We start from the raw sequence: 72,089 nt of genomic DNA on the forward strand, positions 1-72,089 counted from the left end.
TCTGAAATATGGCCAAACTGGTGGCAAGTGGCATCTTGGCAGCTGCACGCTTGACTTTTCTCAGTTCATGGGCAGTTATTTTGCGCCTTGGTTTTTCCACACGCTTCTTGCGACCCTGTTGACTATTTTGAATGAAACGCTTGATTGTTCGATGATCACGCTTCAGAAGCTTTGCAATTTTAAGACTGCTGCATCCCTCTGCAAGATATCTCACTATTTTTGACTTTTCTGAGCCTGTCAAGTCCTTCTTTTGACCCATTTTGCCAAAGGAAAGGAAGTTGCCTAATAATTATGCACACCTGATATAGGGTGTTGATGTCATTAGACCACACCCCTTCTCATTACAGAGATGCACATCACCTAATATGCTTAATTGGTAGTAGGCTTTCGAGCCTATACAGCTTGGAGTAAGACAACATGCATGAAGAGGATGATGTGGACAAAATACTCATTTGCCTAATAATTCTGCACTCCCTGTACACACAGCCGCTCTATCAGGTGACGCACACTGCTCCGACGTGCTACGGTTATGAGCCGACTTACGCCGTGTAGCAAGTTTTGCGAGGTGTTTTTTTGATATTTAATGGATTGGATTACATTTTTTATTTCTCGCCGATATCCGATCCAGTAATTTAGGTCAGTATCGGACCGATACCGATACGTAATATCGGATCGGTCCATCTCTACTTTTAGCATAGTGCATGAGTTACTTCCTGTTCATGGATTACAATTGTACACCATAAATGAAAGGAAGATTAGCATATTAATCTACATTACCAGGATCTACAGCAAGAACATCAGGATCTCGTTCCTTAATATAAATCAATCAAACTATATAGAACCAACTAACATTTTGTTTATTAATCTGAATACCCTAAAATTTTATGATTTAGTCGAATATAAAATGGCACAGATAATGTATAAAGCACAAAATAACTTGCTTTGCCGCAGTATTCAGAAGCTGTTTAAAGTCAGAGAGAGTCAATATGACTTAAGGGGAACAGATGTCTTTAAAACAAACAAGATAAGGACAAACATAAAGCAAAGATGTGTTTCTGTTAGAGGAGTTAACCTGTGGAATAGTTATGACAATGATTTAAAAAGGTGTAGTTCATTTTCCTTGTTTAAAAACATGTTTAAAAATAGAGTATTAGAAAAATATATTAATCAAGAATGAAAAGAGCAAAAATAATAATTCTGAAACTCTTGATTGTTTTGCTTTGATGTAGTTATCTAAGGTGGAAAAATTTTTTTTTGTTTGTTTGTTTGTTTGTTTTGCTTTGCTTTCTTTTTTCTTCTTTGCTTCGAGCCCTGTGTACAGGAGCTGCATCCAAAAGATTTTTGTTAAAAGGGTTGGCATAATAAGCAAATGCTTCAGCCAATACCCTTTGATTAGCCTTGTCTCATGATTTTTTTGCTTTTTGGTAATCTTTATTTTGTATTCTGTATGCTAATCAATAAAATCAATCAAATCAAATTAATGGTGGCAAAGAGATTTAAGGACAAGCAGGGGAAGAAGGCTGAAGCGATAAAGCTATACAAAGTGATAGCAACCCCAGGAAGAAGGAACACGAGAAGCTTGAGAAATACCAAGGGCTAACAGAAGAGGTAGAAGATGTGGATGGGGAAGCAACAGTGGTTGCCTTTACCCAACTGGACGAGTGGTTCCAGCAGATCCCTGAATCGACACTGGAGATCTCTGTCCAGAAGAGCACAGTCCAAGGAACAGCAATAATACTGTGCAGGACCCTCAAGCTCCCAGGCCTAGGATAGACAACCCAAGCTTCAAAGACTGGCTGCAGGGTGAGTGTGGATTTTTTTAAATTTTTTCTAATACCAAATATTTGAAGTACAGGCAGGTATACAGGTCTAGGAAAGTAGATTTGTTGGGTGATATATCTGTGACGAACGTATTCTGAAGAAAAGCAATAGTTCACACCAGCTTCCAATTAGAAATCACTGACCCATACGGTCTTCTGAAATGCGTTTTGTCTTATAGACACATCATCAACATTGTTTTCTTTACTCCATTATATTGATTTTAAAAGGTCCAATTATTCTACATCTTGCCATTTTCAAATAACTACCACATTTCATTAAGATGGAAATTTGTTTTAGTTGACATTAGTCCTGTGACCTTCCAAGCACAGGATGGCTCCTCCAATGGATACCTCACTTCCAACTTCTAATGATTGCAGGGCTCATTATGACTACTGGTTCCCAGCTGCAAGGCTATTATCTGTCATAGAAACTGATGTCCCTTCAAATAGCATCCAGGAGCACAAGCCTCTGTGTGTATGTGTGTGAGCTGGAGCATATGAAAGCATGTGTAAGGTGGTTTGAGGGAGTGAAGGAACCATGGTACCAGCCTGCCACAGGGCTTGTTTTGCTGTGGTAGATGCAACATTAATAAACTGCATCGTCTCAGAGAGAAAGGGAGACCGATAGAGACAGACAGGAGAAAGGCTTCCCAGCTTATTGTATGGAGGAAACCCATATCTGTGAATTATTACACACCATTAAACACTTAAAAAGAAAGCCTTTTTTGATAAACATGAGCTTTCCAGAAGCAGCCATCCATACTTTGCCCTGATTCATTTAACATGTCCATGTGGTGTCAGCCACCTTTGATTTAATGAGTGTTACACAGTTTATTTGATAGTATATTTATTGAACAACTGCTCAGCAGATGACCTTCTGCTAAATAGTACAACAATGTCCCACAAACACCAAGATGAGCTAAATTGTTACAAACATCTTTTGAGAGAAGAGTGTTAGGAGCTGCACGAACACAAGTTACAAGTGATAGGACTCATATGGACTGCTGTTAATAGTGCCAGATACCACAAGACTTCTTCTAACAGAGTTCATCTCTCACCTATTGGAAGCTGTTTTGTTGGAATATTAGGGATCGATAGGATGTTAGGCTGTGATCATAGTGTCTTGGCAAATCATTCTAAATTGTTTTTTTTATTCATTCATTGATTTCTTTATTGGATTTTTGCTTTTAACATTCCACTTGGATAATAGTTCATATAAAGGCTGAACTATTAAGTCATTGGCAAGAATAAAACTCAAGGATGTGAAATGAAATTAAAGAAATGAATGAATTTAACAGACAATTTAGTTTAACATGAAAATGGAAGAAGGCAGAGCCCAGTGACCTTTCACCTTGCTGGGTAGTTTTGCAGCACATGAGCAGTTAAGACTGAGTGTGTAAATGCATTTTCTTTAATGGCAAACATGATTGAATGTACTTCAATGTTACACATACATCCACATTCACGTGTTTTACTGAGCAAGTTTTATGTATACACAAACACCACAACACCTCGACAAAACACAAACAATGAAATAGGGTTGTCATGACGACTCTATTTCTGGGTGGAGGGACGTGTAGCATTGGATGAAGCTTGTCTGTCAGTGGACTGCAGTGCATTAAAGACACAAGCCCCACAAAAATAATGTCATGTTATTCTATACTGCTACAAAATGTTATTACAATTATTCCTGGAACATCTTTAAACAAAACCTTTTAAAACTGGTGTAGCCGAGTGGTATATTAATAATAATATTTTCCATTTAAGGTTCAAAAAGGGGTCTTAAAATGTTGTTTCTTTGTTTCCATGTATGGTAAGACAAGAATGTTATTGGGTAATTTAATGTTATTGCTTGTGCTATTTCTTTTGTTATCTGCATGTTGTGTGCACTTGAAGGTTTTTATAGGTTGGTGTAGTTGCATATTGTGGTCACTGGGGGGTGGCAGTGCTTAAGGGTTAACTGCAGTTTTCCAAAAAAAAAACTTAACAAGAAATGCATCTTGGGACTTCCTGTTTACTCTCTTTTTGTGGATGTGGAACGGGAATGTTGTGAAGGAGTTAAATTGTTGGTAAGGAATTGTTAAATATGCACATAACTCATTGAAACATATTGGTATAATTGTAGTGCAGTGGTAAAATGTCAGTATTTCCACAAGATGATGTATTTCTGAAATGTATGATGCAAAGGACCTGTATGTGCAGCGTGGAGCCGCCATTTTCTCCATGCAAGGGATAAGTTGCCAGATCGCCTGTGTGCTCCAGTATTCCAAGTGAGCTGAGATTTCTGTGGAATGTAAGTGTTTAAAAAATGTATGTAACACTTCCACTTCTTTTTATAGGAGCCTTGTGTGATTTAGCTCTTTGTATTTTGTTCTGCACAGACAGAGGCCACTGCCGTATTTTTGTGTTTTTGTATTTCATTTCATTTCCTTTATTCCTCGTATTGTATTGGCGCATCCTTGTTTAATCGGTTATTCTGTTACTTCACCACGCTGCCTCTCGTGTGTCGATGTTCAGTACAGGTCCATATGGCCGCTGTTTGACAAAAGTAAAGGTCAAAGGACATTTTTCTTTGTTTATTCAGTCGTCATTGACAATAAAACTGCACATTAAGAACCCCAGTAATTGTGTCCTGTGTGGCTAACCATTTCCCGGGCTACACTGGAAATACTTGCTATCCTAACAATGCTGGAGTTAGCAATGTCATCATAGCAAGTCATTGCAGCCATGCAGCAGCTAACTGAACCTCAGATTGTGGATGTGGTCACATCTTCTTCATGTCATATGATGCCTTTGTCTCTACCAGCTTAAACAAGTCGTTTAATTGAAAACAATGAATTGTTTTCGTACTTTCTCTCAGTGATACTATGAGCTAACTATAGCTCTTTAGCTAGGTGATGCAATCATTGAAGCTTCTTCCAGCTGCTCCATTGTTCCACTGCAACAGTAGCTCCACATGTTGGATTCATGTCCTTTGTGATGCAGCTCCAAAGGGATTGTTTTCTCTTCTTGGGATCAAGCTGAGGATCTTCGGCTTGTTTAACCACTCAAATAAAAACTTCACTAACATTTCCTCATATTCGAATACCTACAAATGAACTATAACTATTTCCTCAGCATAAACATATTTAAAAGCCAGTAAAGTTTCTGTAATGTAACTTAAACAAAATGAAGTTTTTTGAAAAATAATGTTTGAACATCAAAAAACTGAATAAAAAAGTTTATCAGAGGGTTAATGTATATTAATGATAAAGGCAATGTCATTAAAGCAGTGTGGCCCAGTGTGCATGATGCTGAATCCTGGGTCGAGCCTGATGCATCCGTGTGTGTGCCAATGTTAGAAAAGGTGCTTGTATCAATGTGTGGTTGGGTGAATGAGGCTTGTAGTATAAATTGCTTCGAGTGCTCATTAAGAGTAGAAAAGTGCTATATAAGTTCCAGTCCATTTACATGACTTATATATTGTAAGTCATCTAAGGAAATATGAGGATCAGCCTCGCAGATTTGGTATCAGTGGGAGCTTTTGCATCGCTTCAGTAAACAGAAGAGTAAACAGAAGCCTTGTTCCTCCCTAAATGTTTATTACATGCCTTCTGCTGGTGACAGACCTCAACATGCAAGGCTGCAGAGGCTAATGGGATTTCACCATATGGACGGACATATTGCACACATTCATTTTGTATGAAAGTGTTTTTCTTTTTTTGATGAAATGCATTAACTTTTCTACATAACTAACATCTCACCTAAGCATCCTACCCTTTCTATTCACTGGACAAAGAGGGAAAACAAGGAGAAACGAAATAGATGTCTGTTTGTTTGCCATCTTTTTCCATCCCTGGCAGCCAGCCTGGCTTTGAGAGGAGGCTGTCTTAGAGCTTTTGGAGAACAGCTAATGGTGAAGGCGATGTTATTGAACCCCAAGGGCTATAGACAGGCAACTGAATCCAAAGTTCAAGTCAAACACTAAGGTCTAACAGTAGCTGTTTTACTGGCTGTAAACATTGATCATTCCATTTGTCCAACACTTTCAGAGCTGGAGGAACTCCAGGCTACAGGCCACAGCGGCTTGATGTGAGAATAAGAGCAAAGGTAAGAATATTACCCAGAGGCACCTTTGTTCTTTGAGTATCACTTTTAACCTTTTAACATGAAGTGGGACTTTGGGGAGACTGGACTCATTATTTATCCTCCAGTCATTTTCAGACCAACAATAGTGTGGACCTAAGCACGGCCAGGACTAGTTTCATCAAACAATCTGATACACATTACATTCATAAATCTGATTTTCCAAATGGGGCTAAGAAGATGCCAACAAGCATAAACTAACAGGTGGCTTCAAGAGTCCATTGACCTGTTTGACTGCACCACAGGTAGACTGTGTGACACCAAGAATACACCAGGTGTGTCTGATTGAGACACTTACTCAACACAGTGCTTTCACTTTCACCAAATGTGCTGCTGCAGAAATGTCTCGTCGCTCTGAGTGGTTTAAGCTTTATGAAGGGTGGAACAAAACCTGAAACCTCACACACAAAGCTGTGTTCCAAGTGTGAGTGAGAATGCACACAATCTACCCAATAAACTCGAGGCAACAATTTGCACTTTGAACTGATTGTTTGGGTAGATGTTATTACATATTGTTTTAGTAAATTGTGTTTACAGCAGGTTTATTGGTGGTTGGGCTGGTGTTTCAAAACAAAGAGTTTAGCTGTGCCAGGATTTTTTAAACCAGCCAGTAAGCAGCAGGTCAGCAGTGAAAATCAAATATGGTGATAACTCACACGTGGGCGCAAAAAGCACCTAAAAAAACAACAATAAATGAGTCTCCAAAAGTTGAATCTGTTCATCTGGACGTAGCGTTTTGTGGGAGAAACGTTTCGTCACTCATCCAAGTGACTTCTTCAGTCTCAGCTGACTGCAGGTTTCCCCAAACCTTATAAACAGTACATTTGCATAATGACTGAAACCAGCCCACTGAAGGAACAATGGGCTGTGAGGTCAGTTCCTACAAACAATAAATGAGCTATAACTGAAGAAAATCTGCAGCAGCAGAAATATGTTTCCTTACTTACTTTTCAAATACAAATGAAGCATTTTGGTCACGTCTGATTCACACGGACACTGAAAGTGAGTACAAACTAAATAATACACACTATCTTTTGGTTTCTTTTCAAAATAAAATAAATATTTTGGTGACATCTTAAAGAATATTTGACAGAATAAAAACCAACTCTGAATCATATCAGAGCTGTCAGTGCACAAACCCAAAGCAGTCACACATGAATACAGCACCTACAGCTGCACACTGAGGTGTCAGGTTTAGTTAAGGTACCTCTGAGATGGTTGTGTGGGTCAGGAGTGACTCAGGACAGCATGGTTGGCACCAACAAGCATGCCACACTGTGAAATCAACACTGGTGCTAGCTTAGCACTTCAGCAGGCTGTCTTCACCATGTGCACATGCCTAGATACACTGATCTGCTGCCATGTGATTGGCTAATTAGAATTTTGCAGTTGAATAGATGTACCTGACAAACTGTCCAGTGAGCATTTTTAACTTTTTAAACTCTAACAAGTTCCACTTAATATTACAGAGTCAGAGCTCGCGTGGGTTGGCTGAAGATGAAGTCGTCAGGTGGCAGAATGGATTCTGGAGGTATGTATGAATTAAATCAGCAACAGTGACACTGTTGCCCAAGTAAACCACTTATCTCATTTTCTCCTTTGAAAACCAATGTTGTGATTTCCACAGTGGGATGAAAGAACTCTGAAAAGAATCTGGAGGTTATGGGAAAAAGCTGCAGTCTGTGTGTGGGAGGTGTACAATCACCAGCAGCAAATCTTCAGCACGCTAAATTCAATTACTTGTAAGGAGGAAGACTATTTGCTTACTCTGTTCATTTTTTCTTTTCCACAAACATAAACTAAATAATATGTGAGTGTTTCTTCACTTACATAATATTAGGCAGCAGATGCAGTTGTGTTCTGCAGGAATAGCTTACATGTAAAAAAAAAAAAAGCGATCCAGTCTCTCAGCTCCACAGAGTCAATCAAATGAAAGAGAAATATTAAGTTTTTTTTTTCTTTTTTAACTTGCAGAAATTGAAGTTGGTGACCATCAAAAAGGTGAGGAGGATGTTTTCATCAGGTGGCACGGCCATGAGAATCGCTGAGGACCATCCATCATTGACCTGGTCTGAGCACATGAGCACCGCATGTCCAAGTGGTCCTTGACAGTAAAATAGAGCCGAGCCACTTGAACACTGGCTAACCTCTGCTCACAGCACAGTCATACCAATACTAGTGGCTATAGAAGTTTGAAGGAAAAAAGCAAACACAAAAACAACTTTGTGCTCAAAAAGAAAAAAAATGTGCATCTGACTACACTGACAAAAAAAGAAAATCCTCCAAATCTTACTTTAACAGGCATCGATTCCAAACACAGGCAGGTGAATTAAAAGTAGGGCAGAGTGAAGCTTTGCAGGTACATTTGGTCCAATCCAATACACAGCAGTAGTCTATGGATTCATTCATAGCCCCAGAGAAATACATGTGTCTCGCACCCACAGCAGTTCATTCTCCTTGAAGTACGAGGCATTCTGAAAGATGTGTAGCATTATCTTTTGATTAAACACTAGCTTATTTGAAAAGCTTCACTGTTAAAAAAAAATCCTAGAAAACAGTAATATTCCGCAGCTGGGGCGCTAAATAATACCATAAAATAACAGAAAATAACTTTCTCATAAAAATACGGTTATTTTCAGTAATGACAATACAGTTTGTTGCCCTAATTTTACTGGGATTTTGCCTTTTTCAAGTGCTTTTAAACATTAAATTAGGAACATTTTAATGTGATTAAACAATGAAATTACCAATAAACAAGGTCAATGAATGTGGCAATATGAATAATAATACTTAAATGTACAGAAATATACAGTTAACTTAAATAATAATGGATTGCATGCCCTCGGACAGACTGACAGAGGCGAGGCTGCCATATCGCACCATCGGCCCCTCTGGCCATCACCAGTAGGCGGTAGGTGAAGTGTCTCGCCAAGGACACAACGACCGAGAGTGTCCGAGCCGGGCTCGAACCGCAACCTTCTGATTACGAGACAAACTGCCAACTCTTCAGCCACGACATTAGCATCACATTTGAATTTAACAGTTCAATCTTTCAAATAACGGACACATATTTGTGAAATTATGATACATTTGTGAATGTATTTTAACAATCTAAATATGCATATGTACAGACAAATACATTTAATAAACATGAAAATTATGTTTTATTACATTACAGTGATTTTATGTTATTTTACATTTGAAATGTGAAATCAGTCTATTTATGTAAATTTAATGATATTCTAGAAGAACAGAACAAAACTGTAAAATACTTTTATATTAGGATTTTTTTTTACACTGTTGGATATCTCATACATTTGTAGAATCCCAGTGACTGAAACATAGACAAATACATGTTTATGCATCTTTCTATGTGTATATTCAGTTGGCTCAGTCAGAGGGAAGTCCTACTTCCAGAACTACAAGACTAATTTCTTAAACAACACAATCATCGATTTTATTATATGCTTCATAAGCACCTCTGTGATTTATTCTGAAAGAAACTGAATGTAGAAACATGTGCAGGATGTCATTAAGTTCTTCAGCAGTTTCTGTAAAACACTTCTAGAAACATGGTTTGTGATGGAACTATTATTTCAGTTATTGTATGTTGGATGTACCTTCTCTAACAGGAAACATGCCTACATTGTTCTCATAGTTTTGTATTTTGTTACCAGCAAATAACGTTTTTTCTCCAACAGAATGCATAGTTTATCTTAACTGCTATATTTTAACCTTGTTTTTGCTTTTAAGAGTGTGATGATGATAAAGAAATATCCAGTACTGGTTTATGTTTCACATCCTTTTCACAGTAAAGAAAGGGGCTGGATGATATAGTTTACCGAGCTGACCTCTCCCCTGCCACTGTCACTGAAACCTTGACTCAAACCACTTTGTATTGTCGTTGCCTCCATTTCATTATCTAATAACTAGTCGCTGGCACGATTCTCGATGGCACAGACCTACTGCTGACTACATGCAGTGTTTCTGTAAGTTATTTTTAACTTTGTCGAAATGGTGATTAATGACTCAATGACCTGACTAACCCAAAGCTCAGATCTTTCCAAGTAACCTTATCTGAATCCATGATGTGTCTTTGGATTACTAATAGAAAGAGGATATTCTGGTGCGGAGGCACCTTTTGAGCCACTGTAGCAGGGTTTTACAATCATATCGCTTTTCTGTTTTTTGGTTTTTTTTTTGCCATTTTAATGATATTCCAGCACAGATGCTCAGAAACAAACAGATATACAGAGGAGGTGTTTAAAAACTTGATAGCTTGTGGAAAACACTTTACAAAGTCTTGGCTAGTAGTTTTGACTTCTTCTTCCCTGATAGGTGCCGGCACCTACCATTCATGAGAACACTGCAGCGGCTTTCTGCGTGGTAACAGCAGGTATAAATACAAGTGTCTGGAAAACAAGGTTGGGGTCAGGGCTGGACTGGGACAAAAAAAAATCGGCCGGCATTTTGACTAGAGACCGCCCACCACGTATTATAGGAAAAACCACAAATCAAAGTAGCTGAAATAGCACCATTTACTGGCAAACATATGCAACCATGTGAAATGTAAACCTGAACACTCGTGTCTTTATCCTGTTTTCCTTCTCTCACCCCAACCATGCCAGATGGCCCCTCCCTGAGCCTGGTTCTGCCGGAGGTTTCTTCCTGTTAAAGGGAGTTTTCCTTCCCACTGTCGCCAAAGTGCTTGCTCATAGGGGGTCATATGATTGTTGTGTTGTTCTCTGTATTATTGTAGGGTCTACCTTACAATATAAAGCATGCTGAGAAAATTGTTGTTGTGATTTGGCGAAACCTTTAATTATTTTAGTAATCGAGTAATCTATGGATTACTCCATTGATTACTCCATCCATTAACTGCGTAATTTTAAAACTATATACTGTATATTCTGTGTATTTATCATTTCACCCTATTGCCTGTTCTTATTGTCCTTATCTTCAACGTATGCTGCTCGGTTGTTTGTTAATTGCCCTTGGGGATAAATAAAGTCTTCTGATTCTGATTCTGATTGATTGAGTAATCGGATAAGAAATACTTTTATCTATGTTCCATATTAACTTAATTTTTTAAAGAAAACATTTTCTTAAATGCAAAATTATATAAATAAGCTGCAGTCAAAGGTCAAAGTTGATAAAATAAGACATCTAAACTAAGGCATAAAGAATTTACTCTGAGTTTTAACGACGCATGTACATTTCTGTTGGCTGTGAAAAAGTTTTATATTTTTTTATGTTTAAAACTAACTTGGTTTAATTAACACAACATTTTATATTATTTCACTTTCAATCTGAAAAATCTTATGAAAGCCTTAAATGAATCTGGTCTAGTACACCCCATGCCCCCTTTAGACTCACCCTGTTTTTCCATGTAAAATAGGACGACTGCCATTACTTAGCTTAAACAGCTAGCTGTATAATTTAAGCATGCTCAGTGTGGTGTGTAAACAGATAAGCCATGATGCCATCATCATCATCAATACGTCTGCCACTGGGTTATCAGTGTTTTTGTTTAAAACTGGGGGCTCTGTGAGCTTAATGTTGTCAAATGTGTTATTCCCACACTGCTCCTAAATACGTTTGTATTGCAGGTCTGTTTTTAGTGGCAAATGCAGTTCACATTTCCATGGCGACAGTGGCGCGCTATAGACTCATGTGTTAAACGAAGCATCAAAGCAAATAATGTGTCGAGAATTTTTTGTAATCAAATTATTGGAAAAAGCCAATGAATCATTTCAGCCCTAAAATTAAATCTAGGCTGTAAAACACACATATCCATCTATGCTCTTCCAGAGAACCCAGAGAGAACCCATTTAAACAAGTAGAACATGGGAACACCACACAGAAACGTCGAACCAGGACCTTCTTCTGTGTGCTGCTGCACAACCATAATATTTTAAGTACAAAGAAAGTAAAATAAAATCTTGCAGTACCTCAACTTTTGTCCCATTTGCAATGACGATAACATTAGCCACTATCTCTGAACTCGTACCTACAGGAATGAGCCACACCATCACTTATATCATCACCTACTGACAACCAAGGACTTTACAACACGTCCAACAATTAGTAAGCCAGAACATCTATACACATTTACACCAGAATACTTTCCTTATGGATGGCAGGTTTCACCTGAAGAGACTGGAACAGATAGAACAGCATGAGGACAATACTGGTTCTCTGCTTAGACTGTTCTCCATGACCTGGACTTGCATAAGCAGCAGAAAATAGATGGAAGTCAGCTCTGTCTACAAGACAAGTGTGACAGTAACTCACATTTTTATATAGACGGTATGTTGACAGTTGTGTTTACTAGGAAGCTGGTGTGTACAGAAAGCACGTGTGTCTCTGCATAGAAACCACAAGACAATGATGAATGAAACCGATTCCATGAAATCTCCAATATCTGCCACTTAAGAATAGATAAGCTCATCAGAGCTGTTTTCACATGAACCCAGTGGTGTTCATATGCTGCAGATGACATGAAATCATTAAGAAGTATTAGCTGCAGCTGTGTCTTTGCTGGTGTGACACCCACATGGCTCATGCGATGGCGTGTTCCCACAGCTCATAGATTCAATCTTCAGAGTCGTAATGGTAACTATGCTTCTGAGTTTTTATCGATAAAACATAACAAATTAAAAACATTTTTTCCAGAAACATATCCAGAGTCTTATAACAGTTTGTCTGTCAGTGATTTGGTATAAAGCCATTTTTAATGATCTCTGTCATTTTCTTAAACACAGATGATATTTATTTATCTTTTATTTATCTCCCACTCACCTCATGGAAGCGTTTGCATCAAGCATGGCGTAACAAATTTTTGAAGTGATCAACAATAACGGTGGAGCTGCTCATTACTGAGTTCATGTTTGGAACTTTGATCTCTGTTTTGGGGATTTACAGGTTTTTGGGGTGTTGTTGTAAACAGCCTGTTTCAGTTTAAACGTTGTTTTCAATAAACTGCATGCTCAGAAAAATGTTTTGTCTCACTCCCATTTCTTCCTGTTGCATGATGAAGCTCTACTTGGAGCTTGCATTGAGTTCCCATACCCTGATTTTATAAATAAGATTAAATAATCCCTTAAATTCCCAAGCCAGCAGTTTTAATGAGCTTACCAAGAGCACCCAAATGCAACAGAAGTTTTCCCCATGAGGTGGCATTAACAGTGTTTCTGCATTCATTACTAAGACTTCGGACTTATTTCTTTCCTTGTTTTCTTTGTAGTTTTGTTGCTGTGCATTTGAAAGTGGCTAGCACAGTGATAAATCTAACCGTTTAAATTAGTGAGTGTGTTTGTGTGTTTATGAATGCATGTGTACCTACATATTACTCATAATTTGGGAACATGTATTTTTTTTACACGGCCACATTGTGGGGACTCAGTTTCCCCTTTTCTGTTTTTCAGTCTTTGATATTTTTCTTATGGAAGCTTTGGCATCATTTGCCTTTTCCAGTTTGTCCCATTTGGTCTATTAGCTTTTCTTTGTTTGTTTCTTCTTCTTTTCTGAAATGATGCTCTTGGCTTTCCGCCATTAAAAACCAAAAACTGAGTTTCATTAATGTTTGCTCATTAAACTATAATTGTGGTACTTGGATATAAACTAAAACGAGACAGCTTTTGGTCCTGTGCATTTATTTTGAAATCTGGTATTTAGCTGATTTCGAGGAGTTGACTCCTCTGCTTGGTGCATGCTCAGTGTTCAGCACCTGAAGCCTGGTTTGGAGAGCGTCACCCTCTGTTCTGTTTCACACTTTTTTATTTTACCTGCTTTAACCTGCCTGTGTGATTGAAACAAATTTGCCACATTTGTATCTGACAGAAGCCTCTGGCTACAAAATCCGTTTTTAAAACTTGTACTAAACTTTTTTAATGCTAAACAGATACTCGTGTGCACAATCTGAAAACATGCAGTATGTTCAAAATGAAACTTTGACTGTTTTAGTGATATTTTGACTTTTCCCAAGAGCAGCATTCTTATCATGGAACCCATGGAACTGATTTCTATTAAACTGATTAATATTAATCTGAAGTTTATAATGGGGAAATAACTCGAGGTAATAATGTGGAAACAATAGTGGTGATAGTAATATCAAAGACTGTAAACAGTACAAGAGTAATCTGGAATCAAACATGTTGAACCGGTGGCATGCAGCGCTACTAACGTTACAGTAATAAGATAATAAAGGTTGATGTTTTCATGTAGAATAGCTTTTTATTGTCACTGTTACAAGAACAATGAAATGCAGTTTGGCATCTCTCCATGTGCGTGAAGTACGCAATAGCGTAAGTATTTACACAATAACAGACAAATTTACATTACATACACAAGTATTATGATACTAATGCCATGTTACATTGATGAATGTTAGACATGTCATGTATTCCATCCTCAGAATTCTCCTTTGTTTAAATGTAATAATATGAATATTAAATATTTCACGCTGTGGTTTGCATGGAAACATTTGCGATAGTTTGAATCAGGGCTGCAAAATGCAAAACAACATGTTTACGTTTAATTTTGAAGTAACAATATATTAAACCAAATACCTAATTTGATGGTGATGGTAATGCTATCCACAGCCATGCCACTCTCTTGCCCTCTCTGCTCACACTGAAAAAAAGGGATTGGCCAGCTCTTGGATTTATGTAATCATCTTGGGTGCATTTAACACAACTGCCTCATGTTTTAAAGTTAGGTGTACACTGTAAAAAAAATCCGTAAAAATACAGTACAATCTACTGTATAAACGTGAAGGAATTTTCCGTATTAGTCATTTACAGGTATTTTTCTGTATTTCTCAACTACTACAATGCATTGTGGGAAAAAGGACCCAAAAAGGAGGGAAAAGTCAGAGCAAGAGCAGCCATTAGACTTCTTTCAGGCTTCATCTGGATTTTGGACTCTGGAGTTGGAGAAACTGCCTTCAAATTTCCGTGGTAAGTATTAAAACTCATGTTTTCGTTAATTAAAATAATTTTTTTCAAAAGACTCCGCATTTTTATTTAGAAAGAATTGTTAATTTATTTGTTAACTGGTTTCGGCTGTCTCCAGACAAGTCAGGAATATTTTGCTGACTCATTTTTTAAATAATCTTTATTTAGGTTTAACATGCCTTAAGCTTTTCATTTTAGTTAATGTTAAAAATATTTTTTACTGTGATACCACCAGTTTTGCCCTTCAGTGGCTGAACCAGTTTTCATAAATATTATAGTTAGCTGTCTGTGTCTCTCTGGGTATTGACTACTAACTAGCTAATTAGCGAAAGTCAGCGATGTAGATAACTGGGAAAAGTGAGAACTTCATTGTATGTATAGAGAGGAAGAAATTATTTTAGGACTCTAATAAGTACTATATCAATACCTATGTTTTACAGTTGGCTCTACTGTACAATTTAAAGGGTTTCAGGCAAAGTTACACTAACCCTAGTTTAAGCCTCAGACCTTCCTGGCTGACGCTAGCAAATGCTAATGTTAGCCTCTGATTTGGGCTGCTAAAGTAAAGACTTTTAGCTAGCTGACCAGCATAGATTATTTCGGTGGTTAACAGACTGTAGTGATAATATGATTGAAAGTATAGTTTCACCTCATTACATTTACAATTATGTCTATTTTGTAGCACATAGAAATGTTTAGTTAATATTTGCAGACAGACACATTTTCCTGTAACTGTGTTTTTTACTCCAACATTTGTTGAAAATGTAATTTATGAAATGCTGAGCAGCATTTCTAGTATGTGGAATATTTCTGGCACCCCACTGTGCTAATGTGATTAAATACTAATAATTATTACTAAAAATGCAATAATAAATCAATAATAACTATATCTTGATTGTATTGTATTGTAAGCGCAGTGCTGGTGTGCAGGAGCTTTATATGCCTTGTGGGGATGCTGACATATTATAAACTGTTATGTCTATATCAAGCTTTTAGCCAAATATAAGCAGAGATATTTGTATCTTTCTTAAAAATTCAGATCCTTAGAGATTATTTGGGAAATGGATCAACAGCTATTACTACTTGACGCACTCTAAATCCTGCAGTGGAAAAATATCCCTTATTTCACCTTTGATCACACACTTTGGTTTTCCAGTGCAGAGCAATGGCCAAGCAAAGGAAAGACTTCCCGAGTTAAAAAGAAGATGAAGATACAAGCTGGTGATGATCCAGAGCAGCTGGTCTCAGGAAATGAAATAAAACCCTGATCACCTTTTCCACAGAAACAAGGTGAGTTTAATGTTGTGGTTGATTTAGTTTTTCAAGGTATGTATGTTACTTCATTTATAAACTGCTTTTGTTGCAACAGAATGTCGTTATGTGTATGCAACTCTACGTGAATTATAATCCTTTGTGGGGCTGTGTGATATGACCAAAATCTCGCATCCCAATATAAGACATATCTCTCCTGATAACGACATATATATCACAAAATAGTGCATTTTCTTTAAATTCTGTGATTCTCGGCAACTCGACTTATGTGAAGTGTTTTCAGTTGGGCGTCATGTACCTGGAGTCGAGTGTTTTGACCGATGCATGAAACTATACATTTTAGACATGAGTTTAAACGGCCGCCATTTTCTTTCTGAGTATTTGTTACACGGCGTGCTGCGAGGAAAAGCCTGTTCTAACGTTGGAGTCTAAGGATTATTTTGAGTGTCGTGTTTGAGTGGTGGTGGGGACCAGTTTGTGTCAGACTTTTCATAACCAAACCATGTCCATGCTACAGAGGTAGCCCCTCGTTTAACAATAAGGTCCTCCATTTGTTTTGACTGGTCCATCTGCTTGGAGCTAGCTGGTTCTGCCTCATCCTTGCTGGCCATGCTGGTATTCTCTGTGCCTTCATCTGAGTGGTGACTGTAAGCGCCATTTATAGTTACTTGATGTTTTTATTTGAGGTCATTTGTTTGATGCATATTCTGAAATTTTATGTTTGAGAATAATGTATATCATTTCAGTTCATTTTGAAAAGTCTCAACAGAAGCTTGAGCTTTATTGTAAAAGGTTTATGTGGAAAATAAACAAGCGGACGGCAGAGCCACACGATGGTTTTACCGTCACTGTTGGTAACGAAAGTACGCGTAAAAACAGTCACTTGTCCGTCCATAGTGTGGTTATTGTAAGTATAAGAGAAGGAGAGAACTTTAAGAAATAAGATAGCCACTACAGTGACCATCAAAACCATGAAAAAAATATTGCCGTAAACAGTTTATTTTGCAACACCACAAAACAAATGATAGCGTATAATATGAAACGATAGACATTTTTATATCGTCATCTGATATATATCGTCATATCGCACCATCCTAATCCTTTTTTTGCTTCTGTTGTTTATGTTCAAGGTAAAAAAAATTATAAAAATACAAACTTTTTAAAAATGTCTTGTTGTTTCTCTTTTTTTCCTCAAAATAAATTGCGACTAGTCTCAATGGCTGAGATGGAGGAGCAACACAGCGACACGTTAACCAGACTGCTGCAGTTCCTGTATGAACTGAGCAACTCTAAAAATCCAAGGAAAGATAAGATAATTATTTGCATCCAGTGGTGAACCAAGTAACCAACCACAGTAGGAAGTATAGATTCCCCTAATTGTGCTGCTGATATTCTCTATAAACTCTCTATCTATAAACTATTTACATTAATGTTTGTGCATAATGGCTACCTCTGTCTGATGAAGACACTAGCAGATAGTCAATTTGCCAGCAGGTTTGTGTGCACTGGAAACATTAATTCATGTATCATGTCTGTCACCAAAACAGATCTCTGCAGATCCTGAAGTCGAACTCCCAGTGACCCCATGCATCCTAATCAGAGGTTTGTAGTTAAATCTTTTTTTGTATCCCAGCAAGCTGTTGTTAGCTGTTGTTATAAGCTGTTGTTGTGTCATATTTATTAAAGAAATGTTTTGCTTGCCTTAAAATATAGGATTTTTTTTTTTTTTAAATCGTACATGGTTTTTATCTGTGTTTAAGGTGACCAGCAATTCAAGATTGCTGTTGATGGGTTACTTGTCAATGACCACATCACCTCTCCCATTGTGGCCTTGAGCTACGTCTTCTCCATGTTTTATGTCTGCAACGTCCAATACCCACCGGAGATGGCTTTTACTCTCGAATTCATGCAAAGGTAAGCACTCATTGTTTGGAAATACTTTGTAAATGTGACTTTGCCGTGCCTTTCTGCACCTGACCTGCTTTTTGTCAATCTACACTAAACCCGTTTGTCTGAGATGTACAAGCTCAAAATGTGTCACCACATGCTGTGAGCTTTTAGATCAGCTGTTATTGGCTTATGATCCCCTGAATATGGATTTGTTCGGAGATTTTGTAGCTCCCTGTTGAAGACTATTGTTGGAATAAATGTGTCATATCTTTTTAAAGGGCAGGTAACATGCTTTTTGCTTTAAATAGTGTCCTAAGTCAATCAATAACAAAACAAACATAACATGATTCTAGTTGGGAAATGGAGCAAAAACATATTTTTTCAGAATGGTTTGTTGACACAAAATTCGTTTGAGCTATCTCTTTAAAACCATTAGCACCTGAGACCAGGTTATGTCAGTGGTGGTCAAACCTTTTCATGTCAAAGACACACAAACTGAAATTTATTTGGCTGCAGACCCCAAACTCAAAATATGTTGTTCCAGGGACCCCCCCCGAAGGAAAGACTAAACATATTAATTTAAAAAATACTACATAGTGGATTCATGCCCAAATGTTAATACTTGTACTGATGTGTAACGTGCACTGAATGTCACAGTTTCTCCACTCCATGTTTGAATAACCCCCAGGACAGTCCGTGTTCAAATGTGCTGTTACACCTTTTGATAGGACAATGTCAACTGTGTTTTCTATCCCCTTCTGTGTTCTGTGCATTTATAATATCCCTGCATACACATTGAGGATGCATGCTGTCATGTGTTGGTGATAAGCAGACTTCTCGCCCTTGCAAACATTTCTGTATATGCGCAGTGTGAATGCATGTGTCTTGAAAAGACAAAGGAAGAGATAAGCTTAGCCACTGGCACCAGCACCACAACAACATTGGGTTCTAGACAGATGGTCAATTAGAATGATAGAGAGGTTCACACATAGGGGCATATTGAAGAAAACAAATGTAGGATTTTATTGAACTGCTCCACTCCTGTCAAGCCACACTACACGTGCAAACTTTGTCTGCATATCACTATTGTTTTTTTTTTTTTCCTCAGAGTTTTCTTTGGGGTCAATCCTGAGCGAGGCTCCAAGGCAGAGAAGAAGGGGAAGAAACGGCACTTCATTCCTCCACAGGTGTGCAAGCTGGTTTCTCAGCTGAAGGAATTTGAATGCAAGCAGAAGGAATCTGAATGGGCCATTTGAGCTGTTCTCAGAGCTCAGAAAATACCTTTTTGGACTGAATGTACACACACACACACACACACACACACACACACACACACAAAGGCAAATCCAAAAACATGGGGCTTGGGAGTAGAAATACAGATTTTTACAGTATTAGGTGAGTTCAGATGTTTTAACTAGATGCCCACAACACACATGCTGCAGTTTCAAATCCCCCATGTTAAGGGGGAGGGAAGGTGGGCGATATTTGTCATTCCGGTTAAGCTTTTCCTGTCATTGTGGAGTTGGAGGTGTAAGTTTTAATTTTTTTTAGTTTTAAGTTGTTTTAAGAGTTTTAAAATCTCTTTATGGCATGTTGCACAGTCATCCTTCTAAGGTCATGGTTGTTATTGCTGCACTGATGTTTTATAGAAAAGTTGTATAATGTAATACTTCTAATGTTCTATTTGTTTTTGTAGAAAGGTCAGCCACTGGTTGCAGAGCTCTGCCTGTCGGTGTGATATGTGGAGTTGGAGGTGTAGGTTTCTGCATCCTCCTGGAGGGAACTCCTCATTTTGCACTGACAGGTGAGACAGCAACAACAATGCTGGCAGTTTTATTGTCTTATTTTGTCATTGTCTTTAACAAATCAATTTGTTATTAACCCTCATAATGTCCTCCCGATTTCCATACAGCTGTTGTCCTTAGGGGTCAAAAATGTCCCCACTTCATTTGAGTGTTTTTAAAGTATAAAGTATAAATTGTCAATCAATTCAGTGTTACATCTTAGTTTTACTTAAGACCAACACATTAACACAAAATTTACCCAACATTACACATTTTAGGGCCACCAGACCTTGTTTACAAAAAATACACCCTGTTTTTAAGCGGAAATAAAACAAGAAAATAAAATATTTAATTGTTTAGATAATTTTGACTATCTGACTAACTACAGAGTGCTGTATGTTGAACTTTAGTGAAAAATTTGTTTTTGAACCATTTAACATTTTTAATGGCAGCACATAATCACACCTGTTGTCCTCAGGGTCAAAAATGTCCCCACTTCATTTGACTGTTTTTAAAATATAAATTATAAATTGTCAATCAATTCAGTGTTACACCTTAGTTTTACTTAAGACCAACACATTAACACAAAATTTACCCAACATTTTACATTTTAGGGCCACCAGACCTTGTTTACATAAAGTACACTGTGTTTTTGAGCAAAAATAAATGAGACAATGTAATATTTAATTTTTAGATAATTTTGACTATCTGACTAACTACAGAGTGCTGTATGTTGAACTTTAGTGAGAAAGTTTTTTTTGAAGTGTTTATAATTTTTAAATGGCAGCACATAATCACACCTGTTGTCCTCAGGGGTCAAAAATGTCCCCACTTCATTTGAGTGTTTTTAAAGTATAAATTATAAATTGTCAATCAATTCAGTGTTACACCTTAGTTTTACTTAAGACCAACACATTAACACAAAATTTACCCAACATTACACATTTAAGGGCCACCAGACCTTGTTTACATAAAGTACACTGTGTTTTTGAGCGAAAATAAAATCAGACAATGAAATATTTAATTGTTTAGATAATTTTGACTATCTGACTAACTAAAGAATGCTGTATGTTGAACTTTAGTGAAAAAATTTTTTGAACCATTTACATTTTTTAATGGCAGCACATAATCACACCTGTGGTCCTCAGGGGTCAAAAATGTCCCCACTTCATTTGACTGTTTTTAAAATATAAAGTATACTTTGTCAATCAATTCAATGTTACGTCTTAGTTTTACTTAAGACCAACACATTAACACAAAATTTACCCAACATTTTACATTTTAGGGCCACCAGACCTTGTTTACATAAAATACACTGTGTTTTCGAGTGGAAACAAAACAAGAAAATAAAATATTTAAAAGTTCAGATAATTTTGACTATCTGACTAACTACAGAGTGCTCTATGTTGAACTTTAGTGAAAAAGTTTTTTTTGAACCATTTATAATTTTTAAATGGCAGCACATAATCACACCTGTGGTCCTCAGGGGTCAAAAATGTCCCCATCTGGTTTGATTGATACTTAATTACTATGAAGTGGATTTTTCACCCACTTTTAATTAAAACTTAATTCAAACATTCTGACACATTTTTTTTATTCCATTTCAAATTTAAGTCTGTTAAAAACCTCATAAAATGAATTTTTCTTTGTTTTCGGGTAAAAATAAATCAAATCATCAGTTATTGTGATTATCGTTTCACAACCAGAGTCAGTTGCTTTAGCAGATGATCACAGACGGGTATATGTCAAAGTTAATTTAGAAAGCTGTTTTTAAACTACAAGTTTTTTTACTGGCAGCAAATAATCACATCTGTTGTCCTCTGCGCTCAAAAATGACCCTGTTTGCTTTGACTGTTTATAAAGCCATAAGTATAAAATATCATCCATCTCTGTGTTTCAAGGTTTTATTCAACTTTATTCCAACTCATTACCTGACAGTTTTCTATATTTTGGCATGGTAGGACACCAGGGCATGGGTCTGAGTGAAGGCAAACTTTCATGTCCATATTTGACACAAGTGCAGGAGGAAGCTCAGGTTTATTCCTCTGCACTGGTCCCATCATGGACAGCTTTCTTTTCTGCAGTTGCAGGCAAGGGTCATATACAGTAAACAAGTTGTTACAGATGATTGTTTTCTTTTGGAAACCTGCAATGTTAGGGACAACTCGCGTGTCCTGACTGCAGGCCAGACGTTTGCCATCGGTACACTAGCATGTTCCATGTACAGCTGGACCTGGCATCACATACTGCCATGTTTTTATCTCATAGGTTTACTTGGGATGTTCTGTTGGAATGGACAGAGTCCTCTGAACGGGACTTTGTGCTCATACAGTCACATCAGTATCAGGATCTTACATCACAGCAGGAGAAACACCCACTTGTTCCATACACCTCAAATGGGAGCGCGTTTGTGTCATGAGCGACAGGGCTCGCAAAAATCGCTAGCCCAACGTCGCGAGCTAGTGATATCTCCAGTCGGGCGATCATATAGCCCGACGGGCGGGCCCTGCACGATGATCATCTATTGTGTCTTTATCAAGAAATTATATCCTTTTTGCGCTTCTATGATTAATCTTGTGTCACCTTTAAAACTGCTCTACCAGACTCAGGATGTCATAAACTGTCCGTGGCGACTCCACCGGATGTAGAATCAACATACCCACATAAGACTACAGCTGCATTCGATCCATTTTTTTCCCTCTTGTTGTCCCTCCTTGTTCGTCATAGAGTTAGCTGTAGAGCAGCTCATCTGCTAATTGGATGGTTGTTGGTTCAGTCTCTGTGTGCTCTAGTCTGGAGTTCTTACCAAGGTGTCCTTGGGCAAGTTACTGAACCCCAACTTGGTCTCTGATGCATCCATTGGCATGTGAACGTTAAAAGCAGAATACAAGCAGAACACTGTGTATAATGCGTTCAGTGCTCGAGTAGAAAAGCCAATGAAGGAGTATGGGACCTGGCATATGTGCTTGGACTGTGATAGATTATCTTTCTCTGTGGCACATGAGAGAGTCATGCATCGTCTGTCATTGGGATGTTAGAAGACCAGATCAATGTTTCCTCACATTACTGCAAATATTCCTCCGTCTCAGCTGACTCCTCTTTCCTGCTTGATTCTTTGTCTTCATCATAATTGAAATGGATGATGTGCAGTCCTCTGACACATCTTCTATTCCAGTTTCACATTCTGAAAACTCAAGAAACTTCAAGAAGCCCAGTCACTTTCTTTCCAAGTTCCTCAGACTACAATGCCCTGGATGCCCAAGAACCTACTTGAACATAGTTCAGATTCTTCATCACTTTTCTTCACTTCATAGCCTTCTTCCACTTCTGCAGGTGGGTGATGTGCTTTTTCAGAGAAAGGGTAGCATGTGCTCTAAATATTGACAATATTTTCTATATCTTCTAACCCTGGATCTTCCTGAACATTGATTCTTCCTCCTCATTATACTAGAGGACAATATGTGCTTTGTCCTACTGGTCATTGCTTTGCACAACATGGTAAAAAAAGTATGCTCATCAAAGTATGCAAATCTCTAGTGCAATGGAGGCTTGTGAGCATACTTTCTGTGTATGTATTATTGTAGGGTCGACCTTACAATACTGAAGCACTTTGATGCGACTGTTGTTTTGATTTGGCGCAGTATAAATAACATTTTATTGAATATAGAGCACCTGCCTCCTCATTGTGCTGCCTGTTGTTGTTGTTGTTGTGGTTGTTATGACCAGTGCTTGACCCCAAACATCAGTGATCCAAGATCAAAGATGTTTGATAGCAGTATGTTGTGAAAATACGGCCTTTTGCAACACTTTGTACTTTGGGGTCATTTTGTCCACGAGGACAACAGGTGTTATAAAATCGAATAAAAACCCCATAAATAAATCAAATTACTTAAAACTTATTCCAATCATGCATAGTATAGTAATGAATAACTTCTGTTATTTTCAGACCATTTGATGAATAAAAAACATATTTTTGATAGCAAAAGATTTCTGTAGAGGACAAAAATGACCCGTGGACAACACAAGGGTTAATGCCTGTCAGCCTGTGGATGCTAAAAAGTTGCTAGATTTGGCATCTCCCTGTTAAAGGACATGGCTGTACTTCTTTGAGAGAACAGCTGGTTTATGTATGTAAAATTTCTCTGAATGTGAAGGTGATGTTCTGAATGTTTTAATGGTTGTAATGTAAATATTGCAAATCATTCACCACAAAAAGTGAAATCACTTTAAAGCACTGGCAGCTGTTAAAGGAAATAAATAATTGCTGTGATTCTACATTTGTGCTTTATTGATGGTAAACGGTATAGAGAATGGTACAGAATTAAACATTTTAGGATGACTGAAGTGTCTGTAAATGGTATGGATTGAGTACTTAAATAATACGGAATATTCCATTTTAGGTTTGATGGAACTGTCCGTAAATGGTAAAGAAAAAGTCAGGTAAATCTACGGAAATATCTGTTATAGGGTTTACGGAATTGTCTGTGCAATAACGCCGAAATTTATGGAAAATACGGAATTTTCCATTTTAGGTACAGAAAAACTCGGGTAAATCTACAGAAATATCCGTTTTAAGGTTTACGGAAGTGCTCGTACAATAACGGAAAAAGTGCTGGTAATTAATTACCAGCACTTTTTCCGTTTTATAACGGAATTTTTTTTAACAGTGTAACTAAATAGTGTAGAAACTACATGATCTGCAGGGAGGGTACATTAATTTGTTCATATCACGTTCAATTGAAGTAAGTCAATAATGAAGCAGTGCCAAATCTCACGATATCGCACGTGATTTCATCTAGCGTTGTTTTGATCGTGGGTGAGGAATGTTGCCATTTCAGTCAAGTTATGAAAGTGAAGTTGGACTTGTTTGATTTATTTCGCATGAGCTCTATAAGTGAAAGTTATCAGGCTGTAATTTGGTTTTTAAGGCAGACCCATTTGTTCGGGAGAATTTGAATATTTTATTTTATTTTATTTCATTTTTGTCATTTTGGTCCACACTCCACACCAGTTAGTGGCGGTAATGCACCATTTTGCTGTTTGCCAACCGCCAATAAACCCTATACAGAAGAAGAAGAAGATTCCAGTCAAGTCGAGCTGCCCGCTCTACTTTTTCGGTAGTTGCTGCCTGCCACTACTTTTTGTCGGTGTAGGTTGATTTTCTGAACGAATATTTTCCATATCACAGCCAAATGTAGTTTAATGTCTAGTGTGTCACAATGTAACGTTTGCATTAAATAAAGAATTGGTCACAATCAACTCCGAGGCACTGCAAACATATTTTGGTCTTGTGTTTGAATTAGTTTGCAAACTGACTGTTCAGTTACATTATTCAACAGTGTTAACTGCACCGTGGTGAGATTTTCTTATCATTGTCTTAAATGTATTAAGGGTTGTAACGGTAAAAGATAAGGTTTGTTGTAAAACTGATTCTAATGACATTTTCCTATTCTTTCGCAACAGAGAGTGAAGTCGGACCATGACAGCTCAAGCTATTGTCAGAGTTATCCTTGGACCAGACAGAAGTCAGAGGGTGATGGTTTCTCCTGGTCTGCCTTCAACTGTCACTGAACTGGAGGCTGAAATAAAGACTCAGTGCAAAATAATGGAACCCTGCCGACTACAGTTCATGGACACACTTTTTGGCAATGCGTTTGTGAACTTAACTTCAGTGGCAGAAATACAAAACAAAGCAACAATCAAAATTGTACACACATCCTGCCAACCTCAAGACCAAGGTGAAGACAGGTTTTCTTTTCCACCAACCAGTGCTCCTGATGACACATCTACTTGTGGTGACAGCATTGTGAGTCTTTCATCTCCAGAGTCTACATCATCACGCTCTTCATGGCCAGATTTGTTTTGCATTCCCGTTTCATATATGATGCGGAAATTAAGCTTATGGCCCATGTAGCATTTAAAGAAAATGGTATGCTGCTGATCCAAAGCTAAAGTCCGACCTTTGCAGGGTCTAATCCAGGAGGTAGTCAAGCACACAGTCTACCCCACAGACAGTAAGTTTGACCAAGTTGCAGAGGCCCTTATCCTGAAGCATGAAGATGAGCCTCAAATACAAGTTAGCAAACTACCGCACACATCTCCGGAAAGTAGGATGTCCTGAAGTATGTGTGAATTCCTTGAAAAATAAGCCACCAGAGAAATGTGAAGAAGCGCAACAACAGAGAGACAGTTATGGGTAAAATGAACAGAACATTTGCACTGAGAAGACAAGAAGTCATTTTTGATGCCCCCATGATCTGCAATGTACAATAGAGATGGCCAGCTCTTTTTCATCCAGCAGAGGTAATGTAAGTGCTGAAAGGAGAATAACAATAGAAAAATCCCTTAACTAGTTGTGTCATATATGTGTTGATGTGTAAAGGTAATGAATTCGTTAGGATGTGTGCATAGCATAGCCCAGATGACTTATCATGCCCAGTACCTGCCATTATTGTACGATCTACTGTACAATATAAAGCGCCTTGAGGCGACTGCTGTTGTGATTTGGTGCTACATAAATAAAAGTGAACTGAATTGAATTGAATTGAAAATAATTTAATGTCGTTTCAGATAAATGAAGAGTTCAAGCGCATCACAACCATGCCTTTACAGTCAAGGTTTCTGTCCCAGCTTGACTATCTCTCTGAAAGTCTGCTAAAAGTGTTTGCAAAGAGATCAGGGCAGCAGGGCAAAAAGCTAAAGGATATAGCTGCCATGATGACAGTAAGAATTTTTAATGGCTTTTGATGACTGGTAAAAAAAACCCTCAAGAGTTTTTGTCTTTGATCATCATTTGATCATCATCATTTCCTCTGTGCTACTGAAAAGTTTGAGTTCACATATCTCTATTTTCTTTGTCATGATTCTTAAGGATGACATTGTTGCTCGTAGGGAGTCCCTAATCAAAGGACTATGCGTCTATGTGAATGAAAATCCTGACATCTTGGTGCAGGAGTACATGGTGAGTGTTGTATGAGTAGATTGAGGCTTTGCAACATTTCAAAATGTATTCAGTTAACCATAAATTTATCCTTGGACTAGGCAGGCCCAGTAGTCCTCTTTAATAATTTGGCAGAGGGATTCCAATACTGAGATTAAAACAAACTTGTCACACATGGGGTCCATGTGTGGTTCTCCTTAGCCCCCTATTATGAAAGTTGAAAAACATCCATATGACACCTCTCCCGCAAAGTGAAAAAAATATTGTTCCTCTCACAATTGGGGTCACATTAGTGTGATACACCTCAAACCTGTGATTCTAGTGAAAGAAGGAAGATTCTGATGGGAAGGGTACACACCCTTGGAGCGGGTGTCACAAGTTTGATTCCCACCCAGTATCCAGTAAGGGTTGTGGCTAGATCCCCCCATGCTGAAACCAAGCCGTGGAATGGCATGGCCATGTCTGCAGCCAGTCCGCAGCTTGGACACAAGCAGTTGACTATATATTGTACAGTGTATGTTAAAAAGAAAAAAAATGTGCATCTGACTACACTGACAAAAAAAGAAAATCCTCCAAATCTTACTTTAACAGGCATCGATTCCAAACACAGGCAGGTGAATTAAAAGTAGGGCAGAGTGAAGCTTTGCAGGTACATTTGGTCCAATCCAATACACAGCAGTAGTCTATGGATTCATTCATAGCCCCAGAGAAATACATGTGTCTCGCACCCACAGCAGTTCATTCTCCTTGAAGTACGAGGCATTCTGAAAGATGTGTAGCATTATCTTTTTGATTAAACACTAGCTTATTTGAAAAGCTTCACTGTTAAAAAAAAAATCCTAGAAAAACAGTAATATTCCGGCAGCTGGGGCGCTAAATAATACCATAAAATAACAGAAAATAACTTTCTCATAAAAATACGGTTATTTTCAGTAATGACAATACAGTTTGTTGCCCTAATTTTACTGGGATTTTGCCTTTTTCAAGTGCTTTTAAACATTAAATTAGGAACATTTTAATGTGATTAAACAATGAAATTACCAATAAACAAGGTCAATGAATGTGGCAATATGAATAATAATACTTAAATGTACAGAAATATACAGTTAACTTAAATAATAATGGATTGCATGCCCTCGGACAGACTGACAGAGGCGAGGCTGCCATATCGCACCATCGGCCCCTCTGGCCATCACCAGTAGGCGGTAGGTGAAGTGTCTCGGCCAAGGACACAACGACCGAGAGTGTCCGAGCCGGGGCTCGAACCGGCAACCTTCTGATTACGAGACAAACTGCCAACTCTTCAGCCACGACATTAGCATCACATTTGAATTTAACAGTTCAATCTTTCAAATAACGGACACATATTTGTGAAATTATGATACATTTGTGAATGTATTTTAACAATCTAAATATGCATATGTACAGACAAATACATTTAATAAACATGAAAATTATGTTTTATTACATTACAGTGATTTTATGTTATTTTACATTTGAAATGTGAAATCAGTCTATTTATGTAAATTTAATGATATTCTAGAAGAACAGAACAAAACTGTAAAATACTTTTATATTAGGATTTTTTTTACACTGTTGGATATCTCATACATTTGTAGAATCCCAGTGACTGAAACATAGACAAATACATGTTTATGCATCTTTCTATGTGTATATTCAGTTGGCTCAGTCAGAGGGAAGTCCTACTTCCAGAACTACAAGACTAATTTCTTAAACAACACAATCATCGATTTTATTATATGCTTCATAAGCACCTCTGTGATTTATTCTGAAAGAAACTGAATGTAGAAACATGTGCAGGATGTCATTAAGTTCTTCAGCAGTTTCTGTAAAACACTTCTAGAAACATGGTTTGTGATGGAACTATTATTTCAGTTATTGTATGTTGGATGTACCTTCTCTAACAGGAAACATGCCTACATTGTTCTCATAGTTTTGTATTTTGTTACCAGCAAATAACGTTTTTTCTCCAACAGAATGCATAGTTTATCTTAACTGCTATATTTTAACCTTGTTTTTGCTTTTAAGAGTGTGATGATGATAAAGAAATATCCAGTACTGGTTTATGTTTCACATCCTTTTCACAGTAAAGAAAGGGGCTGGATGATATAGTTTACCGAGCTGACCTCTCCCCTGCCACTGTCACTGAAACCTTGACTCAAACCACTTTGTATTGTCGTTGCCTCCATTTCATTATCTAATAACTAGTCGCTGGCACGATTCTCGATGGCACAGACCTACTGCTGACTACATGCAGTGTTTCTGTAAGTTATTTTTAACTTTGTCGAAATGGTGATTAATGACTCAATGACCTGACTAACCCAAAGCTCAGATCTTTCCAAGTAACCTTATCTGAATCCATGATGTGTCTTTGGATTACTAATAGAAAGAGGATATTCTGGTGCGGAGGCACCTTTTGAGCCACTGTAGCAGGGTTTTACAATCATATCGTTTTTCTGTTTTTTTGGTTTTTTTTTTGCCATTTTAATGATATTCCAGCACAGATGCTCAGAAACAAACAGATATACAGAGGGAGGTGTTTAAAAACTTGATAGCTTGTGGAAAACACTTTACAAAGTCTTGGCTAGTAGTTTTGACTTCTTCTTCCCTGATAGGTGCCGGCACCTACCATTCATGAGAACACTGCAGCGGCTTTCTGCGTGGTAACAGCAGGTATAAATACAAGTGTCTGGAAAACAAGGTTGGGGTCAGGGCTGGACTGGGACAAAAAATCGGCCCGGGCATTTTGACTAGAGACCGGCCCACCACGTATTATAGGAAAAACCACAAATCAAAGTAGCTGAAATAGCACCATTTACTGGCAAACATATGCAACCATGTGAAATGTAAACCTGAACACTCGTGTCTTTATCCTGTTTTCCTTCTCTCACCCCAACCATGCCAGATGGCCGCCCCTCCCTGAGCCTGGTTCTGCCGGAGGTTTCTTCCTGTTAAAGGGAGTTTTCCTTCCCACTGTCGCCAAAGTGCTTGCTCATAGGGGGTCATATGATTGTTGTGTTGTTCTCTGTATTATTGTAGGGTCTACCTTACAATATAAAGCATGCTGAGAAAATTGTTGTTGTGATTTGGCCGAAACCTTTAATTATTTTAGTAATCGAGTAATCTATGGATTACTCCATTGATTACTCCATCCATTAACTGCGTAATTTTAAAACTATATACTGTATATTCTGTGTATTTATCATTTCACTCCTATTGCCTGTTCTTATTGTCCTTATCTTCAACGTATGCTGCTCGGTTGTTTGTTAATTGCCCCTTGGGGATAAATAAAGTCTTCTGATTCTGATTCTGATTGATTGAGTAATCGGATAAGAAATACTTTTATCTATGTTCCATATTAACTTAATTTTTTTTAAAGAAAACATTTTCTTAAATGCAAAATTATATAAATAAGCTGCAGTCAAAGGTCAAAGTTGATAAAATAAGACATCTAAACTAAGGCATAAAGAATTTACTCTGAGTTTTAACGACGCATGTACATTTCTGTTGGCTGTGAAAAAAGTTTTTATATTTTTTATGTTTAAAACTAACTTGGTTTAATTAACACAACATTTTATATTATTTCACTTTCAATCTGAAAAATCTTATGAAAGCCTTAAAATGAATCTGGTCTAGTACACCCCATGCCCCCTTTAGACTCACCCTGTTTTTCCATGTAAAATAGGACGACTGCCATTACTTAGCTTAAACAGCTAGCTGTATAATTTAAGCATGCTCAGTGTGGTGTGTAAACAGATAAGCCATGATGCCATCATCATCATCAATACGTCTGCCACTGGGTTATCAGTGTTTTGTTTAAAACTGGGGGCTCTGTGAGCTTAATGTTGTCAAATGTGTTATTCCCACACTGCTCCTAAATACGCTTTGTATTGCAGGTCTGTTTTTAGTGGCAAATGCAGTTCACATTTCCATGGCGACAGTGGCGCTATAGACTCATGTGTTAAACGAAGCATCAAAGCAAATAATGTGTCGAGAATTTTTGTAATCAAATTATTGGAAAAAGCCAATGAATCAATTCAGCCCTAAAATTAAATCTAGGCTGTAAAACACACATATCCATCTATGCTCTTCCAGAGAACCCAGAGAGAACCCATTTAAACAAGTAGAACATGGGAACACCACACAGAAACGTCGAACCAGGACCTTCTTCTGTGTGCTGCTGCACAACCATAATATTTTAAGTACAAAGAAAGTAAAATAAAATCTTGCAGTACCTCAACTTTTGTCCCATTTGCAATGACGATAACATTAGCCACTATCTCTGAACTCGTACCTACAGGAATGAGCCACACCATCACTTATATCATCACCTACTGACAACCAAGGACTTTACAACACGTCCAACAATTAGTAAGCCAGAACATCTATACACATTTACACCAGAATACTTTCCTTATGGATGGCAGGTTTCACCTGAAGAGACTGGAACAGATAGAACAGCATGAGGACAATACTGGTTCTCTGCTTAGACTGTTCTCCATGACCTGGACTTGCATAAGCAGCAGAAAATAGATGGAAGTCAGCTCTGTCTACAAGACAAGTGTGACAGTAACTCACATTTTTATATAGACGGTATGTTGACAGTTGTGTTTACTAGGAAGCTGGTGTGTACAGAAAGCACGTGTGTCTCTGCATAGAAACCACAAGACAATGATGAATGAAACCGATTCCATGAAATCTCCAATATCTGCCACTTAAGAATAGATAAGCTCATCAGAGCTGTTTTCACATGAACCCAGTGGTGTTCATATGCTGCAGATGACATGAAATCATTAAGAAGTATTAGCTGCAGCTGTGTCTTTGCTGGTGTGACACCCACATGGCTCTGCGATGGCGTGTTCCCACAGCTCATAGATTCAATCTTCAGAGTCGTAATGGTAACTATGCTTCTGAGTTTTTATCGATAAAACATAACAAATTAAAAAACATTTTTTCCAGAAACATATCCAGAGTCTTATAACAGTTTGTCTGTCAGTGATTTGGTATAAAGCCATTTTTTAATGATCTCTGTCATTTTCTTAAACACAGATGATATTTATTTATCTTTTATTTATCTCCCACTCACCTCATGGAAGCGTTTGCATCAAGCATGGCGTAACAAATTTTTGAAGTGATCAACAATAACGGTGGAGCTGCTCATTACTGAGTTCATGTTTGGAACTTTGATCTCTGTTTTGGGGGATTTACAGGTTTTTTGGGGGTGTTGTTGTAAACAGCCTGTTTCAGTTTAAACGTTGTTTTCAATAAACTGCATGCTCAGAAAAATGTTTTGTCTCACTCCCATTTCTTCCTGTTGCATGATGAAGCTCTACTTGGAGCTTGCATTGAGTTCCCATACCCTGATTTTATAAATAAGATTAAATAATCCCTTAAATTCCCAAGCCAGCAGTTTTAATGAGCTTACCAAGAGCACCCAAATGCAACAGAAGTTTTCCCCATGAGGTGGCATTAACAGTGTTTCTGCATTCATTACTAAGACTTCGGACTTATTTCTTTCCTTGTTTTCTTTGTAGTTTTGTTGCTGTGCATTTGAAAGTGGCTAGCACAGTGATAAATCTAACCGTTTAAATTAGTGAGTGTGTTTGTGTGTTTATGAATGCATGTGTACCTACATATTACTCATAATTTGGGAACATGTATTTTTTTTACACGGCCACATTGTGGGGACTCAGTTTCCCTTTTCTGTTTTTCAGTCTTTGATATTTTTCTTATGGAAGCTTTGGCATCATTTGCCTTTTCCAGTTTGTCCCATTTGGTCTATTAGCTTTTCTTTGTTTGTTTCTTCTTCTTTTCTGAAATGATGCTCTTGGCTTTCCGCCATTAAAAACCAAAAACTGAGTTTCATTAATGTTTGCTCATTAAACTATAATTGTGGTACTTGGATATAAACTAAAACGAGACAGCTTTTGGTCCTGTGCATTTATTTTGAAATCTGGTATTTAGCTGATTTCGAGGTTGACTCTCTGCTTGGTGCATGCTCAGTGTTCAGCACCTGAAGCCTGGTTTGGAGAGCGTCACCCTCTGTTCTGTTTCACACTTTTTTATTTTACCTGCTTTAACCTGCCTGTGTGATTGAAACAAATTTGCCACATTTGTATCTGACAGAAGCCTCTGGCTACAAAATCCGTTTTTTAAAACTTGTACTAAACTTTTTTTTTAATGCTAAACAGATACTCGTGTGCACAATCTGAAAACATGCAGTATGTTCAAAATGAAACTTTGACTGTTTTTAGTGATATTTTGACTTTTTCCCAAGAGCAGCATTCTTATCATGGAACCCATGGAACTGATTTCTATTAAACTGATTAATATTAATCTGAAGTTTATAATGGGGAAATAACTCGAGGTAATAATGTGGAAACAATAGTGGTGATAGTAATATCAAAGACTGTAAACAGTACAAGAGTAATCTGGAATCAAACATGTTGAACCGGTGGCATGCAGCGCTACTAACGTTACAGTAATAAGATAATAAAGGTTGATGTTTTCATGTAGAATAGCTTTTTATTGTCACTGTTACAAGAACAATGAAATGCAGTTTGGCATCTCTCCATGTGCGTGAAGTACGCAATAGCGTAAGTATTTACACAATAACAGACAAATTTACATTACATACACAAGTATTATGATACTAATGCCATGTTACATTGATGAATGTTAGACATGTCATGTATTCCATCCTCAGAATTCTCCTTTGTTTAAATGTAATAATATGAATATTAAATATTTCACGCTGTGGTTTGCATGGAAACATTTAAGATAGTTTGAATCAGGGCTGCAAAATGCAAAACAACATGTTTACGTTTAATTTTGAAGTAACAATATATTAAACCAAATACCTAATTTGATGGTGATGGTAATGCTATCCACAGCCATGCCACTCTCTTGCCCTCTCTGCTCACACTGAAAAAAAGGGATTGGCCAGCTCTTGGATTTATGTAATCATCTTGGGTGCATTTAACACAACTGCCTCATGTTTTAAAGTTAGGTGTACACTGTAAAAAAATCCGTAAAAATACAGTACAATCTACTGTATAAACGTGAAGGAATTTTCCGTATTAGTCATTTACAGGTATTTTCTGTATTTCTCAACTACTACAATGCATTGTGGGAAAAAGGACCCAAAAAGGAGGGAAAAGTCAGAGCAAGAGCAGCCATTAGACTTCTTTCAGGCTTCATCTGGATTTTGGACTCTGGAGTTGGAGAAACTGCCTTCAAATTTCCGTGGTAAGTATTAAAACTCATGTTTTCGTTAATTAAAATAATTTTTTTTCAAAAGACTCCGCATTTTTATTTAGAAAGAATTGTTAATTTATTTGTTAACTGGTTTCGGCTGTCTCCAGACAAGTCAGGAATATTTTGCTGACTCATTTTTAAATAATCTTTATTTAGGTTTAACATGCCTTAAGCTTTTCATTTTAGTTAATGTTAAAAATATTTTTACTGTGATACCACCAGTTTTGCCCTTCAGTGGCTGAACCAGTTTTCATAAATATTATAGTTAGCTGTCTGTGTCTCTCTGGGTATTGACTACTAACTAGCTAATTAGCGAAAGTCAGCGATGTAGATAACTGGGAAAAGTGAGAACTTCATTGTATGTATAGAGAGGAAGAAATTATTTTAGGACTCTAATAAGTACTATATCAATACCTATGTTTTACAGTTGGCTCTACTGTACAATTTAAAGGGTTTCAGGCAAAGTTACACTAACCCTAGTTTAAGCCTCAGACCTTCCTGGCTGGCGCTAGCAAATGCTAATGTTAGCCTCTGATTTGGGCTGCTAAAGTAAAGACTTTTAGCTAGCTGACCAGCATAGATTATTTCGGTGGTTAACAGACTGTAGTGATAATATGATTGAAAGTATAGTTTCACCTCATTACATTTACAATTATGTCTATTTTGTAGCACATAGAAATGTTTAGTTAATATTTGCAGACAGACACATTTTCCTGTAACTGTGTTTTACTCCAACATTTGTTGAAAATGTAATTTATGAAATGCTGAGCAGCATTTCTAGTATGTGGAATATTTCTGGCACCCCACTGTGCTAATGTGATTAAATACTAATAATTATTACTAAAAAATGCAATAATAAATCAATAATAACTATATCTTGATTGTATTGTATTGTAAGCGCAGTGCTGGTGTGCAGGAGCTTTATATGCCTTGTGGGGGATGCTGACATATTATAAACTGTTATGTCTATATCAAGCTTTTAGCCAAATATAAGCAGAGATATTTGTATCTTTCTTAAAAATTCAGATCCTTAGAGATTATTTGGGAAATGGATCAACAGCTATTACTACTTGACGCACTCTAAATCCTGCAGTGGAAAAATATCCCTTATTTCACCTTTGATCACACACTTTGGTTTTCCAGTGCAGAGCAATGGCCAAGCAAAGGAAAGACTTCCCCGAGTTAAAAAGAAGATGAAGATACAAGCTGGTGATGATCCAGAGCAGCTGGTCTCAGGAAATGAAATAAAACCCTGATCACCTTTTCCACAGAAACAAGGTGAGTTTAATGTTGTGGTTGATTTAGTTTTTCAAGGTATGTATGTTACTTCATTTATAAACTGCTTTTGTTGCAACAGAATGTCGTTATGTGTATGCAACTCTACGTGAATTATAATCCTTTATGGGGCTGTGTGATATGACCAAAATCTCGCATCCCAATATAAGACATATCTCTCCTGATAACGATATATATATCACAAAATAGTGCATTTTCTTTAAATTCTGTGATTCTCGGCAACTCGACTTATGTGAAGTGTTTTCAGTTGGGCGTCATGTACCTGGAGTCGAGTGTTTTGACCGATGCATGAAACTATACATTTTAGACATGAGTTTAAACGGCCGCCATTTTCTTTCTGAGTATTTGTTACACGGCGTGCTGCGAGGAAAAGCCTGTTCTAACGTTGGAGTCTAAGGATTATTTTGAGTGTCGTGTTTGAGTGGTGGTGGGGACCAGTTTGTGTCAGACTTTTCATAACCAAACCATGTCCATGCTACAGAGGTAGCCCTCGTTTAACAATAAGGTCCTCCATTTGTTTTGACTGGTCCATCTGCTTGGAGCTAGCTGGTTCTGCCTCATCCTTGCTGGCCATGCTGGTATTCTCTGTGCCTTCATCTGAGTGGTGACTGTAAGCGCCATTTATAGTTACTTGATGTTTTTATTTGAGGTCATTTGTTTGATGCATATTCTGAAATTTTATGTTTGAGAATAATGTATATCATTTCAGTTCATTTGAAAAGTCTCAACAGAAGCTTGAGCTTTATTGTAAAAGGTTTATGTGGAAAATAAACAAGCGGACGGCAGAGCCACACGATGGTTTTACCGTCACTGTTGGTAACGAAAAGTGCGCGTAAAAACAGTCACTTGTCCGTCCATAGTGTGGTTATTGTAAGTATAAGAGAAGGAGAGAACTTTAAGAAATAAGATAGCCACTACAGTGACCATCAAAACCATGAAAAAATATTGCCGTAAACAGTTTATTTTGCAACACCACAAAACAAATGATAGCGTATAATATGAAACGATAGACATTTTATATCGTCATCTGATATATATCGTCATATCGCACCATCCTAATCCTTTTTTGCTTCTGTTGTTTATGTTCAAGGTAAAAAATTATAAAAATACAAACTTTTTAAAAATGTCTTGTTGTTTCTCTTTTTTCCTCAAAATAAATGCGACTAGTCTCAATGGCTGAGATGGAGGAGCAACACAGCGACACGTTAACCAGACTGCTGCAGTTCCTGTATGAACTGAGCAACTCTAAAAATCCAAGGAAAGATAAGATAATTATTTGCATCCAGTGGTGAACCAAGTAACCAACCACAGTAGGAAGTATAGATTCCCCTAATTGTGCTGCTGATATTCTCTATAAACTCTCTATCTATAAACTATTTACATTAATGTTTGTGCATAATGGCTACCTCTGTCTGATGAAGACACTAGCAGATAGTCAATTTGCCAGCAGGTTTGTGTGCACTGGAAACATTAATTCATGTATCATGTCTGTCACCAAAACAGATCTCTGCAGATCCTGAAGTCGAACTCCCAGTGACCCCATGCATCCTAATCAGAGGTTTGTAGTTAAATCTTTTTTTTGTATCCCAGCAAGCTGTTGTTAGCTGTTGTTATAAGCTGTTGTTGTGTCATATTTATTAAAGAAATGTTTTGCTTGCCTTAAAATATAGGATTTTTTTTTTTTTTAAATCGTACATGGTTTTTATCTGTGTTTAAGGTGACCAGCAATTCAAGATTGCTGTTGATGGGTTACTTGTCAATGACCACATCACCTCTCCCATTGTGGCCTTGAGCTACGTCTTCTCCATGTTTTATGTCTGCAACGTCCAATACCCACGGAGATGGCTTTTACTCTCGAATTCATGCAAAGGTAAGCACTCATTGTTTGGAAATACTTTGTAAATGTGACTTTGCCGTGCCTTTCTGCACCTGACCTGCTTTTTGTCAATCTACACTAAACCCGTTTGTCTGAGATGTACAAGCTCAAAATGTGTCGCCACATGCTGTGAGCTTTTAGATCAGCTGTTATTGGCTTATGATCCCCTGAATATGGATTTGTTCGAGATTTTGTAGCTCCCTGTTGAAGACTATTGTTGGAATAAATGTGTCATATCTTTTTAAAGGGCAGGTAACATGCTTTTTGCTTTAAATAGTGTCCTAAGTCAATCAATAACAAAACAAACATAACATGATTCTAGTTGGGAAATGGAGCAAAAACATATTTTTTTCAGAATGGTTTGTTGACACAAAATTCGTTTGAGCTATCTCTTTAAAACCATTAGCACCTGAGACCAGGTTATGTCAGTGGTGGTCAAACCTTTTCATGTCAAAGACACACAAACTGAAATTTATTTGGCTGCAGACCCCAAACTCAAAATATGTTGTTCCAGGGACCCCCGAAGGAAAGACTAAACATATTAATTTAAAAAATACTACATAGTGGATTCATGCCCAAATGTTAATACTTGTACTGATGTGTAACGTGCACTGAATGTCACAGTTTCTCCACTCCATGTTTGAATAACCCCAGGACAGTCCGTGTTCAAATGTGCTGTTACACCTTTTGATAGGACAATGTCAACTGTGTTTTCTATCCCCTTCTGTGTTCTGTGCATTTATAATATCCCTGCATACACATTGAGGATGCATGCTGTCATGTGTTGGTGATAAGCAGACTTCTCGCCCTTGCAAACATTTCTGTATATGCGCAGTGTGAATGCATGTGTCTTGAAAAGACAAAGGAAGAGATAAGCTTAGCCACTGGCACCAGCACCACAACAACATTGGGTTCTAGACAGATGGTCAATTAGAATGATAGAGAGGTTCACACATAGGGGCATATTGAAGAAAACAAATGTAGGATTTTATTGAACTGCTCCACTCCTGTCAAGCCACACTACACGTGCAAACTTTGTCTGCATATCACTATTGTTTTTTTTTTTTTTCCTCAGAGTTTTCTTTGGGGTCAATCCTGAGCGAGGCTCCAAGGCAGAGAAGAAGGGGAAGAAACGGCACTTCATTCCTCCACAGGTGTGCAAGCTGGTTTCTCAGCTGAAGGAATTTGAATGCAAGCAGAAGGAATCTGAATGGGCCATTTGAGCTGTTCTCAGAGCTCAGAAAATACCTTTTGGACTGAATGTACACACACACACACACACACACACACACACACACACAAAAGGCAAATCCAAAAACATGGGGCTTGGGAGTAGAAATACAGATTTTACAGTATTAGGTGAGTTCAGATGTTTTAACTAGATGCCCACAACACACATGCTGCAGTTTCAAATCCCCATGTTAAGGGGAGGGAAGGTGGGCGATATTTGTCATTCGGTTAAGCTTTTCCTGTCATTGTGGAGTTGGAGGTGTAAGTTTTAATTTTTTTAGTTTTAAGTTGTTTTAAGAGTTTTAAAAATCTCTTTATGGCATGTTGCACAGTCATCCTTCTAAGGTCATGGTTGTTATTGCTGCACTGATGTTTTATAGAAAAGTTGTATAATGTAATACTTCTAATGTTCTATTTGTTTTTGTAGAAAGGTCAGCCACTGGTTGCAGAGCTCTGCCTGTCGGTGTGATATGTGGAGTTGGAGGTGTAGGTTTCTGCATCCTCCTGGAGGGGCTCCTCATTTTGCACTGACAGGTGAGACAGCAACAACAATGCTGGCAGTTTTATTGTCTTATTTTGTCATTGTCTTTAACAAATCAATTTGTTATTAATGCCTGTCAGCCTGTGGATGCTAAAAAGTTGCTAGATTTGGCATCTCCTGTTAAAGGACATGGCTGTACTTCTTTGAGAGAACAGCTGGTTTATGTATGTAAAATTTCTCTGAATGTGAAGGTGATGTTCTGAATGTTTTAATGGTTGTAATGTAAATATTGCAAATCATTCACCACAAAAGTGAAATCACTTTAAAGCACTGGCAGCTGTTAAAGGAAATAAATAATTGCTGTGATTCTACATTTGTGCTTTATTGATGGTAAACGGTATAGAGAATGGTACAGAATTAAACATTTTAGGATGACTGAAGTGTCTGTAAATGGTATGGATTGAGTACTTAAATAATACGGAATATTCCATTTTAGGTTTGATGGAACTGTCCGTAAATGGTAAAGAAAAAGTCAGGTAAATCTCACGGAAATATCTGTTATAGGGTTTACGGAATTGTCTGTGCAATAACGCCGAAATTTATGGAAAATACGAATTTTCCATTTTAGGTACAGAAAAACTCGGGTAAATCTACAGAAATATCCGTTTTAAGGTTTACGGAAGTGCTCAGACAATAACGGAAAAAGTGCTGGTAATTAATTACCAGCACTTTTTCCGCTTTTATAACGGAATTTTTTAACAGTGTAACTAAATAGTGTAGAAACTACATGATCTGCAGGGGAGGGTACATTAATTTGTTCATATCACGTTCAATTGAAGTAAGTCAATAATGAAGCAGTGCCAAATCTCACGATATCGCACGTGATTTCATCTAGCGTTGTTTTGATCGTGGGTGAGGAATGTTGCCATTTCAGTCAAGTTATGAAAGTGAAGTTGGACTTGTTTGATTTATTTCGCATGAGCTCTATAAGTGAAAGTTATCAGGCTGTAATTTGGTTTTTAAGGCAGACCCATTTGTTCGGGAGAATTTGAATATTTTATTTTATTTTATTTCATTTTTGTCATTTTGGTCCACACTCCACACCAGTTAGTGGCGGTAATGCACCATTTTGCTGTTTGCCAACCGCCAATAAACCCTATACAGAAGAAGAAGAAGATTCCAGTCAAGTCGAGCTGCCCCGCTCTACTTTTTTCGGTAAGTTGCTGCCTGCCACTACTTTTTGTCGGTGTAGGTTGATTTTCTGAACGAATATTTTCCATATCACAGCCAAATGTAGTTTAATGTCTAGTGTGTCACAATGTAACGTTTGCATTAAATAAAGAATTGGTCACAATCAACTCCGAGGCACTGCAAACATATTTTGGTCTTGTGTTTGAATTAGTTTGCAAACTGACTGTTCAGTTACATTATTCAACAGTGTTAACTGCACCGTGGTGAGATTTTCTTATCATTGTCTTAAATGTATTAAGGGTTGTAACGGTAAAAGATAAGGTTTGTTGTAAAACTGATTCTAATGACATTTTCCTATTCTTTAAGCAACAGAGAGTGAAGTCGGACCATGACAGCTCAAGCTATTGTCAGAGTTATCCTTGGACCAGACAGAAGTCAGAGGGTGATGGTTTCTCCTGGTCTGCCTTCAACTGTCACTGAACTGGAGGCTGAAATAAAGACTCAGTGCAAAATAATGGAACCCTGCCGACTACAGTTCATGGACACACTTTTTGGCAATGCGTTTGTGAACTTAACTTCAGTGGCAGAAATACAAAACAAAGCAACAATCAAAATTGTACACACATCCTGCCAACCTCAAGACCAAGGTGAAGACAGGTTTTCTTTTCCACCAACCAGTGCTCCTGATGACACATCTACTTGTGGTGACAGCATTGTGAGTCTTTCATCTCCAGAGTCTACATCATCACGCTCTTCATGGCCAGATTTGTTTTGCATTCCCCGTTTCATATATGATGCGGAAATTAAGCTTGCGAAGGCCCATGTAGCATTTAAAGAAAATGGTATGCTGCTGATCCAAAGCTAAAGTCCGACCTTTTGCAGGGTCTAATCCAGGAGGTAGTCAAGCACACAGTCTACCCCACAGACAGTAAGTTTGACCAAGTTGCAGAGGCCCTTATCCTGAAGCATGAAGATGAGCCTCAAATACAAGTTAGCAAACTACCGCACACATCTCCGGAAAGTAGGATGTCCTGAAGTATGTGTGAATTCCTTGAAAAATAAGCCACCAGAGAAATGTGAAGAAGCGCAACAACAGAGAGACAGTTATGGGTAAAATGAACAGAACATTTGCACTGAGAAGACAAGAAGTCATTTTTGATGCCCCCATGATCTGCAATGTACAATAGAGATGGCCAGCTCTTTTTCATCCAGCAGAGGTAATGTAAGTGCTGAAAGGAGAATAACAATAGAAAAATCCTTAACTAGTTGTGTCATATATGTGTTGATGTGTAAAGGTAATGAATTCGTTAGGATGTGTGCATAGCATAGCCCAGATGACTTATCATGCCCAGTACCTGCCATTATTATACGATCTACTGTACAATATAAAGCGCCTTGAGGCGACTGCTGTTGTGATTTGGTGCTACATAAATAAAAGTGAACTGAATTGAATTGAATTGAAAATAATTTAATGTCGTTTCAGATAAATGAAGAGTTCAAGCGCATCACAACCATGCCTTTACAGTCAAGGTTTCTGTCCCAGCTTGACTATCTCTCTGAAAGTCTGCTAAAAGTGTTTGCAAAGAGATCAGGGCAGCAGGGCAAAAAGCTAAAGGATATAGCTGCCATGATGACAGTAAGAATTTTTAATGGCTTTTGATGACTGGTAAAAAAAAACCCTCAAGAGTTTTTGTCTTTGATCATCATTTGATCATCATCATTTCCTCTGTGCTACTGAAAAGTTTGAGTTCACATATCTCTATTTTCTTTGTCATGATTCTTAAGGATGACATTGTTGCTCGTAGGGGAGTCCCTAATCAAAGGACTATGCGTCTATGTGAATGAAAATCCTGACATCTTGGTGCAGGAGTACATGGTGAGTGTTGTATGAGTAGATTGAGGCTTTGCAACATTTCAAAATGTATTCAGTTAACCATAAATTTATCCTTGGACTAGGCAGGCCCAGTAGTCCTCTTTAATAATTTGGCAGAGGGATTCCAATACTGAGATTAAAACAAACTTGTCACACATGGGGTCCATGTGTGGTTCTCCTAGCCCCCTATTATGAAAGTTGAAAAACATCCATATGACACCTCTCCCGCAAAGTGAAAAAAATATTGTTCCTCTCACAATTGGGGTCACATTAGTGTGATACACCTCAAACCTGTGATTCTAGTGAAAGAAGGAAGATTCTGATGGGAAGGGTACACACCCTTGGAGCGGGTGTCACAAGTTTGATTCCCACCCAGTATCCAGTAAGGGTTGTGGCTAGATCCCCCCATGCTGAAACCAAGCCGTGGAATGGCATGGCCATGTCTGCAGCCAGTCCGCAGCTTGGACACAAGCAGTTGACTATATATTGTACAGTGTATGTTACAAATAGAATTTGAATTCATTCATTTGTGCTGTCTGAAAAGGCCAGAATTGGGACTGGGATGCAGCCCTGGAGTGTAACAAGTCCAGGTTTATCATGAAAATCATCCAGGACTATACAAACAACTTCCAGAAAAATGAGGAGGAGAAATCAATCTTTACATCAGCTTTTGTCTGAGGAAAAAAATTTGCCCAGCTGTGAGGCTGAAAGAACATCTAAAATCTTCTGAGTGACCTAACCTGGCTTGCTGGTGGGCCAGTGTCTGTCTAACAAAAAACTAATGCAGAGCTTGAATGCCCTTCATGTGAAATACAAGTTGTGCTTAAAGAAATGTTTTATCTTTAACCAGGACATGACTGAGGCCACTGCACTGAGTGCCATAGAGAAAACAACAGTGGGCATCTATGTCTCCAGAGACACACCAGGCAATTACTCTTTTGATGTTGGCATCATCATCGAGGGTGTGGTGGTTCTTAAGGACCTGGATAATGTGGCCATTGCAGTAGCCATGCTTTTCGGCCTGCTTTACTCTGTCAACACGAGTTACCCATCACAGCTCCGCTACACCTTTGAGGTGATTCAGAAGGTGGTAATGGGATTGGATGCAACTGAACTCTCAAGAAAAGCACAAAACTTTAAGACAAAACTGCTCATGTAAGCAATGTTCACTGTTGCTGTGCACTCAAGGTATTTAGCTCTCTCACTGGTTCTCCTGCATTTTGGACGTTCAATTTCCAAGACAAATCATTGTTGTGTACTTTGTAACTGCCATGTGAACAGGGCCTGTTTTGTTTTTTTTTTCCTTTTGCTCTCTGTACAAGTTTTCTAATTGGCAGCATTTTACATTTTGGTTTATTTGTTTTCAAAGTGAAGAAATGTAGTTGTTCGGCCTAAATAGTCCCATCATGGCTGTGTGAAACAGCATTTTAGGTTTAATTCAGTTGGTGTAAGATTGCTTTGATGGTTTCATGTGTTGAACCAAGATGTCGCAGTATGATCAGTGCTGGACTTTTGACATTCACTGTATCACTGTTATTTCTGTGGCTCTTCAATAAAGGTTGTGACATGCAAGTGGTATTTTGTTTTCTTTTGTTAGTAATTGTGCTAAAATGCATAATGTTAATGATAATGTTAATAGGAAGGTGTTTGCCAATCCAGTAATTTATTTTAGTGTTGATGGTTACTAACATTATGTTAAATTATTTACATTTATAATTGTTAATTTGATCTTGACATCTTAAGCAGAATGTTTTGTATTGCTCTCTTTCAAGATGCTAACCTGTGTGGAAAAAAAGCTATAAGGTCTCATTCCTATGCTGTCATTGAGTTTACAAAACACTGAAAAACTGACAATCCTTAACTGCTGATTTATATTTCAGTGAAGATGTAATGTCCGTTTACAAATTTACCTTCTGTCACTGCAGTGAAATTCGACATTTTGCTTTGAAAGGTTACTAGTGGATACTGGCAACCATCGTGGAAGGGAACAATACAATTTGTTAAATAGCTTCCATTAAAGAAATGTGTATTTGATACTAGAACTGTCATGATCCTGGGTCATTTTGACCCAGCGTTTTGTGTTTCCTTGAAGTTCATTTTGTGCCTCGTGTGTATTCTGATTTGGTATTCTGTGTCCTCCCCTTGTGCCCTGTTCGTGTTCTGGATTTCCTGTCTTATTCTGAAGGTCGGTGTCTGTTGTCATCGTGTTCAGCTTGTCTCCTCAGGTCGTCGTGTGTATTAGGATCAGCTGTTCTCCCCTCCTGTGTGTGATTACCCGATTACCTGGTGTGTGTATATTTAGTGGGTGTCGGTCTGTGCTCGTTGTCGGCTCGTCTGCATTTGTCTGCGTTCTTCTGTGTAGTCTGCGTTTCTCTGTGTCATCTCGTCATCCGTGTATCTCTCGTCTCTCTGCATTCTCCAGTTCATATGACTTCAGGTTTGCTCTTTAGTTTATCCCAGTTTAGGTCTTCTTCAGTTATTTGTCATCCCTCACTGCCTGTTTGCCACCCTGCCACTGTGTAAATAAACGCTCACTCATATCATCAGTCGGCTGTCTGCATTTTGGGTCCTCATTCATCCACAACACGACTGCTGCCCCAGCCGTGACAAGAACATAATATCAACTGGTTATACACCCAACAAAAGGGAATTTGGGTGGTTGTTACATTTACAAAAGTCTAGCTTGTCATTTGAACAAAATAATGTCATGTTTGTGGGGTGAGCATAATTAAATCATGTTGGATCTGCATGAAATTCAACAACTTTGTTTGTTCTCGTTCAGATGACATGATACAATCTAGGAAGAGTGGTTAGTTGCCTGCACTCATGACATTCACAGGATCACACGGTTCCACACCACAAAATCACTGGATTTATAAGAGGCAGGCGACCATAAACACACCATGTGTATGCTGTTGCTATTTACTGTGCTTTAACCTGTCGAGGACAAAAACCTAAAGACAATTCTGCATCAAGCATTGCTTTGATTGACAGATCAGTGGCATGGTGGTCAGCGCTGTTGTCTCAGAGCAAGAAGGTCTTGGGTTCAAATCCATAATCTGGCGAAGTGTTCAATGGGTTTTCTCTGGTTTCCTCTACAGTTGAAAGTCATGCAGTGCAAGTAGTTGCTTGTCTCTATGTGATAAACTGGTGAGCTGTCTAGGATGTACCCTGCCCCTATCACTTCTGGGTTATGCCATCCCCCCCTCAGCAGCCCAAATGACGATTGGAAGTTGTTGTAATTCTGTTGGATTTTGGGGGGGACATTATGTAATATGAAGACAACATGTACTACAGACATTAGTTACATTTGTTTATTCAACAAGATTACCATTGGTGTAACAAACAAATATTTTGCTAGTTAATGTAACAAGACTGACTTTTGATGTGCCAAAGTGTTTAAACAATATAACATGAATTTAGATTAATTTAATTGGACTAACTTGGTACAAACATGTTGGTTGAATTAAAATTCACATTAATTGGATGTTCATGTTAATATTATGTTACACTTACAAACATATATCGTGTTGAAACAACACAATCAAGATGGATTAATATAACATGATTTGTTTAGATGGACTATAAGTGGCAAGATAAAATTACATTCATCAATGTATTATTTTTGTGAGTGTCTGAAGATAACATGTAGTATTTAAGTGACCAAGTAGTGTTGGGTTGAAAGTTTCTGAATGGTTTTGGATTGAGGTGAGAAAATTATGAAGGATCAAATATTCCAAGGGCTGAAATTACTTCATCCAAACATGTTTCATTCACATTGTAGCAACACATAGTGCACAGGTTGATTGAATATGGATGACTTGTGTTGATTTAACTAAATTTTTTAAGTTGCTGCCGAAGCAAAACATCTGTGTCTAACCAATGTCCATTATTGAATCAAGTAAATCTAACAACCTCTTTTTTTCAGTGCATGTCTGCTGGACCAGATGGGGTGAGTCCCCGTGTCCTCGAGGCCTGTGCCCCCCAGCTTGGTTCATGCTCACTCTGAGTCTGCAGAGGGTCCCAGTGATGTGGAAGACATCATGCCTCGTCCCTGTACCAAAGACGCCACATCCCAGTGGCCCCCAGGATTACAGGCCTGTGGCACTGACCTCCCACGTCATGAAGACCCTAGAATGACTCATCCTGGACCAGCTCTGACCCATAGGCAGACCACATCAGGATCCCCTTCAGTTTGCTTACCACCCCTGACTCTGAGTTGAGGACACCATCATCTACCTGCTCAATCGTGTCTACACCCATCTGGACCAGTCAGCGAGCACTGTGAGGGTCACGTTTTTACACTTTTACAGTACATTCAACACCATCATGCCGACCCTGCTGGGGGAGAAGCTGACAGGGAGACAGGTGGATGCTTCTCTGATGTCCTGGATTGTTGATTATCTGACAGGAAGACCACAATATGTGCAGTTTTAAACACTGTGTGTCTGACAAGGTAATCAGCAGCACTGGGGCACCAAAAGGGACCGTTGTCTTCTCTTTCCTATTCACCTTCTAAACCACAGACTTCAGTCACACACTGAATCATCTGCAGCTCAACATGACAAAGGCCAAGAAAATAACTGTGGAAACCAGTGAGCCGTGTTTCAATCCAGGGGGTTGATCCGGACTTTGTGAAGGACTATAAATACCTTGGAGTACACACTGACAATACATTGGACTGGGTTAAAACCTCCTCTGCACTCCACAGGAGGAGCTAGAGCCGTTTCTATTTACATTTGTTGGACAATGCTGTTGATTTTCTACGAGTCTGTTGTGGCCGCTGACTATGCTTCACACTGGGGCAGCAGGTTCAGGGTCACAGACTCAATAAAGTGATGCTCAAGGCCAGAAACACTGTGGGGGTGGAGCTGGATCCTCTAAAGGCGGATGTTGTACAATGCTCAACAATACCTCAGACCTACTCCACAACGTGCTGGTCATTCACAGGAGCACCTTCAGTGAGAGGCTGAGTTTACCCATAATGCACCACTGAACGACACAGGACATCATTCCTGCCTGTGGCTATCTCCCTGTACAACTCCTCCATATACAGCACAGCATAAAGCACACATCGCTATAGCTGTGCGCACTCTTCTGAGAGAAAGGATGAGAGGCTGCTTCAACTTCATAGATATTTAGTTTTGTGTAATACACTGGGATACTTATATATTACAGCTATTTGGTAATATTTTGTAATACAGTGTATTATTCAATACTATATAATAGTTTCTTTAAATTAGTTACTGTTCTTACATACATCTGTACATCCACAGCACATGATTGGAGTCAGGTGAGCTAATATCATTTCTCTTTTCCTCCTCACTTAATTTCTACCAGTAAATCCAAAGAATCGACATGGTTTCATTCATATTGACTGAACATGATTTCTGTCATCTATTTTAAGACAAATCTATTCTCTACACACATCCATTTGTTAATGTCAAAATTATTCAAAGTATCTGAGTACACAGCAGTAATTCAAGCATATTTTCATACTAGTACTTTTTTACTACTTTTACTACTTTTTCTACTGCTAAAATGCAAATCCTACTACTTCTGTAATCATGTAAAAACATGTTGTACTTATATAAAAGCACTGAGGCAATACACAAAACATATTTCATTAACCAAACATCTGAATATGTCAGTATTACACAATTACAAACCTGGACGTCCAGTCAACACAAAACACTAGTGTTGAGAACTTGTCTTAAACACACAACTGACTCCTTTGAAATGTAATATTACACAGGTCTGAAAATCACATTGCTGGACCTCTGATACAACACCCTGACCTTAAAGGTGTCATTATGCTAAAAAAATCAACTTGAATCTTTAGTAAAATCTCAGACTGATTGAGTGAAGGCTGAAGTTACCTTAGCACCCTGATGCATTCCAAGTAGGCGTCCCTGTGTCCCGTACTCACTGACAACAGCTCTTTCATTGTCAAACTGTGCTTCCATGAATCAAAGCTTGAAGTTAAGGTCACACTGTCTTTGCGCCTCACTCATGATTTCTGCAGCAGGTCCAGGAAGTCTGCACAGAGTCAAACTTTAACAGTTGATGTCTCCCAAGATCACCCTGCAGAAACATCACTGCATGTCTCAATCTGTCAAAAAAGTGGAAATATATAATACAACATATATATATTTCAAACTAGAAGATACTTGTATCAGTCAGCAGAACACATTTTTTATGCATCACATGTATGCAAGTACTCCAGCGACGGCTAAACATCGCAAAGATGGCAGCATAGTGACTTGCCCCCCTTCCTCACCTGACTTAAATCCTGTTGAGAACTTGTCTGCTCTCTGAAGTGTGACATCAGACACAGTACACCTATTCAAAGATTATTTGGGAGCCTGTGGTTGTTGCTGTGGAACAAAATGATGGTCAGTAGATCAGGAAATGGACTCTATGGATGAAAGGCTGATGGCAGTTACTGAGGAGAAAGGTGGCTATACTGGATACAAAATGTTTTTCAGATGTTAAATTCTTTTTAATTTTGAGTATTTTATTTTGTAGAGGAAGTAAACAAATAAGATGGAAAATTGTGGGATTTTCTTTTAGTTGTCTAATAATTGTGCACACGTTGTGTCGTCCGCTCAGACTGTTCAAACTTACAGTTCAGGTTCCACTTATTAACTACTTTGACTAAGTTTTGACTAAGTTTTTATAAATTGTTTTTATTTGCACACAATAACAGAACTGTTTGAGGAATTAAAAAAGGGTCAGTATAATTAGCCCCTAAGAAACTTGCCATTTTATTGAGCCAGAGCACAAAACACGCTGTGCACTGCTTTAAAACTGTGATGCTCAAAGCTGTAAAATCAGGTTACAGCTGAGGGTTATCTTCCAATTTGCACACTGTATACAAATGCCAGTAGGGCTTTGAGCTGTCACTTCTGCCCAAAACCAAAGAAATCAGTTTAGACTTGACACAAAGAATTGTTGATGGACACAATGCAGGAGATGGATATTAAAGAGTTATCACAGTGTCAGGAAGTGGAGTGACAGTATCATCGAGAACAAGAACAAGCCTGGCAGATGAACGGGGTGAAAGATCTCAAAGACTGTAAAGACTGAGAAGTGGAAAAACTGCCAAGATACCAGCAAATGATTTAGTCAAGTAAGGAATCAGAGGACAGTCATTAGAACTGTGCACAGAAGTCAGAGGTTGCACACCAAGAAAAACTGCACTTCTGCTCAAGAGACTCTTCAAGTCAGACTGAAGTGTGCTAAGAACAACCCCAAAAAACAGTATGTATACTGGAAGCACGTCTTTTGGTCAGATGAGACAAAACAGAGACAAAACAGAGACATAGCTTATGTTTGGAGAAAGAAGGGAGAGGTGTACAACCACAGCAAAACACTGTGTTGGGAGTTTTATGATGCGGGAATGATTCCGTTTGTCTGGAACTGGGAATCTTGGAGGGAATCATGAAAAAAGAACTCACCAAATGCTGAGATCCTACACACATCAGTCAAAACAAAGGAGTCATCACAAGCTTTGAGAACCATCGCAAATAGTTGATGTTAATGAAATAATCTTGCAAATAATGCAAGATTATATATTAAGACGAGATCCTATTATGTCGATCCTATCATCGGTTCAAATTTGAACTGAATGTCAACAAAAGACAAAACCAACCAGCAAACGCTTGGATGGCTTTTTGAATTCAGTTAAGCCATTACAGACAATTTTAAAGAAGTAGTTTGTTGTTTATCGTTTATCTATGTATATTGCACATTTAATTACAGCAACGTTGACCAAAGTGCTGTACAGAAATACAAAATACCTAGTACCAAATAACTTATAATATTAGTAACAAACACCAAATACCAAATAACTGTCAAATGTTTTAAAAGCCAGTGAATACAAATGTTTTTTAGATGAGATTGACTGACTGATTTAATTCCACAGGCCAATTTTACACACACACACACACACACACGTACACACACACACACACACACACACACACACACACACACACACACACACACACACACACACACACACACACACACACACGCACACACACACACACAAATGCTGTGGCAAGCCATGACGTCAGGTCAGGGGGGAGATACCATCACCACCAACTCTAGACCAAGCAAGTCATGGCGCATTGAGTGTGAAAGCAGCTGACCTGAGATGATCATGGCAAAGCTCGAAGTCCTGAGTCTTTACTTGGCAGTTTCCAAGGCCTCAGGTATGGTTTTCGTTCGCAGGGTCCCCTTTCTTAAACACACATTTCTGCAGCTCCAGTAACTGGCAAACTTCCCTTCGCACAAGCCTTTATCTTGGCTTCTAGTCTCCTGGGGGTACTGCTCCTTGTGGCTGTTCATCTCATAGCCAAGCATCTCTGTGATCGCCACGGTGGTGATCAGCTGCTTAGTTTCCATGATGGTCCCAGTAGGGATGTCCGTAGTGCTGCATTCATATTTTTTTTTGTGCCTGTCCTGTTCATCACTGTAGCAAACAGAATTATTGTCTGAAGGCAAAGAGAAATGCCCATTACAGCTTTTATTGTCATATTTTATTCAACCTTTATTATTATTATTATTATTGACATTATTATTATTATTGACATTATTATTATTATTATCCTTTCTTGTTTTATTTATTAATTTTTCATTTTGAATTAAGGTTAGGGGACTGGGACAGGACCAGGGGGACGGGAAAGAGAAAGAGAAAAAAGTAGAGAAGAGTGTTAGAGAGAGGAAAGACACTGAAAATCTGCTTTCAACATCTGCAGAAAAAAAAACAAGCAAAAAGAAGACAACAGAGTAGGGAAACCACAGCAACGACCAACATAAGCATCAGTAACATTCAATAATAAATGCTGAATGTTACTGAGCAGCACACAGGACTGATAATGCATGATATGTTTAAGGGCAACAGCCAACCAAGAAAGTGTGTGTCTGTGAGTACCTGTGTGCACACCTGTGTTTGTAAACGTGCTAATGTTCATAAGGTTTCTCCATATAAGTGTCTAATAGTGAGTATGGGGAGCCATAGCCCAGTCCAGAGGCCCCCCAGAGCATGAGAGCCCAAGGAGGACCAGCCACGCACCCTGAAAAAAAGGCCATGTTGGATTTACTTGATTCAATAGTGGACATCGGTTGCACACAAATGTTTTGCTTTGGCAGAAACTTAAACAATTGAGTTCAATCAACACAACTTTTTCATATTCAATAAACCTGTGCATTTTGTGTTCATAAAACGCGATTGAAACATGTTTAGATGAAGTAAGTTGAGCTCTTGGAATATTTTAATCCTTCACAATTTTGTCATTTTATTTCAACACTATTCAATAACTTTTACCCCAATACTACTTGGTCACTTAAATACTACATGTTCTCTTCATATTATGTAATGTTCAACAAAGTCTAGATCCTGGTTACCATAAAAATTGAATGGATCTAAACAACTACCATCCTCCTATCTTTATCCTGGTTGCAGGGAAATAACCCTGAAGTGATAGGTTACAAGGCAGGGTACACCCTGGACAACTCACAAGTCTATCACAAACAACCATTTGCACTTACATTGACAGGTAATTTAGAATCACCAATTAACCTAACTCTAATAAACTGCATGACTTTTAACTGTGGGAAGAAACCAGAATACCCAGAGAGAAACCAGTGCAAACTAGCCAGATTGTGGATTTGAACCCAAGATCTTTTTACTGTGAAGCAACAGCACAAACCACCATGCCAACAATCCAGACTTAACAAAAGTAGGAAAGCTACAGGGAGTGCAGAATTATTAGGCAAATGAGTATTTTGTCCACATCATCCTCTTCATGCATGTTGTCTTACTCCAAGCTGTATAGGCTCGAAAGCCTACTACCAATTAAGCATATTAGATGATGTGCATCTCTGTAATGAGAAGGGGTGTGGTCTAATGACATCAACACCCTATATCAGGTGTGCATAATTATTAGGCAACTTCCTTTCCTTTGGCAAAATGGGTCAAAAGAAGGACTTGACAGGCTCAGAAAAGTCAAAAATAGTGAGATATCTTGCAGAGGGATGCAGCAGTCTTAAAATTGCAAAGCTTCTGAAGCGTGATCATCGAACAATCAAGCGTTTCATTCAAAATAGTCAACAGGGTTACATAAGAAGCGTGTGGAAAAACCAAGGTGCAAAATAACTGCCCATGAACTGAGAAAAGTCAAGCGTGCAGCTGCCAAGATGCCACTTGCCACCAGTTTGGCCATATTTCAGAGCTGCAAAATCACTGGGTGCCCAAAAGCACAAGGTGTGCAATACTCAGAGACATGGCCAAGGTAAGAAAGGCTGAAAAGGCGACCACCACTGAACAAGACACACAAGCTGAAACGTCAAGACTGGGCCAAGAAATATCTCAAGACTGACTTTTCTAAGGTTTTATGGACTGATGAAATGAGAGTGAGTCTTGATGGGCCAGATGGATGGGCCCGTGGCTGGATTGGTAAAGGGCAGAGAGCTCCAGTCCGACTCAGGCGCCAGCAAGGTGGAGGTGGAGTACTGGTTTGGGCTGGTATCATCAAAGATGAGCTTGTGGGGCCTTTTTCGGGTTGAGGATGGAGTCAAGCTCAACTCCCAGTCCTACTGCCAGTTTCTGGAAGACACCTTCTTCAAGCAGTGGTACAGGAAGAAGTCTGCATCCTTCAAGAAAAACATGATTTTCATGCAGGACAATGCTCCATCACACGCGTCCAAGTACTCCACAGCGTGGCTGGCAAGAAAGGGTATAAAGAAGAAAAAACTAATGACATGGCCTCCTTGTTCACCTGATCTGAACCCCATTGAGAACCTGTGGTCCATCATCAAATGTGAGATTTACAAGGAGGGAAACAGTACACCTCTCTGAACAGTGTCTGGGAGGCTGTGGTTGCTGCTGCACGCAATGTTGATGGTGAACAGATCAAAACACTGACAGAATCCATGGATGGCAGGCTTTTGAGTGTCCTTGCAAAGAAAGGTGGCTATATTGGTCGCTGATTTGTTTTTGTTTTGTTTTTGAATGTCAGAAATGTATATTTGTGAATGTGGAGATGTTATATTGGTTTCACTGGTAAAATAAATAATTGAAATGGGTATATATTTGTTTTTGTTAAGTTGCCTAATAATTATGCACAGTAATAGTCACCTGCACACACAGATATCCCCCTAAAATAGCTAAAACTAAAAACAAACTAAAAACTACTTCCAAAAACATTCAGCTTTGATATTAATGAGTTTTTTGGGTTCATTGAGAACATGGTTGTTGTTCAATAATAAAATTATTCCTCAAAAATACAACTTGCCTAATAATTCTGCACTCCCTGTATGATTTCAAGGCTTGATGCAGAATTTTTTTGTACGTTTTTGTCCTTGACAGGTTAAACCACAATAAATAGCGATAGCATACACGTGGTGTGTGTGTAATTGTCTGCCTCTTATAACTCCAGTGATTTTCCTGCAGTTTGACATCTCGTGCGATCTTGTGAATTTCATGAGTTCAGCAACTAACCACTCTTACTAGATTGTATCATGTCATCTCAACAAGAACAAATTAAGTTGTTGAATTTCATACAGATCCTTCATGATTTAATTACGTTTATAGAAACATGATATTATTGTGTTTAAATTACAAGTTAGACTTTTTAATGTAACAACCACCCAATTTGCTCGATTTTGCTTAGAATGGATCCTTCCTGAAACCACGATCCAAAGCGTCACGAGACTGAAAGTTATTGACTTACTTCACTCAAACATGATATGAACAATTTAATCTAGCCTCTCTGCATATCATGTAGTTTCTACACTATATAGTTACACTTAACTTTAAAGCATGAGGCACTTATGTTAAATACACGCAAGATGTTTACGTAAATCCAAGAGTTGGCCAATCCCTTTTTTTCAGTGTAGAAAAGAGAGAAAAGAGCTGAGGAGAGCCCTGGACAGGGGTCACCTAGCAGCTTTGATGCAGATACCCCTTAGGGCTGCAGTGACAAGTCGGGTGCCAGCTACGCCAGGGCAGACTGAGATCCAAGGGCCCTCTGGAGGGGGCCCAGCAGAGCCTAGGGCTGCCGGGCCCCGCCAAACAGCTCCCGGGAGTGAGCCAGTACACATGCGAGCACACCTAGAACCACCGATGCACCAGCAGGTGGAGGCTCCAGCCACTAGCAGGGAGTGTGGTGGGTGGAGACAGGACCCCACACATGGGGGGGGGCAGAGATGTTCCGAGGGAGGTGGAGTCTAAGAAACAACCTGACACATAGACATAAACACTCACACACTCACCCAACATGGACACACAGAACTGTACACAGTACACACACTCACACTCCCCATACATACTCTATACTCACAGGTCCAGGCACCAATTCAATTCAGTTTTATTTATACAGCACAACAACAGTCGCCTCAATGTGCTTTATATCATAGGCCCTACAATAATACATACAGAGAAAACCCAACAATCATATGCAAGCAAGCACTTTGGCGACAGTGGGAAGGAAAAACTCCCTTTTAACAGGAAGAAACCTCCGGCAGAACCAGGCTCAGGGAGGGGCGGGGCCATCTGCTGCGACCGGTTGGGGTGAGAGAAGGAAGACAGGATAAAGACATGCTGTGGAAGAGAGACAGAGATTAATAACAAGGATGATTCAGTGCAGAGAGGTCTATTAACACATAGTGAGTGAAGAAGAAACACCCAGTGCATCATGGGAATCTCCAGCAGCCTGATCCAGCCCCAACATCCTTAAATGCCTGTTTCTTTTATGTTGTGACTGTCTCTCCACATAAGCAATATGAACTGTAGCGAGATATGACGGCCCATAAGTGCAAGATGTTCCTGGCTTACAGCATAACCAAGAAAATTACATGGCATAAACAACAATCTTCCCTTTTTCCACTGGTTTAGCACTCTAACCAGTATTATTGACATAGTAAAGTATAAATGTTGCTTTTATTTAATAAATAAAGACTTTCACAAGAAAAGATGCCTTACAGATCCTCAGCATAGTCACACAGTGTAAATTGTTGTTTGGTTTAGCTAACTGACCAGTGAAATAACACTAGTGTTAGCAGTGAGGTTTTTTACATGTATTATTACATAAGTATATTTCATACATAACAGCACAGAGGAGAGCAACAGTGAAAAATAACCCTACATTACAAAATGTTCTTCTTTTTTTAAACAGTATTTGATCTACACACACAGGATCATTAGAGATCTCGCTTCTCCTTCCATAAAGATAGATGAGATAAACACAAATATGAACATAATGAAAAATAATATGCTGTCTAAGAGCCAGAAATAACATTTCCTGAGGCGTACACAGAGGTTCGTTTCCCCAACGCTGCCACTTCTCTGCAGCGTTGACTCCACTCACAGTTTCAGCTGAAGGCTGGAACACATAACCTCTGAAGTCTATCAAGGCCACGTGCACACAACCCCATCACAGGTCCTTATTGCAGGGCAGTGCTTATTGGTGGAAATGAGTGACAATTATCTGCACCAATTCCCTCCTATTTGATTGAATTCTGTCTCTCTATAACCTGTCCCCTTGCTATTAAACCACCTGCCACAGCAGTGATCTCATCACCATAGACTAATAGTGTAATCTTCCAGAGCAGGGTCTAATATCAATGAAAGCACAGTGATATTCATGTAAAATCCATTACTGCCTGTATCATTCTTCACTGGCCAGCAGTATTGGACACATTAGTATAGTGCTGCAAATTGTATTAACTGACCACGGGTTAATGAATTTTAGGGCAAGTACAGTTGTAGGCAGTGCATTTGTACTGAACATGAGTGGAAGTCTGCTATTGAAAGGCAGTACAGCTCCTGTAGCTATTCTCCATCAGCTGCCTGTTTAGACTATTATTTCTACCAAGTACAAATAGAAATAAGAGGGTCAAAGGGTTTTTTTTTATCTTCAGTTAAAGGATTGCAAATATTCTGCCAATAATAATATCAACACAGTGATGGGTTGACATTGTTGAGTGCAGAGATCATGTCATAGATGAATTTTGACATCAAATCCAGTCTTGCAGGAAACAGATTAGTTTCAAAATAAAGCCTCTAAAATTGTGAGATGTCTATATATTTTTTTCTTTCTGCTATTCTTAGCTTGTAGACTGAACATGTTCCACGTGACTGTTGAAAAAAGTCAAACGAGAACATCTGGCACTGGCTGCAGTTGATCTTGTCAGTCAGATACAGGCCTTTCACCCAGGACACTGCGCTTTATGTTGTGTTCGGTTAGGCATTTATTGCTCTAAGATTATATTTATTTATTTTTTGCTTTCTGTAGTTTCATTTCTCTCTTTTAGGACATGAGGTTTAAATAGACCCACTGATATTCTTCACCAAATTTCTTTTGCTGGATGACCGTTGGATGACTGTAGTGCTGCCGAGTTTGATTCCAACCACTGCAGGAGAGTACCTTTAATACCTATAGCATGCTCTAATTGCTGTAACTAAATATGGTCTATGGTCAACAGTATCGAACAGGGAACTCATGCAAACATGGGGAGAACATGTAAACTCCACACAGAAAGGCTCAGCCAGGTGATGGAGTCGAACTCAGGCAGCAGTGCTCATCACTGCGCCGTACATGTTGCCGTAATACAAGAAGGTGTAGTATGTGTGATTTTAGTTTCCTGTCCCTGCAGAAGTTTCACCTTTGACATTAGAGTGGACTGAAATGGTTCATAAATCCCACTTTTCAACATGAGCTGCTCCACCGCCTCAGCTACAGCCGCTCCATCACCTTTTCACTGTGTAGCATCACCACAGATCACCGTGCACCAGAATGCTTTCTAACCTTCTAAACTTATCAGTTACCAACTCTGCATAACTCACACCCATCAATGTTGTTAAATATTATTGATTACATTCAGAGTCTTCAGGCTGTGATGGCAGTGGTGGAGTTAGAGCCATCACAAACACATTTCTGCATTAGTGACTGAATGAAGAACCACACACATACTACCTGACAACATGAGGTGCTGTGTAATGACCAGTGTTCATTTGGACAGCGCATTTTGATGTAGTTTGAGTCATAATTTAAATCTAAATTTAAGATTATTGTAGACTTCATCTAAAGTTGGTCCAGTTTACTCAAATATAAACTGTAAACATTTGTTGTGTTTCCTGTGAGTTCCTTATTTTAAATCAATAAACAAACATGTGGCCTTCTCATGACATTTACCATCGTTTATTTGTTGAGTTCAGGGACTTTGTTATTCAAGGTTTGGTGTGAGTGCCTAATAGTGTAAGTGTCCCTATAGACTCGCCTACATGGTGATGAGAGCAGCTACAACAGGATGAACAAAATAATTATCTCAGGTAATGTTGAACTTTTGGGAATAAAAACAAGCCAGTTTGTTTATCCATTTAGCTAATGTCACAGGTTGGGCTTTACTGGTTTCTCAGCTTTTTTAATTAAAAACCTGAAAATGATCCCAGCGTAGTCTCACAGGCACGCTATCACACACACCGGTCATCACTCTGTGATGTCACACATCTGTGATTACTTCTCTCTGCTGGTGTTAATAACTTTGTTTTTAGTTTGACGTCTCCTAGCAGTAAAGAGAGCGACGCTGACGAGACTCCTGGGTTTCATCTTTGCCTCATGGATGAGTTTGTGGGGGAAGGGACTAAGACACAAGATGAGGAGGCAAGGAAACAGACTGAGGATGCAGAAGGATGTAGAAGGTTGAGAAGTTAAACTCATAGAGACAGGCTCATTAATCTCATGTTTTCGTCTCAAAGACTTGTTAAATATCAACATTTCTTTCTTCTTTTGCTTCCTCAGAGGCATCCAATGGAAGACAAAACACTGCTCAGTAGACCATTTAACACTTTATTACTGTCGTGGTCTCTGTGCCTCCCCGGCCAGCCCAGTGTGGCCACAACTGTTTGTTGTTTTGCTCTCCTCGCCTTGCTCTCTCTCCTGTGTGTCTGCCTGGGCGGAGCTCAGATCAGGCTCCGCCCTTGGCCTACGCACCTGCAGCTGATCACCGGTGATTTGCAGTTTGATCTCTGGCTCTTCTTAAGGTAAGGGCTCTGAGCTACTCGTCGCTGGAATATTGAGTAACTCTCGTTCATATTGCCTGGCTCTATATCGGTTCTGTTGTTCCCGTGCTTGGCTTGGATTAATCCTCGTCTCTGTGAATAGGTTTATCTGGATCTGCCCTCATTGTGACCCCTGGACCACGTGAGTGAGAGTGGAGCTGCTTGTGTGGACAAGGAGCGGAGCAATGTTTGAACCAAGTTTTCTCAGTCTGTGCCTGAGTCCGTTCCACCGCCGTGACAATTACTTCTAAGGGAGATGTGTCCTCCATGACACGTTGCCGTGGATCTCAAAATGGTCAGAGGCCACAGCTGTCATTGGTTAAACAAAATACACATTAGAAGAAACGACTGACAGGTTTCCATTTCTGTGCCAGCATTCGTACATTGTACTTTGGGCCTTTGGGTATCTGTGCAGCTCAGATCTGGACCAGAAGAGTTTGCTGAGACTATGGTGGAGATTTTCAGTCCATCTCAAAGAATATTTGGGACAATTTTGGAAGTCTATAATTAATACAATGAGGATGGAGAGCTGCTGGACTCATAGTGAGACAGTAGACTCGATACGTATCATCTCCTGAGTTCTACCTTTGCTGGGTTACTGTAGAACAGGGGTGTCAATCATGAGGACCGGGGGCGAGAATGAGCCCAGCAGAGACTCAAATAAGAGGTAAGGCTTACATTTTGGACTTTTAACTGCATTTCTACAGCTTTTACCACTTTTCCTATTGATGAAGAGGTCTCCCATGGCCATTTATACCACACTAAAGTCACTGAGTAATAGAAAAACACAATTACTGTAATTACATTATAGAATAGCTCCCGTTTCCTGTTGTATTTATCAATGAATCCACAGTCAAAAAATTTAAAAAGGACATTTTCAAACGTTACTTTATAATTTATAATTACAGGACACTTGGTGAATCACCAGAACTTTACTATAATTATATTTCTATCTATTTAGCCCAAACAGCTGACAGATGTTCTTCAGTTACTGCAGCAGCTTTTCTTTAAGCCCTTTATAAACTGCAGTTATCTGAGGGATTCAGTGTGTAGTTATACTATTCTGACAGTAGGGGGAGTTTCACTGGTCACCTAAGATCAAAGCGGGCAGTGTGTAGCACATAAACTCAGACTCTTCTGCTGTAGAGAGCGTGCTCATGTTCTGCCTCATGTCAAACATGTTGAGCATGAGGCCAGTCTGAGGATGTGGGGGACGTTGCTCAGCTAGATGTCCAGTCACATGAGTTGGGGTGTCCTGTTGTGGGAGCTTTGGGAGTGTGGGGTAACAGGTCAGTCTGTTCCACGCTGCTGTGAGAGCTTTTCATTGACAACACTCATAATTTTTAGTCTTTGTCCGTATGAACACCCAGAAACTCTGTCCATAAGAGTTATATCTCTATTTTTACAGATGATGTGGTCCCTGTAAGCCTGATTAAGCAGTGGCCTCTACCTTCAGATCAGGATTCAGCACTTGTGTGTTTTTTGTTAACTACGTCCTGTCCAACAGCTTTACAAAGAGAAATGATCTGATGCTCTGTTGTCCCAAACAAATTTGCATTGACACCATCCAGGCTGCTCTTGTTAGCCACTTTCTCTGTTCTTGTATTGTTTTTACATATGTATGGTGTGACCATGCCAAACCTTTTTTAAAAAGCTTTGGTTTATTGCTCTGCTCTTCCCTTTATGTGACTCTTCTCACCTCGGACCAAATATCTGCTCATTCCCTTTCACTCGGTTTCTGCTATTAAAGCTCTTTAAAGCTGGCACTCCTCAGCTCAACTTTTCCGCCCCACTCTCTCTCTGTCTCTCTCTCTCTCTCTCTCTCATCGCCTCACACTCTCTCCTGCTGGGATATGGTTGCCATGACAACACAGGCCTGCTCTGCTGGATGGTACTTAGACTAAAAGGCTATATAAGTATGTTTGTGACCATTTCTGTGTCAGTACGTTCAGAATCACATGCATACCTGTGTTACTGAATGTGATAATAAGTTTGTGTAATAGTACTTTGTTCTGTTTACCAGCTTGTGGAGTGACGTGGTCTAGAAGACCACGCTCTCTTAGTCTCATCTTTCATTTTCATCCTCTACCTCCTTCCCTCCTTAGCTCTACTTCCATTCATCTGTGTGGCACACTAGCGTTAGCAGCAGCTTGGCAAATAGCTGATGTGTCCCTACACCATGCTGAGAGGCCTTTTCCCCCACGATGACAACAAGAGAGCAATATGCTGCATATGCCACACTTAGTTTCAGTTTGTTCAGTTTAAATTGATGGAAAAATATAGATTTCTATGATCAAATATAGTAACAATTAGAGTTGCATGTCTCGAGACCACTTTTACGTGGTCTTGGTGAAAGTTTACCAAGACGACTTGGTCTCAACTGACTTTGGTCTCGGTCTTGCTCTCTCAGATCGACATGGTGTTCGGGAGATTTGGAGTCAACCATCAGCGGAGCGGGGGTGGCTTACTGGGCTTAAGCCGGTCATTTTCAAAGCCGGGGTCTTTTGGAGTGTAATTTGTTAGTTAGCCTGACTGACAGCTGTATAAAACAAAAGCAACACACGAAGCACAGAGCGCACCGTCGTAAATTTCCCCTAATTTTGGTATGATCCGAGCTCAGGCACTGGGCGACTGAGCGCAGCACACATGTGAGCGAGGGGGGAGAAGCTGCTGCCTGCGAGTTTGCTGCAGACAGAGGAGAGCTTAAGTTTGACCAGGTACCAAAGCAAATCATTCGTACTATACAAATAATGTAAATATGACGGTGTATCACAAAAGACTGATATAAACTGATCAGTTGGTTGCGTTACTTGCTCTTCGAGTGAATCAACAAATAGATAAATAAAAAGCCGAACGACAATGCTGATTTTTTTTTTTTTTTTTTTTTTTTTAAAAGAGAGTCTTAGCTTACATTTCATATTTTCAGTTGTTACCCTCCACGGCTAAACAAACTCTCTAAATAGGTTTCAGTTATGTACTGATGTAAACAACAATGGACATAAGGAGCTTCTTTCAAAGAAAAAACTCAGATGTTATTTTATATATTATGCTTTGTATGTTGTTCAGTATATTTCTATGCAAAACAAGAGGAATTTCAATACACAGCAGTATATTCACAGATGAAACCAGATATTTACATTTTGGGAGAAAACATAAAACACTTTCTTTTTTTTTTTTTTTTTTTTTTTTTACTGTTAAACATCAATTTAGAGTAAACTTGTTTTGTTTTGGATAAATAAATATTGAAATATCTTTTGAATTAGTTAATGTCAGAATAAAGAGAGACAGAGCTGTCTATTTTTATCACTTTCATCAAATTTAGGAGTACATATACACTAAGTTTATTGTTAATTAATAAGAAAACTCCAGACGATTCCATTCTGAGCTGAAGAAGCTTCTGATAGGTTAGTAGAGTCCATGTGAGTAAATTGGTGGCACACCTGTGGATGCATATAAGGCAAAACACAGAGCCTGTTTCTGTGACATGGGAAAATCAAGAGATATCAACCAAAGCACCAGGAAAAGAACTGTGGAGCTCCATAAGTGTGGCTCAAGTTTGAATACAATTTGGTGCCATTTCAATTAAGAAATACAGACGATTTCTCTCTTTACTCTTAAATTTAACAAATGTTTTTATATTTATCAAACTAAAATAATAAACATTTAGTCTGATTTGATGTTACAATTAAAAAAGTGTTTGTGTTTTTATCTGAAGAGTGTGTAAATATCTGGTTTCCACTGTATATTTGATGTTGTTGGTGTTTGGCTTGATTGTCAGCACAGAGAGAGAGAGAGAGGAACAGAGAGAGGGAGAGAGACCTTTGACCATTAACACACCTTTATTACATCAATACTTCAACTCACAACCATAACTGAAAATGAATGCCAAATCAACATATGAACAACCCTCCCTCATCAACCCCACCCAAATACAATAAACACAGAAAACAAAACAAAACCAGAAAACACTCCATTCGGCTCTTTTCAAAAATTCAAAACTAAATTATCATCAGTTATTTTGCACAAAACTCCATCAATGCCCCAAATAGAGACAAACTCCCCAATGTTGGACACCATCTTGTAACTAGAAAAATTTGCATTTCCTGCGAAAATGCTGTGTGGATGCCGAACGCTGAAGCTGTCTGCTGCAAAAATTGTATGGCAGTAAAGAAACTGAAAAATTATGCTGAAAACAAGTGAAAAAAAAACAGAAACTTTTGCTGAAAAGAGGTGAAAAGGCAAAGATTCTGCTTCAAAGGGGTACAAGTTCAAATTTGTACTGAAAAGAGGAGAGGTGAAAAGGTTTCCTCTGAAATGAGCAGAAGATACTGAGATTTGTATTGATAAGAGGTGAAAGGCTGAAAATTCTGCTTAAAATAGGTGAATCAGCAGAATTTCTACTGAAAAGAGGTAAAGAAGTAGAACGTTGCACTGAAAACAGGTGAATCAGCAGAATGTCTGCTAAAAAAGAGATTTCTGTTGAAAACACCTGAAAAAGCTGGGATTTGTTCTGAAAAGGGGTGAAAACACTCACAATTCTGCTGAAACGGGGTGAAGAAGAGGTGTTGGGCTCTTGGGAAGAGTTAAATAAGTTGAACTGATATGTTTGGGTACAAATACAATGATTTGGCAATAATACTGCGTTTTAGCACAACTCCTGAGATTTGGGTGAAATACTATGATTTAGAAGAAATATTATGACTTTGTACAAATACAATATTTTGGCACAAATACTATGATTTGGTTCGAATGCTATGATTTGAAACAAATACTATGATCTGGCAGAAATACTATTATTTAGTAGAAATACTATGATTTACCAGAGTACTATGTTTCTGCAAAAATACTATGATTTTGCAGAAATACTATGCCTTAGTAGTAATACTATAACATCACAGATATATGATGATTTTGCAGACATTCTGGTTTTACACAAATACTATAATGTGGCAGTATACTATGTTTCAGCACAAATACTATGATTTGGCACATATACTATATTCAGCAGATATACTATAACAAAACAGAAAGTCTACGACTTAGTAGTAATACTATAACATAATAGACTCTCTGCACAACTAGCACAATATGGCAGAAATACTATGATTTGGCACAAGTACTATGATTTAGTACAAATACTCTTATTGGCAGAAATACTATGTTTCAGTACAAATATTACAATTTGGCAATAATACTGGGTTTTAGCACAACTACTGAGATTTGGGTGAAATACTATGATTTAGAAGAAATACTATGACTTCGTACAAATGCTACTATGTTTTGGTTCGAATACTATGATTTGCAAAAAATACTATTATTTGGCACAAGTACCATGATTTCGTACAAATACTTTGATTTGGTAGAAATACTATGCCTTAGTAGTAATACTTAAACATAACAGATATACTGAGATTTTGCAGACATAGTATGGTTTTGCACAAATACTACGATTTCACTCAAATACTATGAAATTGCGGTAATACTATGATTTTGAAGGAATACTTTGATTTGGTAGAAATACTATGCCTCAGTAGTAATACTATAACATAATAGATATACTATGATTTTGCAGACAGTCTATGTTTTTGCACAACTAGCACAATGTGGCAGAAATACTATGAATTGGCACAAGTACTATGATTTAGTAGAAATACTCTTATTGGCAGAAATACTATGTTTCAGTACAAATACTATGATTTGGCAATAATACTGGGTTTTAGCACAACTACTGAGATTTGAGTGAAATACTACGATTTAGAAGAAATACTATTACTTCGTACAAATACTAGTATGTTTAGGTTCGAATACTATGATTTGCAAAAAATACTATGATTTGGCACAAGTACCATGATTTAGTACAAATACTACGAATTGGCAGAAATACTATGCCTTAGTAGTAATACTATAACATAACAGATATACTATGATTTTGCAGACATAGTATGTTTTTGCACAAATACTACAATTTGGCAAGAAATACTATGTTTGGGCACAAATACTATGATTTGCTATAAATACTATGATTTGGCACATATACTATAATCAGCAGATATACTATAACATAACAGAAATTCTACGACTTAGTAGTAATACTATAACATAACAGAAATTTTAATTGGGCAGAAATAACATGATTTGGCGCAAATACAATGACATGGCAGAAATACTATGATTGGGTACAAATACTATGATTTGGCACAAATACTATGATTTAGCAGAAATAGTATGTTTTAACATAAATAATATCTTTTGACAGAAATTTCTGCTAAAAGGTACTATTTCTGCTTTTTAGCAGAAATATTGTAATTTTGCATAAATACTATGATTTGGGATAAATACTATGATTTCCCAGAATTACTATGATTGAGCAGAAGTACTAAGATGTAGTAGAAGTACTTTGATTTAGCAGAAATACTATTATGGAGGAGTAATACTTTAACATGGGAGAAATATTGATATACACACACACATACACAGAGCGCAAAGGGAACAGTGGCTGTTAAGAGTCTGGGCTTGGTATATCTAGGTCAGCTAAATTAGCTGCACCTGCTCTAATCAGCACTTACACACAGACACAGAGAGAGCTCTGAGTTTTCTTTAGTGTATTTCTCACATTCAGGATTCCCCTCGAACAAATGGCCATAATTTCCTAACCGTAGGGGCTATAACGCTCATTCTGACACCGTTTTGTTCAGAAGAGATGGGGAAAACTCCAGGTCTTCATAATTCAGAGATAAAATATAAATTATTAAAGCTATATGACTTGTAACACACTGCAACTGAGAAGAGGCGAAGCAAAACTGCCTTGACTTGCCCTCAAACAACGTTGTGTAACTCTAGATCTCTATGGAGCCTCAAAATCATTCTTTCACCGTAAGAAACAGCAGGCTTTGGTGAACAGTCATGGAAATTTTCAGGGCTCTGTTGAAATCCATCAAAAGATATGACGAGAGAAAAAGTGCCTCATTTCCAGAGTTTGAAATCTGAAGAGATCTGAGCGAGAGACAAATTTCCTATCCTCAAACAAGTCTAACTCATTTCAGAACGGTAATAGGTGAGAAAGAAATTCTTGAATTGTGAGCGTCAGGAGTGTCTGAAGATATACTGGGACAAGCCTCATGTCTTAACTTTGCTTCGTTAAGGAGATATGACGATTCGAATATGCCTCTCATTACAGAAATCAAGCGGTGATTTTGAACAAGCTCTCCATTGACTTTCTATGGAGAGTTTTGCGACTTTGTTTTAGTCTGAGGAGATTTGCCAAAATTCTATAAATCCCACAACAATGACAGTGACATTTTCAGAAAGCCAGCAAAAATACCTACGTTTTGATGTATAATTTGTGGGGTTGAGTGAAAATTGAGCAAGTAGCAAGAAGTTGTTCGGACATGAAGAGAGACTGCAAAACCTTCAGTGGCACACTGGAAGCCAAGTGCATAGCAACCATAACAACGCATGTATTTTGTGAAAAATCACAAAATGAAACTCAAAACTTAAAGAGGATAAGATGAAAACTGTAACAGATATGAAAAAGCTGAATCACTCAGGAATAGCCCAATAATTTCAAAACATTTTAAAGTTTGAATGGCTGTTCTAGGTGAAAGTATGAGGAGGTAGTCAAGTTTCAAAAATGAGCAAGTTTTAGCAGAATTTTGGAAGTTTTCCATTCATTTCAATGGGACAAAAAATTGCATAAAAAGCTTAATATTTTAAAAAGTATAACAGCAAAAAATACCAAAAGATATAGTGCACATTAGCAGAAATAGCAGAATAGTTTAAAATTTGCACGGTGAAAATCGGCTGAAAATTGTGGAAGTAGTTAAGTGCCAAAAAAAGTACAAAAATTGGCATCTAGAATAATAAAGTATAAAGAATAAAGAGAAACAGGAAAACAATAGTGTGGATGCAAAAAGCATCCACACAACTAGAAAAATTTGCATTTCCTGCGAAAATGCAGTGTGGATGCTGTAATGCTGAAGCTGTCTGCCGAAACTAGCAGAAAAAGCTGAAAAGTTGCAGAATTTGTAAAAACTTTGCAGAAGCAAAGGAACTTTGCTAAAATGTAGTAACTTAGCAGAACTGCAATATCTTAGAGGAAACATAATACTTGGCAGAAATACAATAGCATAGCAGAACTTAGCAGAAATATTGTAACTTACCAGAAACACGATAACTTCTCAAAAATACAAGAATTTAGGAGAAATAGTATAAGATAACAGAAAGAATATATTTAGCCAAACATTCTTAAACATTACAGAAATACTATGATTTAGAAAAACAGTACAACATAGCAGAAATGCTGCGATTTACCAGAGACACTGTAATTTACTATTAATATTGAAATTTTTTTTTTTAAAAATACTATGTTTTAGCACAAATACTGTAATTTGACAGAAATACTATCATTCGGCAGAAATACTCTGGTTTAGCACAAATATTATAACATAGCAGTAATACAATTATATAGCAGAAATGCTATATTTAGAAAGAAAAATATAATATAGTAGAAATACTATGATTTAGCAGAAATACTGTAATCAGCACATATACTGTAACATGACAGAAATTCCTCCACTTAGTAGTAATACTGTAACATAAAACAAATGTTATGATTTGGCACAAAAACCATAATTTGGCAAAATACTATGATTTAGCAGAAATACTATGATTGAGCAGAAGTACTAAGATGTAGTAAAAGTACTTTGATTTAACAGAAATACAATTATGGAGGAGTAATACTTTAAAATGGGAGAAATATTGATACACACACACACACAGAGCCTAAAGGGAACAGTATTTGTGCCATGGAGTGTTAACAAGAATCTGAGGTCCATATTACAAAAGCTGCTAAAATCATAAAAGGTTGCAGAATTGTAATAAATGATGAATATGAATTAGTGGTCTGTGATAGTGTATTAATTTGTAGGAAAAAAACACATGTTGCCCAAGGTGTAATTGAACCCATGACCTTTGGGTTGAAGACCTGTGTCATTACCAACTGCGCCACTGGGAAAGAGAGCAAGTGCCTGGAAAACAGGGTGATGAGCAGTCAGAATCAGATTGTGGTGAGAGGCGAAAAACGCCGTTTTTTGCAGTTACAAAACGTCGTGTAACTCAAAAACTAGGTGGACTAGAAGCATAATTCTTGTACTGGGTGAATCAGCGTACTTTCGTGTACTTTGACTGTGATTTGCATTGCTCTTTGTACATCTGTCGCTGAGATATGACGAGAGAAGAAAGGGCAGACCCCAGATATGATTGGCTGGCTGGGAAGCCATGCAGGCCCTGATATGTATTTGTATGTATCAGTCCTCACAGAGGATTAGCTGCCTGGGGACCTGGCAGAAATATATAGAAATAGTATGATTAAGCATAAATACTACATTTTTAGAAAAACTATATTAAGCACAAATCCTATAAAAAGCAGAAATACTATATTAAGCAATATAAATATCCTCTAAAAATCCTATAAAAAGCAGTAAAACTGTACTATGATTTGGTAGAAAAACCTAATTAATCAAAAATACTAAATTTGGCAGAAATAGCAGAAACACTATATTTAGCACAAATCTTATGAAATAGCAGAAAGAGTATGATTTAGCAGAAATGCTGTATTTAGCACAAATCTCATAAAATAGCAGACATAGTATGATTTTGCAGAAATGCTGTATTTAGCACAAATACTGAAAAGCAGCAGAAATGCTATGACTCAACACAATAGTAATAACTTAAATAGAAAAATTGGAAAAGCAAAATGGACAGCTGAAAGAATCCTGAACATGCTAAGGGTCCCTCAAATCTAATTGTTAAATGAAAACATCAGCAAAAAAAAGTATAACAGTGACACAATCACAAATATGGACACATATGGAAACACACATGCACAGAGAGACACACACAGGATCAAATTCAGTCAACCAGTCTAAATATATTGAATTTAAATCATATAATAAGATGCTCCCATAAAACTCTCTCTCGCCCCCTTTCTCTCTCTCTCTGTCACACACACACACACACACACACACACACACACACACACACACATAGGGAGAGACAAGCAAGTTTCTAGGTCAGTCAAGCAGCCTGGGAGCTGCTAAATTTGAATCCACCAATCAGAGAGGCTGTGTACTTTTTCCCGCCAAAACAGGTGCAGCCGTTTTTACACACTCAGCACAGAGAGAGGCAGGATTTCTGCAGTGTATTTCTCATAGTGAGGATTCCTCTCAAACAAATGGCCATAATTTCCTAACCGTAGGGGCTAGAACGGTCATTCTTACACCGTTTTGTTCAGAAGAAATGGGGGAATCTTAAAGTGTTGACAATTTATCATTAAAATATGAATTATTGACGATATTTGACTTCTAATGCACCATAACTGAGTAGAGGCGAAGCAAAAACTGCCTTGACCTGCCCTCAAACAACTCTTTCTAACTCTAAAGCTATTTGGAGTATTGATATAATTCTTTCACCGTAAGAGACAGCAGGCTTTGGTGAACAGTCATGGAAATTTTCAGGTCTTTGTGGAAATCTATCAAAAAGATATGACGAGAGAAAAAAGTGGTTCATTTCCAGAGTTTGAAAGCTGAAGAAATCTGAGCGAGGGACAAATTTCCTACCCTCAAACAAACGTAATTCATGGCCAAATGGTAATAGGTGAGAAAAAAAAATCGTACACTGTGAGCGTCAGGAGTGTCTGAAGATATATTGGCACAAGCCTCATGTCTTAACGTCGCTTTGTTAGGGAGATATGACGATTCGAATATGCCTCTCATTACAGAAATCAAGCGGTGATTTTGAACAAACTCTCCATTGACTTTCTATGGAGAGTTTTCAGACTTTGTGTTGGTCTGAGGAGATTTGCCAAAATTCTATAAATCTCACAACAATGATGGTGACATTTTCTGAAAGCCAGCAAAAATACCTACGTTTTGATGTATAATTTGTGGAAGTTGAGTGAAAATTGAGCAAGTAGCAAGAAGTTGTTCGGACATGAAGAGAAGACTGCAAAACTTTCAGTGGCACACTGAAAGCCAAGTGCATAGCAACCATAACAACGCATGTATTTTGTGAAAAATCACAAAAATGAAACTCAAAACTTAAAGAGGGATAAGATGAAAACGGTAACAGATATGAAAAAGCTGAATCATTCATGAATAGCCCAATAATTTCAAAACATTTTAAAATTTGAATGGTTGTTCTAGGCGAAAGTATGAGAAAGTAGTTAAGTTTCAAAATCAAGCAAGTTTTAGCAGAATTTTGGAAGTTTTCCATTCATTTCAATGGGACAAAAAAAGCATAAAAAGCTTAATATTTTAAAAAGTATAATAGTTAAAAATACCAAAAGTCATAGCGCACATTAGCAGAAATAGCAGAATAGTTTAAAATTTGAACGGTGAAAATCAGCTGAAAATTGTGGAAGTAGAAAAGTGCCAAAAAAAGTGCAAAAAGTGGCAACTAGAATAATAACTAGAAAAATTTGCATTTCCTGCGAAAATGCTGTGTGGATGCCTTAACGCTGAAGCTGTCTGCTGAAAAGCTGAAAAAGCTGAAAAGTTGCAAAAAGTTGTATGGTGGTGAAAAAAAGAATGTCACCCTGAGCAGGATTCGAACCTGGACCTCCTGGGTGCAAAGCAGCTACTCATCTCACTGTGCCAAATTCACTCTCACAAGATAAGAGATGGAGAGACTGACAATTATGGTGAAATGAGCAGAAACTGCTGAGAATTGTGCTGATAAGAGGTGAAATGGTTGAAAATTTTGCAGAAAAGAGGTGAATCAGCAGAATTTCTGCAGAAAAGAGGCAAAGAAGCAGAACGTTGCGCTGAATAGAGGTGAATCAGCAGAATTTCTGCTGAAAAGATGTTTTTGCTGAAAATAGCTGAAAAAGCTGGGAAACTGAAAATTTTGCTGGAAAGGGGTGAAAAAGCTGAAATTGAGTTAAAAAGGTTTCTCTGCGTAAAACAGGTTTCTGCTTAAAACAGCTAAAAAGTTAAGATTTGTGCTGAAAACAGGTGTTCAAATCCCATGACCAGGATTTGAACCTGGCCCTTCTGTTCTCAAGGTAGCTACTCATCTCACTGAACTAAACTTGTTCCGACAAACACAAGAGATGGAGAAACTGACAATTTTGCTAAATGAGCAGAGGCTGCTGAGTTTTGTGCTGAGAAGAAGTGAAAAGCTGAAAAATTTGCAGACAAGAGGTGAATCAGCAGAATTTCTGCAGAAAAGATGGAAAGAAGAATATTGCGCTGAAAAGAGGTAAATCAGCAGAATTTCTGCTGAAAAGACGGAAAGAAGCAATCACAGTAGCTGCTCATCTCACTGAGCCAAAGCAGTTGTTGTCCCACCAAGAGATATGATGTGAGAAATTCTTCTGAAAGAGCAGAACAGGCTGAAAATTTTCAGCTACTCATTGAGTAAAACTGGTTCTCACATAACTGAAAAAAGGTGAAAAAGCTGAAAATTCTGATAAAAACAGCAGAAGTGGCTGACATTTGTGCTGATAAGAGGTGAAAACGCAAACTTTCTGCTGAAAAGAGGCAAAACAACCTGTTTCTGCTCAAATTCACCAATCAGAGGTACTTCCTCTGTCTGCTTCATCAGGTGGGTACTTGTATGTATTTCTGCCATGGAGCGTTAACAAGAATCTGAGGTCCATATTAGAAAAGCTGCTAAAATCATAAAACTTGCGCTGAAAAGAGATGAATCAGCAGAATTTCTGCAGAAAAGAGGCAAAGAAGCAGAAACTTGCACTGAAAAGAGATGAATCAGCAGAGTTTCAGCTCAAAAGAGTTGTCTTTTTCTGAATACAGCCAAAAAGCTGGAATTTGTGCTGAAAAGGGGTGAAAAAATGAAAATTTTGCTGAAAAGGGGTGAAGAAGCTAAAGTATACTAAATCAAAGTATTTGTGCCAAAACATAGTGTTTCTGCCATATTGTGGTACTACTACATTACAACATGAATACGGATTAAAGATGAAAGAAACTGGCAACAAATTCCTCCACTACAAACCAGTCTGATACCACTTCTTTGCAGTGTTCACGTTTACTAAGGCACTACCCAAAAGGCGCCACAAGAGGGCACTCCAACACAAGAGATGACCTATGTACACTGATGCACTTAGTAACAGTCAGCCTCCTTGAATTGGCAGGAATACTGTGATTTAGTAGTAATACTATAACATAACAGATATACTACCAGGCTCAAAGCAGCTTCTCATCTCACTGACCCAAACACATTCTCACAGAGAAGAGGTGGACAGACTGACAATTGCTGCTGAAATGAGCAGAAGCTGCTGAGAATTGTGCTGATAAGAGGTGAAAAGGCTTAAAATGTTGCAGAAAAGAGGTGAATCAGAAGAATTTCTGCAGAAAAGAGGCAAAGGAGCAGAAACGTGCGCTGAAAAGAGATGAATCAGCAGAGTTTCTGCTGAAAAGAGTTTTTTTCTGAAAACAGCCCCAAAAATGGAATTTGTGCTGAAAAGGGGGAAAAAAAATGAAAATTTTGCTGAAAAGGGGTGAAGAAGGTAAAGTATACCAAATCAAACTATTTGTGCCAAAACATAGTGTTTCTGCCATATTGTGGTATTTGTGCCACAAAAGTTACTACATTACAACATGAATACGGATTAAAGATGAAAGAAACTGGCAACAAATTCCTCCACTACAAACCAGTCTGATACCACTTCTTTGCAGTGTTCACTAAGGCACTACCCAAAAGGCGCCACAAGAGGGCACTCCAACACAAGAGATGAGGTGAATGAGCAGAATTTCTGCTGAAAAGAGGCAGAAGGTTCTGTATGTAGAAAAAGAAACACTGTTGAACCATGTGTGACATAAATAAAGAAATGAAATGAAAGAACAACCTGGTTCTGCTCATTTTCACCAATCAGAGGTACTGCCTCAGTCTGCTTCATCAGGCTGTGTACTTGTTTCTGCCATGGAGCGTTAACAAGAATCTGAGGTCCATATTAGAAAAGCTGCTAAAATCATAAAACTTTGCAGAATT

At 38.2% G+C, this 72,089-nt stretch overlaps 2 long non-coding RNA genes across 5 annotated transcripts; both read left to right on the top strand.

Moving 5' to 3' along the window:
* The first annotated feature begins 16,101 nt into the window (after positions 1 to 16,101).
* Positions 16,102 to 19,758, top strand: LOC120443518. Of its 3 annotated transcripts, none has more exons than XR_005615472.1 (4): positions 16,102 to 16,192; positions 17,386 to 17,776; positions 17,935 to 18,088; positions 19,173 to 19,758. It is a non-coding gene; the product is annotated as an uncharacterized LOC120443518 (long non-coding RNA). The 3 variants fall into 3 exon arrangements; XR_005615473.1 differs by having other exon boundaries at positions 17,722 to 17,776; XR_005615471.1 differs by lacking the exon at positions 16,102 to 16,192 and having other exon boundaries at positions 17,343 to 17,776.
* A 14,164-nt stretch (positions 19,759 to 33,922) lies between these two features.
* Positions 33,923 to 37,194, top strand: LOC120443521. 2 transcript variants are annotated; one of them, XR_005615474.1, is made up of 4 exons: positions 33,923 to 34,057; positions 35,210 to 35,344; positions 36,530 to 36,920; positions 37,080 to 37,194. It is a non-coding gene; the product is annotated as an uncharacterized LOC120443521 (long non-coding RNA). The 2 variants fall into 2 exon arrangements; XR_005615475.1 differs by having other exon boundaries at positions 36,866 to 36,920.
* The last annotated feature ends 34,895 nt before the right edge of the window (positions 37,195 to 72,089 follow it).

The sequence above is a fragment of the Oreochromis aureus genome, linkage group 2, assembly GCF_013358895.1.
Source record: "Oreochromis aureus strain Israel breed Guangdong linkage group 2, ZZ_aureus, whole genome shotgun sequence".
In the NCBI taxonomy this organism is placed as follows: domain Eukaryota; kingdom Metazoa; phylum Chordata; class Actinopteri; order Cichliformes; family Cichlidae; genus Oreochromis; species Oreochromis aureus.